The sequence below is a fragment of the Stegodyphus dumicola genome, chromosome 11, assembly GCF_044657685.1.
Source record: "Stegodyphus dumicola isolate Sdum_Otavi_A_Nest chromosome 11, ASM4465768v1".
Taxonomy (NCBI): Eukaryota; Metazoa; Arthropoda; class Arachnida; order Araneae; family Eresidae; genus Stegodyphus; species Stegodyphus dumicola.
This window is the reverse complement of record NC_140778.1, coordinates 92,617,399-92,689,487: the sequence shown is the minus strand read 5'-3', so window position 1 is coordinate 92,689,487 and position 72,089 is coordinate 92,617,399. Positions and strand designations below refer to the sequence as shown.

Below are 72,089 nucleotides of genomic sequence, written 5' to 3'. Positions count from 1 at the left end.
CAGAATATATACTTTAATATACCGAATAAGAATTTTTACTTACTTAAGTGTTTGTTGTCAAAGGATTATATATGCACAGGAACTTCATCAAAAGCTCAACATTCATTAGGCTGTACATTTTAAACCTGTTACCTGAAAACTCCTTTTTTATTCTGAGGATCTCTTTATTATTGCAGATTATTGAAATTGTAATACAATGCTTCAGAAAAGACAAGTCTAGCAAGTAAATTTCTTCCCTGTAGGTCAAAAACTAAGTCTTACTTGAAGGATCTGCAAGAGTGGAAACAGGACTGAAAATGATGCTATATAAAAAAGTTCATCTATGTACTCTTAAAGAACATACACGTCGCACAGTTTAGCGTGTCAAATGTCATGCATCAAATCATTGAACATCCGTATCAATCTAATAAATGAATTTAACAGTATTGTTTCCTGATCAGAAGCGTATTTGAGGGAACATCAAACAATACTTACCTCGAGGTCGAAGTCCCATTAGATGAAATCTGACGTTGCACAGATATAACAGTTGCATCAGATAGAAAGTTTCAAAGCGTAGGGTGGAACGCAATTCAAGTGTCAGTATAACATAACAGGATATGAAATGAGGTAATTCAAGTGTCATGGCACACTTGCTCTCCAGCTGTTAAGGAAAGAAATCAAAAACTTTTAAAATTATTTCCCAATAGTCGTACACATTGACAGTTACGCATTCTTCTGAAAAGGCCAAATTTTCAGCATTTTATAATTAATTAAATTTTAAGCATTTTATAATTTTGTAATAAGAAATAGAAACATTTCTTTCTCAACATTTTGTGCAATATATGCAGTTAAAAACAATAGCATGAGAGTATTTTATGGTTACTTATTTTCTGAATCTAATGCATTGCAAATAAAGCTGAATAATTTTCATGTAAGAGAAAGTAAATTCACATTTTTTTCCTATTTCGAAGTATATTAAAATTTATTATTCGATTTTTTAAGCATATTATGCTCAAGTAGACAAACTACCAGTAACATCAATTCACAAATTGTATTAAAATATTCATTTATAAGTAGCATTTTAAGAAATTAAATCTAGCAGATTATAATACAGGTTTACTGAGGCGTATATATATGATCAGCTGTTTTAACACATTCAAATTTTCATGATTATAAAATTTTTCAAGAAATATTTTTAATAATTTAATTTTCGACTATTATGATTATTTAATGGAAAACTTATTTCACATAATCGCATGTTTTAATCTTGTGAATGAAAGCTATGAATAATCACATTTTTTTTTTAATTAACATATGTATACAAAACTCAGAATGTGTATCAATATATGATTTTAAAATTTCTCTTATGGAACGTGTAGACATATTAGGTATTTTTTGGAAGCAGGCAAGATGAAAATTACGCAACCGCCTTTGCCGAGAATCGAACCGCGGACTCCTGGAATACGCGCCCAGCGTGCAGACCACCACACCACGAAGGCATGCCAAGAAGGCGGGAGAAATACCTTATAAAATAAGCATTTTTGATTTCTCAAATCAAATCTTGAAAATTTGTGAAATATTTATTTAAAGTTTTAAGTACCTGAGACCTTATTCTTTTTTATTCAAAAACCAAGTTTTCAGTCCGACTTTCTTGCTGTTCCAATTTTTATGTATAAGTTGCATTGATTTCCTTATTTTTATTACTTACTACACATAGATAAAAGCAAAAACCATGTTTCTGTAAAATAAAATATACTCTATGTATTAAAAGTAATTTCATATCAGAAGTACTGTGAGATAGTGATAGTGTTAAGCACTTCAGAACGTTAAATATTGTATCATGACACCGAATTTCCAATATTTTAATGTGGATGTAATTTTTTGAAATATATATTTCATTAGATTTGGAAAGAAAAACTATATGTCCAAACAATGAAGATATGATTGTCTTTAAACTGTGCTTTTTATTTCAGTGATGGTCTAATTTAATTCATAATCTTCTTCATCACCAATAAATTTTTTTGTAAGTGCATAGGTAGCAAATATAAACAGATGTATATGTCATTTATTTAAAATCACAATAGCATGTTAAAACGTAGCGTAAAACATTTTTTCAAGAGATAATATTAACCAGAAATCTAAAATTTTACCTCAGCCATAAACTTTACATACAGCAAATACCAATTTTCAGTTTGCAAATAAAATAAGTATATAAAAAACGCACCATCAAGGAGTGAGCAGAGTATTATATCTCCTTGTAATGTCTGTGGTTTCACCCGAATATCGGGCGATATCTCGCTATCGAAAAGAGCGAGCGAAGAAAGGGTAACTCTTTTTTGTGTGAGAAGGGACCGCTTTTTACTAGCGCGAAAAGTCGCTCTTTCGAGGTTGGTGCCATTTTGGCATTAGAGGGAGGTGGGATATCACTCCTTTGGAGTCGGATACTCCTCTTCCGAATTTAGAGTGATATATCATTCATTATTTCACATAAATATCCAAACAGCGTTTTTTCGTTTTGCAAAAAGGAATAATGAAAAATGTTGTCGAATTCAAACTTTCAGTTAAGATATGTATGCTTCCAGGAGAAAACTCAATCACTTTTGTAAAGAATATCCTATATTTCTCAAAAGGCCCAGATAATGCAAACTCCAGTCCAGAAAACAGAACTTGAATGACAGTTTTACTTAAAAATAATTAAGGCTGAAAAGTTTCCATTCCTTAAAAGGTAATTTAACTATACAAACTAAGCACATAGTATTCGCTACTTCTTTTCTGAGAAGCGAAAATTTAAAAACTTCCATCCTAGTACCAGCCTCGAACATCTTAGTACCAACCTATTTAAGTTCTTTAGTTTAATAGTCACAAATATAGAAAAAAGATTATATATAAAACTAGTCTATACATAGACAATATAAAAAAAAGATTTTTAGTGTCATAAAATCCGCTTATTGTGTCTTACAGTTCTCCTAGAATGGGCTGCATACCTGTTTCGTGCAGTCTTAATTGAGAATAGAAATGAAAGTGGCATACAACATTAAAAAAAAAGCAATTTAAATGCGTTTTCCTATATGGATGGAATGTTGACTCTGGATCCTAGCATCCTAAGTGGGGATAATTTTAAGGGTTGGTAATTTGTTTCGTTAACATTTGCAGAAATTCTGGAAAAAATATAAAAATGTGTCAGTTCAAGATATTCATATATAGTTCGTTATATTTGATTTTCATACCTTTGGAAGTTCTCTGATAAAGTATAAACTAAGCTTATCGAAAAGTGAATTAGATTGAGAGGTCGTTGCGGGGGGGGGTGTATTTGCCTTATTATTTCAAGCCTGCTATTAAAGCTCTTGTTTCTACAAAGCATTGAAAATGACTCATTGAGCATTGAAAATTATTTTAGACTAGCATTGTATATAAGCGCTCTGAAAGAAATGGATTCTCACAGATCCACAGAACGTCTTCAAAAATTGAATTTAATTTTATATTATATATTGCCTGACTCAAACTAATCTGCAAAAATTCTATAATTCACCATGAGATTATTCAATTGCTTTACTTTTCACCGTTGTCTCTCCACTTAGAATACATTTCACATCCTATCTTCCAGATATGAACAAAGAAGTGTTAGATTATCTACTGTTTTACTGACAGGAGAGTTTATATGTCTAAATGTTAAAAATGTTCACATGAAAACAGAATATCGAGTACGAGCTTACGTTTAGCTTCAACTAACTACATTATGACATACGCACCATTTGCAAAAATTAATTATGAGTCGAAACTTTTGTGCCGAAAATTAAACTTCCTTAATTATGCCATAGTTTCCACATAACTTTACCATATTCTTAAATGTCATCAATACGTATACTTCAGAATCAGTTATTCTATACATTGGTCAGTACTGCCGTTTATTAATAACCTAAACAGTATTTTAAAGTAACTGCATGCACATTTTTATATCAAAATTAACTGCTTTTATTTATTAAAATGCATATTTTCGCGTATAACATAATAAGTTAAGTACAGAATATATACTTTAATATACCGAATAAGAATTTTTACTTACTTAAGTGTTTGTTGTCAAAGGATTATATATGCACAGGAACTTCATCAAAAGCTCAACATTCATTAGGCTGTACATTTTAAACCTGTTACCTGAAAACTCCTTTTTTATTCTGAGGATCTCTTTATTATTGCAGATTATTGAAATTGTAATACAATGCTTCAGAAAAGACAAGTCTAGCAAGTAAATTTCTTCCCTGTAGGTCAAAAACTAAGTCTTACTTGAAGGATCTGCAAGAGTGGAAACAGGACTGAAAATGATGCTATATAAAAAAGTTCATCTATGTACTCTTAAAGAACATACACGTCGCACAGTTTAGCGTGTCAAATGTCATGCATCAAATCATTGAACATCCGTATCAATCTAATAAATGAATTTAACAGTATTGTTTCCTGATCAGAAGCGTATTTGAGGGAACATCAAACAATACTTACCTCGAGGTCGAAGTCCCATTAGATGAAATCTGACGTTGCACAGATATAACAGTTGCATCAGATAGAAAGTTTCAAAGCGTAGGGTGGAACGCAATTCAAGTGTCAGTATAACATAACAGGATATGAAATGAGGTAATTCAAGTGTCATGGCACACTTGCTCTCCAGCTGTTAAGGAAAGAAATCAAAAACTTTTAAAATTATTTCCCAATAGTCGTACACATTGACAGTTACGCATTCTTCTGAAAAGGCCAAATTTTCAGCATTTTATAATTAATTAAATTTTAAGCATTTTATAATTTTGTAATAAGAAATAGAAACATTTCTTTCTCAACATTTTGTGCAATATATGCAGTTAAAAACAATAGCATGAGAGTATTTTATGGTTACTTATTTTCTGAATCTAATGCATTGCAAATAAAGCTGAATAATTTTCATGTAAGAGAAAGTAAATTCACATTTTTTTCCTATTTCGAAGTATATTAAAATTTATTATTCGATTTTTTAAGCATATTATGCTCAAGTAGACAAACTACCAGTAACATCAATTCACAAATTGTATTAAAATATTCATTTATAAGTAGCATTTTAAGAAATTAAATCTAGCAGATTATAATACAGGTTTACTGAGGCGTATATATATGATCAGCTGTTTTAACACATTCAAATTTTCATGATTATAAAATTTTTCAAGAAATATTTTTAATAATTTAATTTTCGACTATTATGATTATTTAATGGAAAACTTATTTCACATAATCGCATGTTTTAATCTTGTGAATGAAAGCTATGAATAATCACATTTTTTTTTAATTAACATATGTATACAAAACTCAGAATGTGTATCAATATATGATTTTAAAATTTCTCTTATGGAACGTGTAGACATATTAGGTATTTTTTGGAAGCAGGCAAGATGAAAATTACGCAACCGCCTTTGCCGAGAATCGAACCGCGGACTCCTGGAATACGCGCCCAGCGTGCAGACCACCACACCACGAAGGCATGCCAAGAAGGCGGGAGAAATACCTTATAAAATAAGCATTTTTGATTTCTCAAATCAAATCTTGAAAATTTGTGAAATATTTATTTAAAGTTTTAAGTACCTGAGACCTTATTCTTTTTTATTCAAAAACCAAGTTTTCAGTCCGACTTTCTTGCTGTTCCAATTTTTATGTATAAGTTGCATTGATTTCCTTATTTTTATTACTTACTACACATAGATAAAAGCAAAAACCATGTTTCTGTAAAATAAAATATACTCTATGTATTAAAAGTAATTTCATATCAGAAGTACTGTGAGATAGTGATAGTGTTAAGCACTTCAGAACGTTAAATATTGTATCATGACACCGAATTTCCAATATTTTAATGTGGATGTAATTTTTTGAAATATATATTTCATTAGATTTGGAAAGAAAAACTATATGTCCAAACAATGAAGATATGATTGTCTTTAAACTGTGCTTTTTATTTCAGTGATGGTCTAATTTAATTCATAATCTTCTTCATCACCAATAAATGTTTTTGTAAGTGCATAGGTAGCAAATATAAACAGATGTATATGTCATTTATTTAAAATCACAATAGCATGTTAAAACGTAGCGTAAAACATTTTTTCAAGAGATAATATTAACCAGATATCTAAAATTTTACCTCAGCCATAAACTTTACATACAGCAAATACCAATTTTCAGTTTGCAAATAAAATAAGTATATAAAAAACGCACCATCAAGGAGTGAGCAGAGTATTATATCTCCTTGTAATGTCTGTGGTTTCACCCGAATATCGGGCGATATCTCGCTATCGAAAAGAGCGAGCGAAGAAAGGGTAACTCTTTTTTGTGTGAGAAGGGACCGCTTTTTACTAGCGCGAAAAGTCGCTCTTTCGAGGTTGGTGCCATTTTGGCATTAGAGGGAGGTGGGATATCACTCCTTTGGAGTCGGATACTCCTCTTCCGAATTTAGAGTGATATATCATTCATTATTTCACATAAATATCCAAACAGCGTTTTTTCGTTTTGCAAAAAGGAATAATGAAAAATGTTGTCGAATTCAAACTTTCAGTTAAGATATGTATGCTTCCAGGAGAAAACTCAATCACTTTTGTAAAGAATATCCTATATTTCTCAAAAGGCCCAGATAATGCAAACTCCAGTCCAGAAAACAGAACTTGAATGACAGTTTTACTTAAAAATAATTAAGGCTGAAAAGTTTCCATTCCTTAAAAGGTAATTTAACTATACAAACTAAGCACATAGTATTCGCTACTTCTTTTCTGAGAAGCGAAAATTTAAAAACTTCCATCCTAGTACCAGCCTCGAACATCTTAGTACCAACCTATTTAAGTTCTTTAGTTTAATAGTCACAAATATAGAAAAAAGATTATATATAAAACTAGTCTATACATAGACAATATAAAAAAAAGATTTTTAGTGTCAAAAAATCCGCTTATTGTGTCTTACAGTTCTCCTAGAATGGGCTGCATACCTGTTTCGTGCAGTCTTAATTGAGAATAGAAATGAAAGTGGCATACAACATTAAAAAAAAAGCAATTTAAATGCGTTTTCCTATATGGATGGAATGTTGACTCTGGATCCTAGCATCCTAAGTGGGGATAATTTTAAGGGTTGGTAATTTGTTTCGTTAACATTTGCAGAAATTCTGGAAAAAATATAAAAATGTGTCAGTTCAAGATATTCATATATAGTTCGTTATATTTGATTTTCATACCTTTGGAAGTTCTCTGATAAAGTATAAACTAAGCTTATCGAAAAGTGAATTAGATTGAAAGGTCGTTGCGGGGGGGGGTGTATTTGCTTTATTATTTCAAGCCTGCTATTAAAGCTCTTGTTTCTACAAAGCATTGAAAATGACTCATTGAGCATTGAAAATTATTTTAGACTAGCATTGTATATAAGCGCTCTGAAAGAAAGGGATTCTCACAGATCCACAGAACGTCTTCAAAAATTGAATTTAATTTTATATTATATATTGCCTGACTCAAACTAATCTGCAAAAATTCTATAATTCACCATGAGATTATTCAATTGCTTTACTTTTCACCGTTGTCTCTCCACTTAGAATACATTTCACATCCTATCTTCCAGATATGAACAAAGAAGTGTTAGATTATCTACTGTTTTACTGACAGGAGAGTTTATATGTCTAAATGTTAAAAATGTTCACATGAAAACAGAATATCGAGTACGAGCTTACGTTTAGCTTCAACTAACTACATTATGACATACGCACCATTTGCAAAAATTAATTATGAGTCGAAACTTTTGTGCCGAAAATTAAACTTCCTTAATTATGCCATAGTTTCCACATAACTTTACCATATTCTTAAATGTCATCAATACGTATACTTCAGAATCAGTTATTCTATACATTGGTCAGTACTGCCGTTTATTAATAACCTAAACAGTATTTTAAAGTAACTGCATGCACATTTTTATATCAAAATTAACTGCTTTTATTTATTAAAATGCATATTTTCGCGTATAACATAATAAGTTAAGTACAAAATATATACTTTAATATACCGAATAAGAATTTTTACTTACTTAAGTGTTTGTTGTCAAAGGATTATATATGCACAGGAACTTCATCAAAAGCTCAACATTCATTAGGCTGTACATTTTAAACCTGTTACCTGAAAACTCCTTTTTTATTCTGAGGATCTCTTTATTATTGCAGATTATTGAAACTGTAATACAATGCTTCAGAAAAGACAAGTCTAGCAAGTAAATTTCTTCCCTGTAGGTCAAAAACTAAGTCTTACTTGAAGGATCTGCAAGAGTGGAAACAGGACTGAAAATGATGCTATATAAAAAAGTTCATCTATGTACTCTTAAAGAACATACACGTCGCACGGTTTAGCGTGTCAAATGTCATGCATCAAATCATTGAACATCCGTATCAAACTAATAAATGAATTTAACAGTATTGTTTCCTGATCAGAAGCGTATTTGAGGGAACATCAAACAAAACTTACCTCGAGGTCGAAGTCCCATTAGATGAAATCTGACGTTGCACAGATATAACAGTTGCATCAGATAGAAAGTTTCAAAGCGTAGGGTGGAACGCAATTCAAGTGTCAGTATAACATAACAGGATATGAAATGAGGTAATTCAAGTGTCATGGCACACTTGCTCTCCAGCTGTTAAGGGAAGAAATCAAAAACTTTTAAAATTATTTTCCAATAGTCGTACACATTGACAGTTACGCATTCTTCTGAAAAGGCCAAATTTTAAGCATTTTATAATTAATTAAATTTTAAGCATTTTATAATTTTGTAATAAGAAATAGAAACATTTCTTTCTCAACATTTTGTGCAATATATGAAGTTAAAAACAATAGCATGAGAGTATTTTATGGTTACCTATTTTCTGAATCTAATGCATTGCAAATAAAGCTGAATAATTTTCATGTAAGAGAAAGTAAATTCACATTTTTTTCCTATTTCGAAGTATATTAAAATTTATTATTCGATTTTTTAAGCATATTATGCTCAAGTAGACAAACTACCAGTAACATCAATTCACAAATTGTATTAAAATATTCATTTATAAGTAGCATTTTAAGAAATTAAATCTAGCAGATTATAATACAGGTTTACTGAGGCGTATATATATGATCAGCTGTTTTAACACATTCAAATTTTCATGATTATAAAATTTTTCAAGAAATATTTTTAATAATTTAATTTTCGACTATTATGTTTATTTAATGGAAACCTTAGCTCACATAATCGCATGTTTTAATCTTGTGAATGAAAGCTATGAATAATCACATTTTTTTTTAATTAACATATGTATACAAAACTCAGAATGTGTATAAATATATGATTTTTAAATTTCTCTTATGGAACGTGTAGACATATTAGGTATTTTTTGGAAGCAGGCAAGATGAAAATTACGCAACCGCCTTTGCCGAGAATCGAACCGCAGACCCCTGGAATACGCGCCCAGAGTGCAGAGCACCACACCACGAAGGCATGCCAAGAAGGCGGGAGAAATACCTTATAAAATAAGCATTTTTGATTTCTCAAATCAAATCTTGAAAATTTGTGAAATATTTATTTAAAGTTTTAAGTACCTGAGACCTTATTATTTTTTATTCAAAAACCAAGTTTTCAGTCCGACTTTCTTGCTGTTCCAATTTTTATGTATAAGTTGCATTGATTTCCTTATTTTTATTACTTACTACACATAGATAAAAGCAAAAACCATGTTTCTGTAAAATAAAATATACTCTATGTATTAAAAGTAATTTCATATCAGAAGTACTGTGAGATAGTGATAGTGTTAAGCACTTCAGAATGTTAAATATTGTATCATGACACCGAATTTCCAATATTTTAATGTGGATGTAATGTTTTGAAATATATATTTCATTAGATTTGGAAAGAAAAACTATATGTCCAAACAATGAAGATATGATTGTCTTTAAACTGTGCTTTTTATTTCAGTGATGGTCTAATTTAATTCATAATCTTCTTCATCACCAATAAATGTTTTTGTAAGTACATAGGTAGCAAATATAAACAGATGTATATGTCATTTATTTAAAATCACAATAGCATGTTAAAACGTAGCGTAAAACATTTTTTCAAGAGATAATATTAACCAGAAATCTAAAATTTTACCTCAGCCATAAACTTTACATACAGCAAATACCAATTTTCAGTTTGCAAATAAAATAAGTATATAAAAAACGCACCATCAAGGAGTGAGCAGAGTATTATAACTCCTTGTAATGTCTGTGGTTTCACCCGAATATCGGGCGATATCTCGCTATAGAAAAGAGCGAGCGAAGAAAGGGTCAGTCTTTTTTTGTGTGAGAAGGGACCGCTTTTTACTAGAGCGAAAAGTCGCTCTTTCGAGGTTGGTGCCATTTTGGCATTAGAGGGAGGTGGGATATCACTCCTTTGGAGTCGGATACTCCTCTTCCGAATTTAGAGTGATATATCATTCATTATTTCACATAAATATCCAAACAGCGTTTTTTCGTTTTGCAAAAAGGAATAATAAAAAATGTTGTCGAATTCAAACTTTCAGTTAAGATATGTATGCTTCCAGGAGAAAACTCAATCACTTTTGTAAAGAATATCCTATATTTCTCAAAAGGCCCAGATAATGCAAACTCCAGTCCAGGAAACAGAACTTGAATGACAGTTTTACTTAAAAATAATTAAGGCTGAAAAGTTTCCATTCCTTAAAAGGTAATTTAACTATACAAACTAAGCACATAGTATTCGCTACTTCTTTTCTGAGAAGCGAAAATTTAAAAACTTCCATCCTAGTACCAGCCTCGAACGTCTTAGTACCAACCTATTTAAGTTCTTTAGTTTAATAGTCACAAATATAGAAAAAAGATTATATATAAAACTAGTCTATACATAGACAATATAAAAAAAAGATTTTTAGTGTCATAAAATCCGCTTATTGTGTCTTACAGTTCTCCTAGAATGGGCTGCATACCTGTTTCGTGCAGTCTTAATTGAGAATAGAAATGAAAGTGGCATACAACATTAAAAAAAAGCAATTTAAATGCGTTTTCCTATATGGATGGAATGTTGACTCTGCATCCTAGCATCCTAAGTGGGGATGATTTTAAGGGTTGGTAATTTGTTTCGTTAACATTTGCAGAAATTCTGGAAAAAATATAAAAATGTGTCAGTTCAAGATATTCATATATAGTTCGTTATATTTGATTTTCATACCTTTGGAAGTTCTCTGATAAAGTATAAACTAAGCTTATCGAAAAGTGAATTAGATTGAAAGGTCGTTGCGGGGGGGGGTGTATTTGCTTTATTATTTCAAGCCTGCTATTAAAGCTCTTGTTTCTACAAAGCATTGAAAATGACACATTGAGCATTGAAAATTATTTTAGACTAGCATTGTATATAAGCGCTCTGAAAGAAAGGGATTCTCACAGATCCACAGAACGTCTTCAAAAATTGAATTTAATTTTATATTATATATTGCCTGACTCAAACTAATCTGCAAAAATTCAATAATTCACCATGAGATTATTCAATTACTTTACTTTTCACCGTTGTCTCTCCACTTAGAATACATTTCACATCCTATCTTCCAGATATGAACAAAGAAGTGTTAGATTATCTACTGTTTTACTGACAGGAGAGTTTATATGTCTAAATGTTAAAAATGTTCACATAAAAACAGAATATCGAGTACGAGCTTACGTTTAGCTTCAACTAACTACATTATGACATACGCACCATTTGCAAAAATTAATTATGAGTCGAAACTTTTGTGCCGAAAATTAAACTTCCTTAATTATGCCATAGTTTCCACATAACTTTACCATATTCTTAAATGTCATCAATACGTATACTTCAGAATCAGTTATTCTATACATTGGTCAGTACTGCCGTTTATTAATAACCTAAACAGTATTTTAAAGTAACTGCATGCACATTTTTATATCAAAATTAACTGCTTTTATTTATTAAAATGCATATTTTCGCGTATAACATAATAAGTTAAGTACAGAATATATACTTTAATATACCGAATAAGAATTTTTACTTACTTAAGTGTTTGTTGTCAAAGGATGATATGCACAGGAACTTCATCAAAAGCTCAACATTCATTAGGCTGTACATTTTAAACCTGTTACCTGAAAACTCCTTTTTTATTCTGAGGATCTCTTTATTATTGCAGATTATTGAAATTGTAATACAATGCTTCAGAAAAGACAAGTCTAGCAAGTAAATTTCTTCCCTGTAGGTCAAAAACTAAGTCTTACTTGAAGGATCTGCAAGAGTGGAAACAGGACTGAAAATGATGCTATATAAAAAAGTTCATCTATGTACTCTTAAAGAACATACACGTCGCACAGTTTAGCGTGTCAAATGTCATGCATCAAATCATTGAACATCCGTATCAAACTAATAAATGAATTTAACAGTATTGTTTCCTGATCAGAAGCGTATTTGAGGGAACATCAAACAATACTTACCTCGAGGTCGAAGTCCCATTAGATGAAATCTGACGTTGCACAGATATAACAGTTGCATCAGATAGAAAGTTTCAAAGCGTAGGGTGGAACGCAATTCAAGTGTCAGTATAACATAACAGGATATGAAATGAGGTAATTCAAGTGTCATGGCACACTTGCTTTCCAGCTGTTAAAGAAAGAAATCAAAAACTTTTAAAATTATTTCCCAATAGTCGTACACATTGACAGTTACGCATTCTTCTGAAAAGGCCAAATTTTAAGCATTTTATAATTAATTAAATTTTAAGCATTTTATAATTTTGTAATAAGAAATAGAAACATTTCTTTCTCAACATTTTGTGCAATATATGAAGTTAAAAACAATAGCATGAGAGTATTTTATGGTTACTTATTTTCTGAATCTAATGCATTGCAAATAAAGCTGAATAATTTTCATGTAAGAGAAAGTAAATTCACATTTTTTTCCTATTTCGAAGTATATTAAAATTTATTATTCGATTTTTTAAGCATATTATGCTCAAGTAGACAAACTACCAGTAACATCAATTCACAAATTGTATTAAAATATTCATTTATAAGTAGCATTTTAAGAAATTAAATCTAGCAGATTATAATACAGGTTTACTGAGGCGTATATATATGATCAGCTGTTTTAACACATTCAAATTTTCATGATTATAAAATTTTTCAAGAAATATTTTTAATAATTTAATTTTCGACTATTATGATTATTTAATGGAAAACTTAGCTCACATAATCGCATGTTTTAATCTTGTGAATGAAAGCTATGAATAATCACATTTTTTTTTTAATTAACATATGTATACAAAACTCAGAATGTGTATCAATATATGATTTTAAAATTTCTCTTATGGAACGTGTAGACATATTAGTTATGTTTTGGAAGCAGGCAAGATGAAAATTACGCAACCGCCTTTGCCGAGAATCGAACCGCGGACCCCTGGAATACGCGCCCAGCGTGCAGACCACCACACCACGAAGGCATGCCAAGAAGGCGGGAGAAATACCTTATAAAATAAGCATTTTTGATTTCTCAAATCAAATCTTAAAAATTTGTGAAATATTTATTTAAAGTTTTAAGTACCTGAGACCTTATTATTTTTTATTCAAAAACCAAGTTTTCAGTCCGACTTTCTTGCTGTTCCAATTTTTATGTATAAATTGCATTGATTTCCTTATTTTTATTACTTACTACACATAGATAAAGGCAAAAACCATGTTTCTGTAAAATAAAATATACTCTATGTATTAAAAGTAATTTCATATCAGAAGTACTGTGAGATAGTGATAGTGTTAAGCACTTCAGAATGTTAAATATTGTATCATGACACCGAATTTCCAATATTTTAATGTGGATGTAATTTTTTGAAATATATATTTCATTAGATTTGGAAAGAAAAACTATATGTCCAAACAATGAAGATATGATTGTCTTTAAACTGTGCTTTTTATTTCAGTGATGGTCTAATTTAATTCATAATCTTCTTCATCACCAATAAATGTTTTTGTAAGTACATAGGTAGCAAATATAAACAGATGTATATGTCATTTATTTAAAATCACAATAGCATGTTAAAACGTAGCGTAAAACATTTTTTCAAGAGATAATATTAACCAGAAATCTAAAATTTTACCTCAGCCATAAACTTTACATACAGCAAATACCAATTTTCAGTTTGCAAATAAAATAAGTATACAAAAAACGCACCATCAAGGAGTGAGCAGAGTATTATAACTCCTTGTAATGTCTGTGGTTTCACCCGAATATCGGGCGATATCTCGCTATCGAAAAGAGCGAGCGAAGAAAGGGTCACTCTTTTTTTGTGTGAGAAGGGACCGCTTTTTACTAGAGCGAAAAGTCGCTCTTTCGAGGTTGGTGCCATTTTGGCATTAGAGGGAGGTGGGATATCACTCCTTTGGAGTCGGATACTCCTCTTCCGAATTTAGAGTGATATATCATTCATTATTTCACATAAATATCCAAACAGCGTTTTTTCGTTTTGCAAAAAGGAATAATAAAAAATGTTGTCGAATTCAAACTTTCAGTTAAGATATGTATGCTTCCAGGAGAAAACTCAATCACTTTTGTAAAGAATATCCTATATTTCTCAAAAGGCCCAGATAATGCAAACTCCAGTCCAGAAAACAGAACTTGAATGACAGTTTTACTTAAAAATAATTAAGGCTGAAAAGTTTCCATTCCTTAAAAGGTAATTTAACTATACAAACTAAGCACATAGTATTCGCTACTTCTTTTCTGAGAAGCGAAAATTTAAAAACTTCCATCCTAGTACCAGCCTCGAACATCTTAGTACCAACCTATTTAAGTTCTTTGGTTTAATAGTCACAAATATAGAAAAAAGATTATATATAAAAGTAGTCTATATATAGACAATATAAAAAAAAGATTTTTAGTGTCATAAAATCCGCTTATTGTGTCTTATAGTTCTGCTAGAATGGGCTGCATACCTGTTTCGTGCAGTCTTAATTGAGAATAGAAAAAGCAATTTAAATGCGTTTTCCTATATGGATGGAATGTTGACTCTGGATCCTGGCATCCTAAGTGTGGATGATTTTAAGGGTTGGTAATTTGTTTCGTTAACATTTGCAGAAATTCTGGAAAAAATATAAAAATGTGTCAGTTCAAGATATTCATATATAGTTCGTTATATTTGATTTTCATTCCTTTGGAAGTTCTCTGATAAAGTATAAACTATGCTTATCGAAAAGTGAACCAGATTGAAAGCTCGTTCCGGGGGGGGTGTATTTGCGTTATTATTTCAGGCCTGCTATTAAAGCTCTTGTTTCTACAAAGCATTGAAAATGACTCATTGAGCATTGAAAATTTTTTTAGACTAGCATTGTATATAAGCGCTCTGAAAGAAAGGGATTCTCACAGATCCACAGAACGTCTTCAAAAATTGAATTTAATTTTATATTATATATTGCCTGACTCAAACTAATCTGCAAAAATTCAATAATTCACCATGAGATTATTCAATTGCTTTACTTTTCACCGTTGTCTCTCCACTTAGAATACATTTCACATCCTATCTTCCAGATATGAACAAAGAAGTGTTAGATTATCTACTGTTTTACTGACAGGAGAGTTTATATGTCTAAATGTTAAAAATGTTCACATAAAAACAGAATATCGAGTACGAGCTTACGTTTAGCTTCAACTAACTACATTATGACATACGCACCATTTGCAAAAATTAATTATGAGTCGAAACTTTTGTGCCGAAAATTAAACTTCCTTAATTATGCCATAGTTTCCACATAACTTTACCATATTCTTAAATGTCATCAATACGTATACTTCAGAATCAGTTATTCTATACATTGGTCAGTACTGCCGTTTATTAATAACCTAAACAGTATTTTAAAGTAACTGCATGCACATTTTTATATCAAAATTAACTGCTTTTATTTATTAAAATGCATATTTTCGCGTATAACATAATAAGTTAAGTACAGAATATATACTTTAATATACCGAATAAGAAGTTTTACTTACTTAAGTGTTTGTTGTCAAAGAATGATATGCACAGGAACTTCATCAAAAGCTCAACATTCATTAGGCTGTACATTTTAAACCTGTTACCTGAAAACTCCTTTTTTATTCTGAGGATCTCTTTATTATTGCAGATTATTGAAATTGTAATACAATGCTTCAGAAAAGACAAGTCTAGCAAGTAAATTTCTTCCCTGTAGGTCAAAAACTAAGTCTTACTTGAAGTATCTGCAAGAGTGGAAACAGGACTGAAAATGATGCTATATAAAAAAGTTCATCTATGTACTCTTAAAGAACATACACGTCGCACAGTTTAGCGTGTCAAATGTCATGCATCAAATCATTGAACATCCGTATCAAACTAATAAATGAATTTAACAGTATTGTTTCCTGATCAGAAGCGTATTTGAGGGAACATCAAACAATACTTACCTCGAGGTCGAAGTCCCATTAGATGAAATCTGACGTTGCACAGATATAACAGTTGCATCAGATAGAAAGTTTCAAAGCGTAGGGTGGAACGCAATTCAAGTGTCAGTATAACATAACAGGATATGAAATGAGGTAATTCAAGTGTCATGGCACACTTGCTTTCCAGCTGTTAAGGAAAGAAATCAAAAACTTTTAAAATTATTTCCCAACAGTCGCACACATTGACAGTTACGCATTCTTCTGAAAAGGCCAAATTTAAAAGACATTCAACTATCTCATCACCAGGAATATCACCATATGGGCAGATATATACCACCTCATCATCATATGGGCGGATGCAAAATTGGGTGCTTTCTCATCGGTGTATTTTGCATCCACGAAGAAAGAGAAAGATCTTAACTAACAGAGATCAATATTGGAACGAATCCTGATGTTTCTCACCGCTCTTCTCGTACCAACAATGACTCCAGATCTCAAATAAATATCCCAAGGAAGCTGTTAATGTATTGCAGTGCATATCATTTTGTTGCACGAATTTAAGTGACCTAAAACCTCAATACATTGATAATTCATGTAGCGTTTTTGACTAAACAAGACAAAACACCACTTAGATGAATTAAATCATTCTTTTCGATTAGCATTTATTATTAATGTAAAGCATGGAACTTTCTGCTCAATCCTACAGTATTTCTTGTTAATTTTTTTTTTTTTTTTTTTTTTTTTTTTTTTTTTTTTATGTATGACTAAAATCTTCAAATTAGTAACATCAACTAACCATTAATAAGTAAACTGTCGTTTTTTGCAAGAACTTATTTTTACACATGTGTATTTAAAGAGTGTGGTCACAAGTTTTGATAAATTTTCAATAAGTAAATAAATAAATAAAAGAGGAATGCTTCTTCAGCGTATTAAATGCTTTCAAAATAAGATGTTACTATTTTCTACAGTACGGAACAATGCCTCCACTGGATCAACGTTTGAAGAAGACACTGAATAGAAATACGTTTTGATTCTTTACATGCGTTTCTGTCTCTATTTGCAATACTAATCTAGCAAATTTGAATAACGCTTTCTTCGAATTACCTAAAACCTTTGAAAAATGGTTTGGCAGGGGCTGCAAATTAAAGTATCTAAATTATCAAAGAATAGAAATTTCGTAAATTCCATTTAAAATAGGATTTTTATGTTTGAGGAAAATAAATAAAAACGCCTATACTGTTATTTAACAGTTTCATAGTTGGCAAAAGATTCCTGAGTCTTCAAGAACATTCCTGAATGAAATGTAATTGGTTTTATTTCAGACTTAAACTTATTTTTCGTCAAACCAAATGACTTCCAGGTTCTTTGTAAAAATTGCTAATTTATTTTCATTTGAAGAAATCCTACTGGTTAATGCATACGTTCATGAAAAAAAATCCCTACATAAATATCATAGAGTTTTCTGAGAAATTCCCAGAATCAGACATTATGCGGTGAATTGACAACATACAGATTTTATATCAAATTTGTGGTTATACTGCGTTTAAGATCATGTAAAACATTTTGTGGTGAAAACGAAGCGGAAGAACACGAAGCTGCGAAACCAAGCAATACAAATTAACTCCTTAACTGCCGCGGTAAACGTACAATATTCACTCCATAGTGCCACCGTCTTTTACACAGGCGGCGTGTAGCTATGCCATGTATTAAGGGTAAAATAAATGCAAGTTTTGTTGTCTAAAAGCTGCTTACTTTCATAAAAATCTCTATATTATAATAAAAGAAAAAGTTTGTCTGTATGTGTGTGTGTATGTGTCTGTCGCCCGTGTTGCGAGTAAGCTAATAGACCCAGGACTACGAAATGTGGTACATCTAGACAAGAGTACATAGGTGCATCTAGACAAGAGCCAGTGCACCTCAAAGCGAATTTTTTTCAAAATTCGATTCAGATTTTTTTACTTTTATCTTTTTTGATGAAATCCCCTCATTTTGAATAGTTTCAGTCTTTTAGAAATGTGGTTTCGACAACAGTTTTTCATTCAATGCTCTGTATAAAATGGACTGCTGGCTGTTGAAAATGTGAGATAAAATACTTATTACATATTTCACTCTTTTTAAGATACTGAAAAATTTAGCATGATTTTTTTTCAACGGGAAGTTGGTTAATTTATTTATTGGGATAATTAATATTTGTATTAAAGGATATTGCTCATTTCATGCTGCTTATTTTCTTTCGATTTTTGGACGCGCAACACACACGTCGCAATCTTCTTATTCTGACGCGCATGTGTCTCTCGAGGCATAACAGAAAGAATTTCTTTTTTGTTCTGTCTATCTCTCTTTACTAGCGAATGGGAAAGAGGTTTGTATATTTTGAGTTATGTCATCCACAAAGCACACTTTCGATTGGTTAATGCTTTCTGATGATAGTTTCATTCTTTTAGAAATGTGGTTTTGGCAACAGTTTTTCATTCATTGCTTCGGATACTGGACTTTTGACTGTTTTCTCTTGAAAACCTGAGATTTATTGCTTATTTAGTTGCAATTCTTTTACATCATGTTTTAATTATATATATAATTTTAATTATATAAAAAGTTTTGAAAGATAGTTTTTAGGAAACAAAGTTCTTAACTTCCTTTATACCATTGAACTCTTAAGATTTTGCAACGGGAAATTGGTTAATTTATTTATTAAAATAATTAATGTTTGTATTAAAGAATATTGCTTATTTCATTACAATTTTTTTAATATATGATACATTTTCATTGAATTAATGTTTTTGGATAAAGTTGTTTTGCAGAGTAAAATTCTGTGAGGTTTTAAATTTAATGTTTGGTGTCCTCTTTAGGCATTTTTACGGTACGTTTAAAAGCCAGACGAAGGATGATTGCGTAGCGGCTAGTAAAGAATAAAAGAAAAAATGAAAAGGCAAAATTTAATGTTTAGAGTAAAATTATAATAAAAAAAAGCTGTAATGTATAATAAAAATGATGTTTGTATAATAATAAAAAATCCCCAAAATGGAATTTCAATCAATTTATTTTTAGACCAGTAAAGTGTAATATCAGGTTTATAATTTGTAAAATCAGTATACCTAAAAAAACATATATTTCTTCTGAATTGCTTGGATGTCATAGGTAAGTTTTTCATAGCAAGTCGTACCCAACGTCGTTCATCTTTCCAACGTCGAGCAGTCGCAATCCTCCTCATCTGGCATATCATATTCTCAGGTGTGCGAGCCTGAAAATACGATACGGAAAGTAATCATCTATTTCATTATCATCACGATCGTAAATATCATCACATTCGTAAAAAAGCACCTACTACAAACAATAAATGAAAAAGGAAGACACAGAATTAAAAAAAAAAAAAAAATACGTTTTACATAAACAGAAACACAAGCAATAAATGCGCAGTAACTAGTCATAAATGTCAGATATATTCGTAAAAACCAACAACTACAAACAGTAAACGGAACCGGAAGATACAAATTTTAAAAAAAATGACGTTTTACTCAAACAGAAACACTAGCCAATAACTGCGCAGTCACTACTTTCGCCGTTTCAGAATTATCCCACTCTCTAGTTCCCCTCCTCTTCTCTACATCTGGAGGTAAGAGGGTCCTACCTCCATGCTTCTCGGAATCCTCCTTCGCATACTCTATCATTGTGGTTTTGCGAATAATTTTACTGGAAGCGGCACGAAGCAAATGATAGTACATCCGAAGAACGTATATATACGCCCGTGGCAGTTAGCACATCGGTTCTGCAAGGCGTATACATACGACCGCGGCACTTAAGGGGTAAAAAAAACACGTACAACATACTCGAATCTCACCGCTTTGCCATAAAAATGCAATGCAGTTTTATACGTTTATAACATAAAAATCCATGTTTAAGTTAATAATGTTCTGAATGCCAATGATTTGAAAATTTCGGAGTGCCTATGGTTCAAAACCATTTACCTCCACATCAGGATTACTAAAAGCGAGCAGAAATAGGAAAAATTTGGCATAAGTGATTTACTTGATGCACACTAGAGGGAGCCACTGGCTCGAGAAAGTTTAAGGATAGAGATGAGAAATAAAAAACTTAAGTATCATAATATTTTTATAAGTTTTTAGGTTTTATAATTTTTTTGTATTTTATATTTATTATTATTAGTTATATCAGATTATCATAAAGAAAAACTGGTAGGCAAAAATTTCTAAATCTCTCTTTAGGAATCAAATCCTGGTCCCGAAAAATCGACGTAAAAACAATGACCTCAAACTGAAGGGCTTAACGTGACTGGAAAGAATAAATTTTTCAAGTGTTCCATTGTGAAACCCGTGACGGCTTCATTCAGTTTCCTTCCTTAAAGTCTAGTCGGAAATTATCAGTTTTCAAAAGTTGTCACAAATGAATGCTTATTTTCATAGATGGTAATCATCCAAATATTATATATTTTCTTGAGAGATCTTTTCTTTGTATCATTTCATGATCGAGAAATATTCAGTTTTAATATTTTTATAATATTCTTTACCTGACTTCATTTACAATCTCAAAAAATGTATGTATAATTAATTTTGATGTGAAAAATACATATGTAATTTGTTGATTCATTTCTGAGGAGCACTCATTGATGATTAATAATTTCCCTTTTGCATTATGAGTAAAATTATTATTGCATTTAATGTAATTTACCACTTCACTTCGTAAAGATGTATAATGTGTTGCATTCACATGTACGATTATGATCAAGCAATACAAAGAATGTAGGCATCAATAGTGGGAAAATGGTTGAAAGGTAGTAGGTCATAATTTGTTGGCACGCCTGAGGATTCGAACGAAACTAAACAGAAATTTTATAAGTATTTTTCAGTGAGATATCCAGGAAATTACATTACTTGCAGTTTGGAAATTCTCCAAAGATTGTTGGAAACGGACACTCCTTTTTGAGATGATTTTATTGAACACACCTCCTGAGTAAGGTATTACTTAAAAGGTAAAAAGTAAGAAGCCTAAATTTTTATATAATGCTAATTTAGAAGGAAAAAAAAGGGATTTTTAGATTTTTAATCAAAAATGCAGATTAAATTTCTGTGGTATTAAAATTTGCATTTTCAAGAAGCACAGGCCATTAATTTCTAGCTACACCTTTTCAGCTCTAAGCTCCACCTTCCAACTGTAATGGACGGATTTGCCCACAAGTTTAAGCTGCCTAAACTTTCAGGCTTGATGTTATGACAATTTCATTAATCACTTTGATAAATTTGTAAAAAAGGGTAGGAACGAATCCAAACTACTGAACGTAAAATCGCTTCGATTTTATTTTATAAATGTTATCTCTTCTATCTGTTTCAAAAGATATTATCATTCTTTCTTACCATGTTAAAAATTCACAAAATCAATGATTTAGTTATAAAAGCCAAGTCATAAAGTATAAAACAAGGAAATCGAACGACATTGCAGAATAGGAGGTCCGAAAAATATTTAGCAATATTTAGCACTACGATACTTCTTTGGCTATAAAAAATTTAAAAATTAACGAACAAGGAGGAAGCTAAGCTTGGCAACTGAAGAACAGAAACAGAAGTATTCACAAATTTTTGTTTCATGGAAGAGTCATGTATTATGAATACATAATTATAAATTTGAAATAACTATTTATGAAACTATTACATTTCTTTGGGTTTTATGATTGCCAGGAGGGCAAAAACAACTTTCCTTTGACAAATAGTCTGAGACGGAATGTAGATACAAGAAGCCAAATCCGAGAACAGGAAGAATGACTCAGGAAAGACGTCTGCTTTTCTTCAAACTGCTCTACTAACCTACCAATATATTTGTGCAATAACAGGATGTAAAAGAAACATACAAATCTCATTGGATAGTAATTATGGCATAGCATAACACATGACATAAACACATGTTTGTGCAATTGTAAACACATTGCAGATTCGTGCAGAAAACATAAACTAAATACCTTTTGAATACTAAAAATCTTGGATACATTTTGGAGTTCAACAGCTAAAATATTACTAACTTACTAACATTTAGAGCTTTCAAATGTTGAAAAGATGTACTCTTTTTTACACATAAAATATAACTTTTTCTCCAACTAGCTTATAGAGCTATGCATATACATATACTTACACCAAAAGAAATATTCATAATTTATATTTTAAAAAAATGTACAAAAGAGATTTGCTGTATTCCTGATTTATTTACAAATCATTCCCGAACGCACGGAATTGGTTTCTTTAAAACTTTGTATTTTGCATATTCTCTTGGCCTCGCTCTCAAGTATTGACAAATATTATTAGCTACTCATTTAATTAATACTTATCGAATTTAAATGTTTTGATTAGCGAGATCTCTCAAAGATTTTGCTTAGTTGCCCGTAACATTACGGCTTAACTGCCAGTAACTGCATTACTGCATAACTGCCCGTACTTACTTAAGAACTTACCTAATACTAATACTAATAATACTAACAATAATCGTTAGTAAAAATATTTTCGTTTTAAAATGCAATATTTTAGAAATTTATGTTCAGTTTACACTTTCACTACAGTAATTTCTTGTTTTCATATTTGTTATTTTACAAAATAATATTATTAATTTTACAAAAAGAAAATCCACTACAACACTGCTGCTCTCCATAGTATAGTGGCTGTAAGCTTCATTGCTTTTTATAGATATTCATATTAGATGCATGCACTACAAAGTTCTTTAAAATAAGGGGGAATAATTTAATGAAATAATTGGAATAATGTGGAAGAACAGCTTTCATAAAAGTTAAATTTAATATTTTACGCGTTCTGCGGAACTCAAAACTTTCAGTTAAAAAGCATTCGGTATGGACTTCCAAACAAAATGTTCTATGATCTAGAGATTTCATATAAAAACATCGGGCAAAAAATGATCTAGGGCAAATAATTGGGAAATAAAGCTGGGTAAGGAAGGACTTTTGACCCGGACGCCGAGTTCAATAAAACGGGAGGTGCACAACTAAATGTTATATTAGCCCTATAAATAAAATTTCAACTTTCTTACGGCTAATAATCTTTCATTTATGCGAGATATGTACATATATGTGTACGGACGACACGAAGAAGTTCGATTTGAATTTATTTAAAAAAATATTTTAATAGTGTCTATTACTATAAAGAAATTTACTGTATTCATTCTTAGAATAAGAAATTTGAATTGTCAGAGATATTCATTTCTTTATGTACTGCAATATATTTACAAATAACTAACAAATCTGGACCTGTATTTAAATGTGATTTGATAAGTATATAGCTATTAATTGCAATCGAGAAGAAATAATTTTTTCATTGAATACCAAGAATTTCATTGAATAGTTCCTGAGTTACGGCAGGCTATGTTTTTGTCTCTTGGAACTTTCATGCACTTAAGAAGCCGTTACCTTTAGCAATGCCATTAGAGGTATCAGCTACCGTATTTCGAGAACAGGCTCGAATCCTGGAAAATGCAGGGATTTTCTATCTCCAAATGCGATCCGTCCTCCAGAGTATTCTCCATTAAATTTAGGACCTGCATAGTAATGAGGCAGGACTATACCTACACTGACTACCAATAAGTATTTGGACACCTATGCAAATAACGATATCTGCGGTTCTAAGGTATTTCACGGACTCCGCCGGTATATATCGTGTAGGAAAGAGCATCGGCTTTAGTCGCATGCAGGATGCCTCGCAGTTCAGAGCTCTCTGATTTCGAGAAAGGTATAATTATATGGTATTACAAATGTGGCCGATCCAAGGGACATATCTAGTGATCTGAAGTACCCAAACTCGACAGTGGCCTATGTGTTTAAGAAGTGGAAGTTGAGCGGTAATTGTCGGAATGTGATCCGAATCGGCAGACCAGCGAAACTGGGAGATAGAGACCGACGAGTGCTGTCCAGAAAAATTCGGAAGAACCGCACCTAACCGATGCTCCTCGTCCGCGAGGAGTTTCAACAGGCATCCGGGAGTATTGTTTCAATGAATACCATCCGTAAGGAAACACATCTGCTTGGTTTTCGTGGTCGTGCTGCTGCCCTTAAGCCTTGGATCCCAAAGTCCAACAGCGCTGCTCCGTTAATGTTGTGCAAAGCACATCGAAATTGGACCATAGATCAGTGGAAACGGGTTCTCTGGAGTGACGAACCTTGATTCAAGGCCTTTACCGTTCGGATGGCAGGGTCTGGGTCTGGCGTCTACCTGGAGGACATCTCCTGCCAGAATGCATTGTGCCAACAGTCAAGTTCGGCGGAGGTGGAATTATGGTCTGGGGGTGTTCCTCCTGGTATGGGCTGGAACCCTTGGTCCCCATTCATGGTAAGCTCAACTCCGATGCCTACTGCACTATTTTGGATGACAATGTGCTTCCTACGTTGTGGCAGTTTTACGGGTTGGACCCCTGTTACTTTCAGGACGACAATGCCAGTTGTCATGTTTCGACGTTAACCAATGTTTGGTATGGTGCCAATGGAGTTCATCGAATGGACTGGCCTGCCCAGATTCCAGACCTGAACCCTATCGAGGACCTCTGGGACGAGTTGCATCGCCGAATTCAGGGGTGCACTACCCGTGCAAAATTGGTGAAGGAACTTCTATGTCTTCTCCAAGCCGCGTGGAAGGAAATACCACTAGCTGTCATACAAAGACTTGTGGAAAGTGTGCCCCGGAGGGTCCACACTGTAATTACCTCTCGTGGAGGCTCTACCAACTATTGATTTTGAACAAAGTTACTTTTTCTTTTCTATCGCATGTGTCCAAATACTTATTGGTAGACAGTGTATACAATCGATCATTATATTCTGGTGTCCTTCAGTTCTATCTGTGCCTGTAATTAATGTAGGCTTTATCGGCATAACGGTTAGCGTTTAATGGCATATGGTTAAAATGATCGTGGGTCTGAGTTCGAAATCCTCGAAAAGGTTTGGTCTTTGCAAAGGAATTGTGTTTGCCCGACATGAGGATCTTAAAATACATGGCGAAACGAAGTCCTCTGGAAAATTTTGATAGTAGGGAAAGAGAGTTGCGAGCTCGATCAGAAAAGGGGCAGACCTGCACAGTTAGTGTAGAGAGATTATACGTGTAAGAAAATGACGAAATTTTGTACTCCAAGCCATTTCGATGTACACATGCTTCCAAATGCATTAGTCCAGTGCCTAACTGATTCGATTCAAATGTAATTGTAACTATGTCATGCCTTGCCGGTATTTAGAGAAATGGAAGGTACTGGAAAATTATAAGGAACAAAGAGCTTCAAAGTTCCTCAAACTGCTAATTTGTGTTTCATCGGAAGAACCTTTTTTGGTCAACGCAGAAGTGTATGAAAAAATCCCTTGATATATAACCTGGGCACATTCTCCCAAATTACTAGAATCTGACGTTATGCTTTTTTCCGTTAAAAAAATGCGAAATATTTTGAGTTACGACACAAGGCAATAGAAATTACACATATACAATACACTCCAAACTAACCTCTCTGTCATAGAAAGACAACGCAGTTTTGTTTAACATATAACTTTTGCTACAATAATTTTCTGGTTGTCCAAGTTCCGCTGCGAGAAGCGAATAGAGTAATTTATAAACATTGACATAGGCAACCATTTGACATAGATTTTTAGGTTGCCTATGTCAATGTTTATAAATTACGGAGTGCCTATGGTTCAAAACCATGCACCTCCACATCAGAAAAATGAGGTTCGAATCCCGCGAACGGGCTGGCTGCATGGGCGTTTTCGGGGTTTTTCCCATGTGTAACGTGTATACGAGTCAGTTACCCTAGAACATCCTCCCCGAAGGCATCCCTCTCCTTAGGCAGATAGTCCTAGTGGGCTTTGCCATAATTAAATAAACCAAACGAAACCGAACCACATCAGAAAAATACCTGAATAGCGAGCAGACATAGGAAAATTCTATAATTGGCTACCATGATGCTTAGGTCTTAGGTCTTAGGTCCTCGCTCATTCAAATAGGTATACGACCCTGAAGTCTTTACCTATCTATAACTGCCTTTAATAGGAATCCTAAAAGTGAAAAAAAATTCCAAGTATTGGAATAAACCTGTACACTTGAAGTGTTGAATGACATCCAGTGTGGCAGTATGTAACAGTGGCATAGCTTTGGTAAAATAGCGATTCAACATCTGAAGCATAACTTTCACATCGTAAAAGAAATTTAACACATCTGTAGCATAAAAACTTTGGCATAACTTTCTCCTCGTAGGTACTACGGCTGAGTGTCCTCTTTCCTCCGTGTCTTGGAGCAACAGAATAGCGTTGGCATAGTAGTTGAGACATATAACAATAGTGGGCGGAGCATAGTTGCACTGACCAAACGTTGAAGTTTCATACACATAAGACAAATCATAGTCCTGCCTCCGGGGGCGCAAAGTCCATATCGCTTTGCAATAATTAAGTAAACATAAATACGAGTAAACAATGAAAAGTAGATAAAACATTAAATTCACTATCGATCACCATAATCTGAATCTGAATCTTCATTTTCAATTTTAGTTTCAACTACTAAGAGTTTTTACTAATATTTCAGGTGTGCCTAAGGCCTTTCGTAAATTTTATAAAAACTCAAAGGTGCATGAGCACAGCGCCCGAGGCGAAAAATGGTGAGAGTGGCAAGTCATTCGGGAAGGCAAGAGTTGGATCCAATCCAAAATCTACTTGTATATTTTCAATCAAGATTTTTCGTACATATCCCTAACGTTGGTAGATACGAGAGAAGTCACATGATCTAACGTTGCTTCCTCATTGGTGGGAATTTGTATGAACATAAATTTACTTTTTTGATGATTAATCGAAATTTTCAAGTGATAGAGTCCTAAATTAATACTATATAAGTACCAAGGCAGTGCATATTAGGTAGAAAATTAGTTTGCAGGCGAGTAATTAATTTAGAATTTTCTATATCTTCCTGCAGTGTAAAAGGGGCGGGAAGTCACATGGTCCAATTGAAAGCTTGGAATTGAATTTTCCATGAAGTCGAAACGATTCACTACACACAAATAAAACAATTTGCACAAGTCCATTTGTTATTATAGTTCAATAACGTGCAAAATTTTTTTACAATTTTAAAATGAAGAAGAGAACAAACTTGAAAAATATATACACTATTTACACTATTTACACATTCACCATTTTGAATTATGGTGAATGGAGCGTGGTCGTTTGACTTTACTTTCAATTGTAGGGTCGTAGTTTATAAGATTTTTGATGGCTTCATTTTGAGAATTGTTTATTTTATTAAAGAAGTTATGCGCTGTGATGAGAATTTGTTCTTGAATTTCTGGAATTTTTAAATCTTCGTAGAGAATCGTGTTCCTCACAAACCAAGGAGCATTTGTTATTGAACGCAAAACTTTATTTTGCAGAACACTGATTTTCTTTCGGCTTGTTTTATTTGCAGTAGCCCAGGTCGGGACGGCATACAGAAGAATCGGACGTATTAGGGTCAGATAGAGTGTTCGCTTCGTACTTAAATTCAGTTTGGAATGTCGTTCTATTAATGCGTAAATTGCCATAAATGCGGCATTTGCTTTGTTTGTAATATAGTCGATATGTTCTTTAAACGTGAGTTGATTATCAATATGAACGCCCAGATATTTGTACGAGTTTGCAGTAGGAATGGGAATGTTGTCGATTTGAATATCAATTTCCACAGGGAGGAATTTTTTGTATCTTCTATACAGAACTATGCAACATTTTTCTGGATTTAATTTAATCTTCCAGGTTTTACACCAATTTTCTATAATTTTAACTTGCTTCTTCAATTTATCATTTGCATGCTGTGGGTTCAGAGAGTTAGTTAGGATGACAGTATCATCTGCATATTTAAGAATTTTTGAATTATCTGAGTTGGGCATGTCATAAACATAAATGTTGAAATTTCTCGGAGAAAGAACAGAACCTTGAGGCAGTCCTCTTTGAATAAATTTCTTAGATGACAAGGTATCCCCGCATCTAACTTGGAACGATCTTTCTTCTAGGTAAGAATTGATGAGTTTAAGGAAGCTATTAGGAAGTGAGAATTTGGCCAATTTATAAATCAGTCCTGCATGCCACACTCGATCGAAAGCTTTCTCGAAATCGAGGTAGCACGCAGCAACTCCATTTTTCTTATGAAATTCTCCTGCAATAAATTCAACTAGATTTAAGATTTGATGGGTGGTGGAGTGACCTTCTTTAAATCCGAATGGTTGATTATCAATTTTGTTTATTTCTGCAATGTATGGATTAAGCCTTTCGCTTATAATTCTTTCGAAAACTTTGCTAATTGCCGGTAATAAGCTTATCGGACGATAAGAAGAAATTTCTTTAGGGTTTTTTCCAGGTTTGATGAGCATTATGACTATTGAGTGTTTCCATTGTTTGGGAAAATATGTTAATCTAATGCAAGCGTTAAAGAGATTTCTAAGGATGATGATACAGTTATTAGGGAGGACTTGAAGAGCTTCATTGTTGATCTTGTCGTAACCTTTCGCTTTTTTCTTTTTCAGGTGCTTGATAATATTTTTAATTTCTGTAGTAGAGGTGAAGTTAATAAAATTTGAGTTTCTTTTTAAGCGAATTTCTTCGACCGTGTTGTTAATTGTATATTCTAAATCTTCATTTTCTTCAGTGTGCCTTTCGTAGATTTTTTCTAAATTCGAAGACATAGCCTCGGCAATTTCTTCTTCCGAATTTTTTAGTTGGCCTTCATAGTTAACGGGATAACTTTGATTAGTTCTTGAGGTGCGGAGTGACCGAGCAATTTTCCAAACAAGGTGTGGTTGTAAATCCATGTTTTCCATAAGGGAGTCCCATTTATTTGAACGGAAATTAATAATTTCTTGAGAGATTTTTCTGTTTAAATAATTAACTTGAGCTTTTATTCTAGGACAGCGAGTGAGCTGCCAGCGTTTTCTTTGTCTGTTCCTTTCTTTAATAATATTGAGAATATTTTGAGGGAGCTTCTGCTTGCTATTCTCTTTAATGGTGTAGGTAGCAGTGGAAATTGCATTTTGGATATTCTTATTAAGTTTACTGATTTCCTTTTCAATTTCTTCAGGGTTATTTATGCTATTGTTGCATGGAACTTTAATTAGTTCATTTTTATAAATTACCCAATTTACTTGAACTCTTGGTTTGATTAGCGGTGGGTAAAACCCATAAAAGTCAAATTTGATCGGATAATGATCGGAAGTGAGTTGTTCGATAACTTGCAGATGTGGGGTGATGTTGATATTTTTTAGGATAACAATATCTATAATAGATGTTCTTCCATCATAGTGATATCTTGTAGGGATGTCAGGGGCAATAATACGGATATCCGAGTTATTTGCGTAATTGTACAATCTTCTACCATTTCTGTTGTTTGAGCGGCAATTCCAATTTGTATTTCTTGCATTTAGATCACCCGCAATAACAGTGGGGTATGTAAAATTTGTTAAGGCGTTTAGATCAGTATTATTGAGAATATTGCTTGGAGGATTATATACATCACTATAATCGGACTAGAGAGAGCTATTAATACCCGATTACTGTACACAATAACGGGTGGCCAACTATTCTTAACACTTTTGCATATGCTGTATGTTGTTTCATTTTAAAATCGAAAGTTTATACAAATCGAAAATGTCCCCTCCCCCCAAGAAAAAAACCTATTCAAAAATATTCATCCCAACTACGTGTTCAACGTGATTAAATAAATTTGGAATTTAATATAAATATAATTTGGAATTTAAATAGGAATAAATTTGTCAAGTCTTCCATCGTCGAGCCCGACAAAATTTCGTAGAGTTCAATGCTTATTTAATCTATGGCAATCATACGAATATTATGTATTTCTTTGTTTGGTTTCATGACTGATAATTATCGAGTTATAAAATTTTTAAAATAATCTACAACTCATTTTACTTTACTCCCAAAGGATATGTACTTTATGTACTTGAACATCTAATATTACGTCTACACAGTACAAAGAATGCAGAAGTGCATAATAAGGAAATCCGTGAAAAAGAGTTGGTGATAGATTTTTGGCACGCCTAACCAAGCTAATGAAACTAAAAGGGAACATTATAAGTATTTTATATGTCAAAGCCATTAGATTGTTTCTGCTTAAGAAATTCTCCAAAGAAATCTCGGAAACGGACACTCCTTTTTGGGATGCTTTTATTGACCACAACTCTCGCGTAAAGGTACATAGGTCACTCTGAAATTTTTGAAATACGCACAGACGTTAAGTGGAAGAAAATAATTAACGGTTAGATGTGAAAATATGAATTATTTTAGCATAGCAGATGATTTGCTATTCGACAGCTGCAGAGAGTTTAACGTACAACAAATTTTAGGGTGAAGGGAAAATGGAAGTGATGCGAGACTATTATCGCACTATGATTTTTAAAGTGGGACTAAACGATGAAGAATGCGTTCAACGTCCACAATCAGCATTTGGAAATGAAGGTACATCTCGTGCTATTATATTCAGATAGGTTGCAAATTTTCACATATGACACATACTAAAACATCTAAATTATCAGAGAATAGGAATTTAGAAAATTTTGGTAAAAATATAATTTTTGTCTGGGGAAAATAAATTTTAAAAAAAAGTATGCCATTCTTAAACAGTTTTATAGTGGCAAAATTTTCCCGTGAATCTTCAAGAACATTCCTGAATTAAATATAATTGGATTTTATTTGACACTTAAATTTATTTCCGTATAATCTGCTGTCCTGTTCAAACTAAAGAACATTGAAATTATTTGTTCAACCTGCTAATTTTTTTTTCATTGGAAGAAACCCTACTGGTTAACGAAGACATTCATGAAAAAACTCATGACATCTTGGAGCAATAGGTGAAATTCCTAGAATCCGACTTTATGCGTTCAGTTGACGCCACTTAACGTGATAGATTCTATATCAAATTTTTGGTTATATTGTGTTTAATATCACGCTAAACATTTTGCGGTTGAAAACAGTCGAAGACCAATGCAGCGAGGGAACCGAGCAATACAAATTAACACACATAGGACTCACCGCTTTGCCGGAAACGGCAAGGCAGATTTATTAAATAGGAACACTTAAGCCACTAATTTTGAGTGTGCTAACAAGTTTCTTTTTTAGTATTTATATAAGATTAGCATTGAGAAGAACTGGTGGGCAAAGCGTTCTAACACTGTCTCTATTTCCAATGTTAATTAGACACTTTCATTGAAACTAAAAATTCATGGTATTACCCACAACCTTTTGAAAATATTATATATTAATCGCGTCAGGTTTTAAAATCCATTGTGTCTACGAATAGAAGCCTAGACCCGAAAAATCTATACAAAAATTGTTATCCCAGGTTAGGACTTAATATGATGTCAAAGTGAAAGAATAAATTTTCCAAGTATTCTACTGTGGAACCCTTGTCAGCTTCATTCAGTTTCCTTAAAGGCTACTTATTATCAGTTTTAAAAAGTTATCAGAGATGAATGCTTATTTCAATCGATGACAATCCTCCGAATATTATATATTTCCATGACAGATTGTTTCTTTGTATGATTTCATGATCAAAATGTATTCAGTTTTAATATTTTCAGAATAATCTTTATCTGACTTGATTTATAATGTCCAATAATGTACGGATAATTAATTCTGATGTGAAAAATCGATCTGCAATTTGTTCATTCACGTCTCAGAAGCACTCATTGATGTTTAACGTTATCCCTTTTGTATTATGAGCAATGATTTTATTGAACACACCTCCTGCGTAAGGTATTACTTGAAAAGTGAAGAGTAAGAAGCCTAAATTGTTATATAATGTTAATTTAGAGAAAAAAAAGATTTTAGATTTTTAATTAAGAATGTAGATTAAATTTCTGGGGAATTAAATTTTGCATTTTCAAAGACAGGACATGGAGTTCTAGATATAACTTTTCTTTTCTAAGCTCCGCGTTCTCACTGGCAACTGACATTGACGGATTTGCCCATAGCACTTGCAACCGACAAGTCTAAAATTGCCTAATCTTTCAAACTTGATGTTAAGACAATTTCATTAATCACTCTGATAAATTTGTAACAAAGGGCAGAGAGGAAACCAAACTACAAAAAGTAAAATCGCTACGATATTTTTTTATAATTATTATCTGTTTTAGTTGTTTCAAAAGATATTATCACTCTTTCGTACTATATTACAAATTCGTAACATGAATTATTTTGATAAGAAACAAAGTCTCGAAGTATAAAATGAAATCAAACTACATTTGCAGAATAGCGGGTCCAAAAATATGGCCACCAATAACTGGCAGTGAGATTCTTCTTTGGCTATAAAATATTAAACATTTACGAACTAGGAGGAAGATAAGTTTTTCAACGGAAGAGGAGGAATACAAGTTTTTGTTGTATGGGACAGTCATATGTTATGAATAGATAATTAAAAACTTGAAATAACTATTTATGACCGGAGGACAGGAAGGATGATTCAGGAGAGACAAATTCATTTCTTCAAACTGCTTTACTAGCCTACCAATATGAGGGTGCAATATCAGGATGTCACAGAAACATACAAATATCATGGCATAGTAATTACGGCACAGAATGTCACATGACATAAACACCTGTTTATGTAATTGTAAAAATGTTACAGATTCTTACAGAAAACATAAACTAAATACCTTTTAAATGATAAACTCGTGGGTGCATTTTGTAGTTTAACACCTAAAATATTACTAATATGTAGGGCTTTGTAATTTTGAAAAGATTTACTCTTTTTTTTAACCAGAAAATACCACTTTTCTCTCAAAATAAGTTCTAACAATTTACATATAAATACGCCTACACCAAACATTCATTCGAGCTTTGGAGTTACTGCGAGCTGGTCGCTTGGTGAAGTGTTTGATCGTGCGCGTAAGCAGTTTTCGATGTTTGGTTTTTGATTTTTGCAAGTGTTTTCATGATGGACTTGCCTTTCCTTTAGGATCGGTAGGTTTTTTTGGACTGTTGCAATGAATCCAAGTTTAGAGTACATTCAGACTTTAAACTTAATTAATGATAAAAATGTTATTGAAAATCTTATTGAAAGTGGTTCAGGAGAGGAATTAGATGCTATATCTACCTATTTGCAAATCCAAAAAAATATTATTGATAGTGGTAAAAAAATAGTTGATCCAGAAGTTGAAAAATTGCTTCAGGTTATGGTAGCCAAACTCTTCAGTAAACGGCAATTAAAAAATGTTAAATCTTCAAAGGAAATTGATGAGATTGTAGGAATTGGTCAGATTCTGACCCAACAAAACATGAATAATGTCAATGTGCAAGACAATAACTCTCTTAAGCAGGGTGAAACTTGGATTAAACCCAAAAAAACGCACAAGCGTAATTTAAGTGATAGCAGTAACTCATCTGTTACAACAATAAAAAATAGATATTCTACCCTTAGAATAGATGACGGCATGGAAGTCAATCAAACGCCCAACACAAACCCTCAGGATATGGACCAATCAGAAGAAGGCGAATTCATAGCCCCTAGAAAAACTGCAAACCGTGTACCGCCGATTATAATATCTGATGTTACGTCTTGGAAGCCCCTTAGAGCCCTTAGAGATGAAATTAAAAAAATTACCACCGCTATGGAGTGTGTACAAAAAGGTGAAGACATCCACATAAAAGTCAAATCTGACGATGACTATCGCTCAGTCACAAACTTTTTGGATAATAAGGAAATACCTTATCACACTTTTCCCCTACCAAGGGATAAGCCCATTAGAGTAGTAATAAAGAAGCTTTCAGTGCATACTAAAACTGAAGAAATATTAGAAGAACTCCAACAATTAAAAATTCCAGTTAAAACGGTTAGACAGATAACCAAAAAGATTGACAATGAAATTGTCAAATAGCCAACTTTCCTTGTAGAAGTCCCACGGACTGTTGAAGGAAAAAAGATATTTCAGGTAACACATATCTTGGACCTTGCAGTCAAAATTACCTCTTTCCAACCAACCCCAGGACACAAACAGTGCCATAACTGTCAGAGATATGGACATAGTCGCTCCCACTGGAAACATAAACCAAGATGCTTAAAGTGCGGATTGAACCATATCACCACTAGCTGTACAAAAGATAGAAATCTTCCAGGAAAGTGTTGTCTTTGTGGGGGACCCCACGTCAGTTCCTACAGGGGTTGCGAAATGCACCCTGACAATATTAAACGTAAGATTGCTGAAAAAGAAAATCAAAGAGATGCCTGGAGAAAGACAAGAAGAAATCCTCCAGAAAACAACTTCGAGAACTTCCCCCCATTACCGAGTAGCAGAAACACTAACGAAAATGTTAATGAAGCCAGTCCCTCATCAGCCAACCAGAATGAAGCTCACGAAAGAGAACAATTAGGCTCCGCCCCGGATTTCCTGAAATGGATCAAAAATCTATTTACTCAAGGCAAAGCGCTATTTGAACGCTTTTTTAAAGCCAAGTCAATAATGGAAAAGCTCCAAATAGGGTGGGAAGCCTCTGAACTTTTAGCAAATTTAAATTATGAATGTTAATATTGTAAATAACTATGCAAGCCTTCAACTTACTGCCTCCAGCAGTTTCAATTTCGCCTTCTTTAATGCCAAAGGAGTTCGCGGCAAGAACACTGAGATCATAAACTTTCTTAATTGCCATGACATTGATATTTTCTTAATTAATGAGACACATCTTCGAGCTAGTGATAAATTTAACATCCAAGGTTATAGAACCTTTAGAAAAGACAGAGAAAATAACAGGGGTGGTGGCACCCTGATTGCAGGCCACCTATTTTAATCTCCCAAGTTCTAGTAATATTGAAACTACTGCCATCATAGCTCACTCTCGCACTAATGAACCTATTGTGATTATGTCTGCTTATAATCCCCCGGGACATAATATCAGCAACAGTGACATGAGCATCTTTAGCGGCATTATGCTTCCCACAATACTAGCCGGAGACTTAAACGCGAAGCATCACTCCTGGAACTCTCGACGTGTAAATGCAAACGGGAACTTCCTTCATAATTATGCCCTTACAAATGATTTAAGTATCTTTGGACCAACGGATCCCACCAGATACAGCCATACTGGCAGTGCTGAAGTTCTTGATATTGTTATCACAAAAATATTGCACAAATTCCCTTCCTACAAGTTTCACACCAGCTAACTTCCGATCATCTGCCTGTCAGATTTACTTATTACGGCTTTGAAAAAAATATTCCACTTAGAAAAATCACAAACTGGGATAAATTCATTCATTCTCTGGAAAAACTACCAGCGCATCCTGCTTTAGCCGATATTACTGACATTGAGTATCAAATCACTAAGGTCAATAATTGTATAAAAAGTGCTCTTGACAAATGTACTAAATATGAAGAACATAAAAAAGAAAAACTTCCGGATAACATTATTGACAAAATTAAGGACAAAAATAGCACCGCTAAAATTTGGCGCCGTACTGCTGATCCTAATATCAAAAGAATTCTTAACAGAAAAAATAGGAATATTAAAAATCTTCTAAGTGAATACAGATCTGATAGTTGGAATAATTTATTAGACTCAATGGACTTCAACCCTGATACAGTGCGGCGTATTGGGAAAGCGCTCAGAAAAACTCATAGCGACAACATTGGACCGTTGCACACCGATACTGGAATCGCATATTCTGAAAAAGATATGGCAGAAGTTCTTGCAACACATCTTGAAAAAACCTTCACGACAAATAACTGACAAGATGAAGATACAGAAGAGGAAGTTTTTAATTTCATTATTCACCTTCCTGATAGAACAGATTAACAGCATATTGGTTACACCTCGCCCATTGAAATTCAAAACATAATAAAAAATCTGAAAAATAGAAAGGCCCCCGGCTACGACGGGATAACAAATAAAGTGCTCAAAATTCTCCCCAAGGGATATATTGTCCTAATTACCAACATAATTAATGCTTGCATAAGGCTTAACTATTTTCCGCAGCAGTGGAAAATGGCACATATCATTACTTTTGTTAAACCTGGCAAAGATCCAAAAAATGTTAACTCTTATCGCCCAATCAGCCTGCTTCCAAGTCTTAGCAAAGTTTTTGAGCGAGTTCTACAGAAACGGCTGACCAGACACTTGGAAGATAGAGGGATAATTCAAAATGAACAGTTTGGTTTTCGCTCCCAGCATAGCACAGTACATCAACTTCTCAATGTTACTGAATTTATTGCCGATTCCTTTTCCAAAAAGAATACTATTGCAAGCTCTTTCCTAGATTTAGAAAAGGCATTTGACAAGGTGTGACATGAGGGACTCCTCTTTAAGCTACACCTTGCTCATCTGCCTATAAATTTTATCAAACTAATGTTATCTAAAAAATCGCAATTTTCATGTCAAAATCAATAATACTTTATCCTCAAGAAAAAGAATCAAAAGCGGCGTCGCCCAGGGAAGTGTTTTGGGGTCAATTCTCTTTAATATCTTTACTAATGATATGCCAATCCCACTAGAAGAAGCAGTTAACATCATCGCACATTACCTCAAATCTTGGAAACTTAAAGTCAATCCGGCTAAATGTCAAATTCTGCTCTTTAGAAGGTATAGAAAATTTACTCCAATAAACGTAAATATAAAGATAGAAGATCAGCCATTCCCCGTCGTCAATAGTACTAAATACCTGGGTGTCATTTTTGATTCACAACTCCTCTTCAAGGAACAGACAGCATATGCCTTACGGAAAGCTACAGCCGCAAAAATGGCTCTGTACCCTCTCATCAAAAGAGACTCAAAATTAAACATTCAATTAAAGAAAAGAGTTTACATGATGCTGATTAGACCGACACTACTTTACGCAATTCCCATATGGGCTACAGTGTTCAAAACGTACAGACACAAGTTACAAGTCTTTCAAAACAAGATTCTAAGAGAAATAGTTAATTCTCCTTGGTATGAATGAATGAATTGGTATGAATTGAGGTATCTATTAGTATTTAGTCCTGAGGACTTTTACTCAGAAATTGTTTACCCTGCGGGGTACGTCTTAGTGAGAAGTAAATCCACTTTATTTAAAGTGGAAAGTTTCTGGTGAAAACATCGTCGCATGGGTGTCGCCATCTATTGGAACATCAGGAAGTAATAAGAAGTAAATTTTGAACTTAGTTTTCCTCTTCTGCTAAATCAAGAGCAATCTTCACCGCTAAGAAAGCGATAGAAAGTTTTTCTGTATTGGATTTAGCGGATTTAATATTAACTGCAACATTGTTCATATCTTGAATGAATTTGAAAACTTTAGGATTTGAAAAAACTTGGGATATTGGATTATCATTATCTGCTGGGATCTTCTGCTGTTTAAAGACGGCGCTGAATGGGATGTTTCTTTGAATTTCTTTAATTTCAGTTACAGATTTAGTTGCGAGTGCTGGGAAATCTTTAAGATTTGGAATCTCTTGGGTTTTCTCTGCTGGTTTAGGAGTTTGAAATCGCTTTTTATAAATCGGGCAACCACGGTAGGACGATACATGCTCCCCACGGCAAAAATAGCAGATGGGTTTTTCTTCACGTTTTAAAGAGCAGGTATTAGATCTGTGATTCTGGGAACATTTACAACATATTTCTTTTTTATAGCAATTCGCCTGTGAATGTCCGTAGCTCTGACACTTGAAGCATTGAATTGGTCTTTTAGTTTTAGGTGCATATTTCTCAATAGTGATATTGAAGTTAAACATATTATTTAAGTTGTAAATCGCTTCTCCTAATTTATTCCTTTCAAGTTCAATAAAGTAAATGGGTAATTTTATGAAATCACTTTCTATTCTCTTTGTGAACTGTTTAACTTTTAGTACTGGGAATTTTCTAAGTTTTAGGTCTTCAAATATTGCAGTTTCTGAGATGCTTCTGTGCATATTTTTTAGAATAACTTTAATGTTAGTTTTGGAATAAAGTTGATACGTATGGAATTCTATTGCATGATTTCTTTAGAAATTCGATGGCGCTGTTGTAATCCTCTTCGGTGGAAGTATTTAAATAAACTTTTTTGGCTTTCATCTGGGTTTCATATTCGTTTTTTAGGATTTTAGTACTTAAGATTTTCTGTAGATCAATCCAATCTAATTCAACTTGCGTGATGACTATTGGTGGGATTTTTATTTCAGATTTATGATAAGTTTTAACTTGAGTAGTTTCATTATTTTCTTTATCATTTAAAATTCTCCTTGGTTCGTTAGAAATTTGCAAATACACAAAGAATTAAAAATCAGACCAATTGCTAACCAAATTATTTCAACCTGCCACAACTTTTATAGTAAAATTGAACAGTCTCAATATGATCATATTAAGGAACTAATCAATTATGATCCAACACTTGAAAATGCTGCTAAGCGGCCTAGGAGCATTTTTCATAATCCAAGGTGATGAAACTTGTAAATAGCTGTACATACTGTAAATATTTCCCCACTAGAGACTTTTGAGTTTTTTTCAACTTATTTAGGACTTAAAAAAGCTCAGTGGACTACTACTTTATATCATTATTTTCAAGAATTTTATATTTTATTAGTGTTCCTATAAAAAGACTTTGTTAGGGACACACAAACTGAATTAATTATGTGTGTTTCACCATCCCGCCTTCTAAACTGTGACTTATGCTGAAATATTGTGTCTTTTAAAATTACAAGTGTTTCTTAAAAAGTGTGTTTATTCCAGAACTTTGTACAGTGTGAACTGTTTGTGAATACTGTTAATTTATATGACTTTAACATTTCTCGTACGAGAACTCTTGAAAGTCACCAGAATAATGTTACTGTTGACTTATTCCTCATTTGAGCCACTCCCACCAGTATAATTACGATCCATTTCATTCTGAACCTGATTCAAAAGCATACTTAATTTAAATTATTTAATGTTTATTTTTTCAAATGCTTTACTAAGCAAACTTTTCAGCTAGTTATATCTTTTGTCACAGCTCGAACAGCTCCCAGATGCTTTTTCACTCTACATACGTTTGTATTTGCTTCAGCTTCTCCTAGTAGGCGCGGCGTGACACGCCTATTTTTTCCAATTATATATACCAACGCCTAACGGCATTTTTTTTTTTTTTTTTTTTTTCAGAAGAGGCAGTATCAGTCGCACGTGAAGGTTGTCTTAGCACGGCTCTCGGTTTTACCAAATCGATTTGATTTTTCTTCTGCGATCAGTTGTTAGCACATAAAAGGTCTTAAGTGACCAAAGAGTAGTAAAAAGGCCTTAGTGCGATTTTACTGATTCTTTGCATCGATTTTTCCCTGATGACTGAACTTGTTTAAGGACTTGATCAACATGTCACTGGTCAAACTAATTTTCGCTCGATATGCGGAATTAACTTCCAAAGAGAAAGATTTACCTTTGACTGAGGATGAAAGAATTGATCTGGATTTTCTATTAAAGCTTCTCCCTAACCTATCGGATAAAGTACGTGCAAGTCTGAACTCTGCACGTGGCTCTGAACTAGGCTTAGCGCAAGTCGGTTCTAACCGGTTAGCGTCTAATGATATTGATTCCCATCATGCTGATGTCTCACAACACGATATGCATTGGACTGCTGTTACCAAAAGTACGAAACGTACTCTGAGCGATACTGAATCGGACCCTCCTGAGGTGCAAAACAAATTTGATGTTCTTGCGAACATAGCTGATGATGACTCCGCACTTACTGTCGAACAGTACACGCACAGTACCAGACATGAAGGTGATGTTAGCTTGAAACGAAATCCCAAACCGAAGGCTCCCAAAAGCTTAAAAATCTCGCCTAGTCAGGACATAGGTAGTAAAATTACACAAACACAGAGTTCTGAGTTTGCGGTCAGCAGCCACAATAATGTGGCGCCATCTCGTGAAGGAACTGAGAAACAGGCTGCAGCGAGTAGGTCTGGAACCGAAAACGCAGCGCGACCACTCAGTTATCCAGATGAGGTCACGTGCCCGACTGGGCGAACTGACGCTCATATTCCCCAGGCTGGCGCAACTCAAATGAACACCATGGAGGAGAGACTTAGTGAAAATGCCACTAAGGGTGAGGATAACAATAGTATGGACACGGACGCTAGTACGTCTAAACAAAATACAAGCTCAGATGAAAACATAGAAACGGAATTTGTGAAAAAGTCACGGATACCACCCATAACTATTAAAGTAGATTACCCTACTTGGAAAAACATAGCTAGGGCACTTAAACAGAGAAACATTGAGTTTAACTCTAATAAGAATAATAAAGGGATTAAAATTTTCATCAGAAACCCTGAACATTACAGGCAGACTGTTACTTATTTAAAAGACACGAAAGTGGAACATCACTCTTTCACGCTTCCTGAGGATAAAGACATAAAAGTTGTGATAAGAGGTCTTTTAAGAGATACAGATACGGTAGAAATACAAGAGGAGTTAGAGGATTTAGGATACAAAGTTGAATCAGTTAAACAACTTACGCGCAGAAGAAAAGGGGAGGTTATTAAACTTCCGCTATTTTTAGTTACTCTGCCTAAGAAACCCAAATCCAAAGATATACACAACGAAACTCACTTATGTGACCTAGGAATTAAAGTCGAAAATTATAAAGGTAGATCGGGCACGCTACAATGCTATAGGTGCCAAGGATTTCATCATACGCAAACTGGCTGTAACTATGCACCCAAGTGCGTGAGATGCGGAGAGGGACATTTGTCCTTTGAATGCCCTAATAAAAACTCTGACTTGCCACCATGTTGTGCGAACTGTAAACAATCTCACACCTCGAACTTTGGGGGTTGTGAGATGTTCCCTAAAAAGAAACAAGATAAGCCAAAAGTCTATACTAGTAGGGTTATAGAAAATAAATCATTTGCAGAAGCCCTGTCTACTGGTTTGTATGCAGACACGATCAAGGAAGCAGAAACTGTTTTTGCACACCTGGCCGAGCTTGTATCGGTCATTAAGAGCTCCGGCTTTCTTTTAACACAGCAAATAGGACAAAATGCACCTACTCATAAGGACAAAACTACCATAAATCAAGATCTTAATGGATAGGTACACCACACAAGGAGATCCCATAAAATTAGCATTCTGGAATGCTCATGCCATTCAGAACAAGTTGACGGAATTTTTAAACTTCTTTAACAATCACAATATTGATATTGCCCTTGTAACAGAGACTTTTGCCACGCCATGCGTGCGTATAAATTTGCCTAATTACCGCACATATAGGTGCGATCGTTTGAGTCACCGTGGTGGGGGGGCCGCAACTTATGTGCGAAACTCGCTACAGTCCTGTTTGATTAGCCAAGATAGAAACGACGGACATGAGATGGTCGCAGTCTCAGTGTACTTACCGCAATATGGTAATTTGAATTTCATTTCATTTTATAATCCGCCCAGGAAACTACTGACGGAAAGTGTTCTTTCCAAACTTCTTTCTGACACTAATAAGTATATCCTAACGGGTGATCTCAACGCAAAGCACTCCGAGTGGGGGTGCCGTAAAACTAACCAAAATGGTAAGGTCCTCTATGAATTTATAAATAATCACCCAGTTGCCTTGCATGTTACTGAGGAGTATACGTATAGACCACAGAACCCAAGAAATGCAGACCTTCTTGATATTCTTCTGACAAATACTTCAATCCCTATTTATACTGAAGTAAAGCACGAATTGAGCTCTGACCATATACCGGTCATTGCTTACCTAGGCACTACTAAAGAGGCAGAAAATGAAATGATCCGCACGACTGACTGGAATAAGTTCCAGAAGTTTCTCAGTCAGAATCCGCCCATCTTTGATTCTCTGAACTCGCGGAAAGATATAGATGATGCAGTTGATACCCTCACTGATTCAATCAATAATGCTATTGAAAATGCCTCTAGACACGTGAGAAGAAATAATAACGCTGGCATTCTGCCACAGGAAATTAGAGAGATGATTAAGGACCGGAATAGGATGAGGAAAGCGTGGCACCTTACATGGAGCCCTCACGTTAAAAGAGATATGAACAAATTAAATAAATTAATTAAAAAGAAAATAGATGAGCATAAGAGAGATGTATGGGAAGAAAAAATTCAGAATCTTAGTCCGAATGATGGCAGTCTCTGGACGTTCATGCGTAACTTGAAAAGGCAGCGTACATGCAATAAGCCGATTTATACTGAAAACTCTGTTGCTCTCAACAATAAAGACAAATCGACGGTCCTTGCGGACCATTTAGAAAAGCAGTTCAGACCTAACATCACGCCCATGGACATTAATTTTGTCAATGAGGCATACTACTTTGTTAGGGATTGGCTTAATGCCCACACTGCTAAGAGGTACATGGCCACTGCTACCCCCAGTGAGATCAAAGAAATCACAAAGAAGCTTAAAGTCAAAAAGGCCCCTGGCATAGACGGTATTAATAATCACGCACTTAGAAATCTGCCCTGCAATGTTGTGACAAAATTCACGAGTATTATCAATGCGTGTCTTAGTCAATGCTATTTTCCCACAAAATGGAAAATCGCAAAAGTTATTTTATTGCCTAAACCCGGCAAAGATAATACTAAGCCAGATGGGTACAGGCCCATTAGCTTGCTTCCGGGACTAGGAAAGGTCTTTGAGAGATTAATCTACAGCAGATTGAAAAACTATATTGAATTACTGCCTCCGGAACAATTTGGTTTCCGGAGAAAGCTTTCAACAACGAAGCAGCTGGTTCGGCTTGTCGAGTTTTGTGGGGATGCGCTTCACAAGAAACAAAATGTCGCCTTACTCATGCTAGACGTGGCGAAGGCATTCGACCGCGTCTGGCATGAGGGGCTTATTTATAAACTTATAAATCTCCCTATGGATAGAGAGCTGATTCAGCTAATTATGTCTTTCATCACTAATAGGAAATTCACTGTGGCTATTGGAAAGGACATCTCCAGTTTACGCACCATGAATGCAGGCGTCCCACAGGGGTCCATTTTAGGGCCCGTCCTGTATTTATTTTATGTTCATGACTTTCCTAGGGCTCACATTGGCAGAAATTACTTTCTTGGGTGCTATGCGGACGATACGGCATTAGCCGTAAAGTCCGCAAACGCACACCATGCAATCAAGAAATTACAGGAGCTTCTACCAGTGGTAGAAAAGTGGTGTAAGACTTGGAGAATTGCTATTAATGCCAGCAAATCGCAATTATTATTGATAAGAAGGAAAAATACACAGTTGACTATTAACAGTAAGCTCTTCTTATTCTCTGAAGAGATTCCTAGAGTTAGTAAGGCGAAATATTTAGGAGTAATGCTAAATGAAAGATTAAAATGGGGAGATCATATAACAGAGGTCAGAAGAAAAATTTTCACTGTTGTAAATAGTCTCATCCCTATATTGGGTAATTATTCTAGCTTAGACCTCAGGAAAAAGAGGCTAGTTTATATCACGGCAATTAGGCCATTGATGACTTATGCGTCGCCGGCCTGGTGCACGGCTACCAAGGAGGATATAAAGAGACTTCAAATCATGCAAAACAAAGTCTTAAGGCTTATCACCCATGCTCACTTTTTTGTGAGCAATGCTACACTACACTGTGACTTAAAACTGGACACTCTAGAAGAGCACCTGAATAAGATCAACAGGAAATTCTTCACGAAAGCTCTGAACTGTGACCATATGAGAAATTTTGATATCTTTACCTACGAAATATTGAATGAGGACGCCAAACTGCGCCCACTTGCGGCCCACCTTATCAGGGACCCGAACTTTCCCACCTAGTGCCCACCTGTAAATGATGTACCCAATGTGTTTATTAGCATTCTTAATTTTGTATTTTACTCATTTATTGTACTGTGTATTTCTTAAATTCTCTAGTTTTATTCACATTCTACACTCATTTTATGACTCCCACTTAGTCACGACTTTACCGGGCCGGTTACTTGCTTGTGAGCTCTTGCGTTGCTGGTCTTCCTATTCTTTATCCGTCTTTCTCCTCCTTACTGCGGACATTATGTGAAGATAGTTCTATGTTATTGTGCCCATCCGGCATGAATTTGATTGAGCCAGATAGACTACTGATCTCAGTGGTATTCTGGCTATAAGTTATCAGTCAGTCAGTCATTTTTTGCAAAAGCGGTGGTTAAAGCAGCAGAGGCTGCTAATTGCCTCCTTACCATTCAAAAGACAAGACAAGACAAGACCTACACAAAAGCTAATAATCACAATTTATATTTAGGAAAATTACACAATATCATTTTCCCCTCAAAGTAGGTTCTAACACTGTGCATATAAATTAGCTTACCCCGAAAGAGTATTCATAATTTATATATAAGAACTATACGAAAGTTTTGTTGTATTCCTGATTCATTTCCAAACCATTCCGGTAAGCACGGAATTGGTTTCTTTAAACAATTTATTGTCTACTATATTTTCTCTTGGCCTCAATCTCAAATATTTACAAAAATTTTTAGTTAGTCATTGCTCGAAAGGTTAATTAATATCTCTATTGTTCGAAGGTCTCTCAAAGTTTTTTTTTGCCCGTATCATTATTACTTCTTTCTTACATACGTACTTACTTACTGCTAATATTAATAATACTAGCAATAATAATTGTTATTAGAATTATTTTCGTATTAAAATGCAATATTTTAGAAACTTATGTTCAGTTTCATGTTTTACTGACAGTAATTTCTTGTTTTCATATAACATGAGTTATTATTTTTACAAAAATAAACGCTGCTGCCCTCCATATTTTAATGGATGTAAGCTTCACTGTTTTTTATAAATATACATATTAGATGCATACACTGCAAAGTTCTTTCAAATATGGTGAATAATTTTATGAAATAATTGAAATAATGTGAAAGACAGGCTTTCGTAAAAATTAAATTTAATATTTTACACGTTCTGCAGAACCCAAAATTTCAGTTAAAAACTAATGGATACACCTCATGCACTTCTAAACGAAATGTTCTCGTGGAAAAAATGCTCATAGAGATAATAAATTCAAGGTGGAGAACAGTAGGCAAATCTTTTGGCATATCTTAGTATAACTTGGCATATCATAACATATCTTATGTCTTTGCTCCCACGATGTTCAGTTTAGTTCAGTTCAGTTATCTGATTTAGACAGCATTTAGCAGCCCACTGCTTTAACTGTCTGTCATGGTATTGCCCTAAGGTTTGGAAAAATGAGAATAAGGCGGTAACCGCCGCGCCTCTATAGGCGGAGCTAGAATAGTACATGAGTACACAATGAAATTTAGAATTTAGAAGTGCATCTGGGAAACTGTTAGAGCTGGCAACAAAATATGAAACTATATTAAGTTATGTAGTAAACTAGTGATGAACAATCATAATTAAATCACTAATACTTTGAATTTTATAATTTAAATCAAATGGCACTTGCCAGGCTGAATTGCAATGAGTTCTACCCAGTGGGTGTGGCTTGAAACGTCGTAGGTCGGCGGCAGTTACGACAGGAGTCACCCTCCCGTAAACTGACCTCGGCCAATGTTTCTTGAAAGTTCACACTACGGTGGAAAAAGAAATCAGTACTTGCAGGTAAGCACAGTCAAATAATAAAGTGAAAATGAAGAATTCACACTTGAAGACACACAATACTTGTAAAGCATAGTAAATTAAATGTATACACAATGAAACAGCAAGAGAACACTTGATCAACCAACAAGACAGTGGTTTTAGTCTTGTACTCTGTAGCTGTTATTCTCAAAACGCGAAGTGGTGAATTTCTCTATACACACAATATGTACACAAAAGCAGATACCTATGAGCTAAGCCATTACCCATTTGGGTTCGCAAAGTCAATCATAAGAAGTAGGAAACAAATTGAACATAAAAAATATAAAAAGCTACCAAAGAGCAATGCCATTATCCATTAGGATGTCGCAATGTTCATCTGAGGTAGTTGAAAATACGAAGAATAAGTGAGCTTTAATCCAAAGTCCGATGCTGTGGGATATTGTACAGTCTCATATAATAAAATTTTTTATATACACTATTTACAATTCACCACTTCACATTATGGAAGATCCTTCTGGGCCTTTTTGCAGCACATTCCAGGGTAGGATCATAATTAATTAGCTCCCTTATATGGTCATATCTTGAGTTAGCTATTTTTTGAAAGAAATTGTGGCTTGTAGTGAGTATCTCATCAGGAACGGGCCGGATCTTCAATTCTTTATGAATCTGTAAGTTTCTGACAAACCACGGCGCATTGATGATATCGCGTAGAATTTTATTTTGAAAAATTTGTAGTCTTCTTCTGTAGGTTTTATAAACGGTGGCCCAAACAGGGATAGCGTACAGAAGTATCGGTCGAATAAGTGTAATATATATTATCTTTTTAATTCTCACATTTAACTTGGATTTTCTGCCAATCAAGGGTTGAAGAGCAATTTTTGCGACAGTCGCTTTTCTGAGTGCATATTCGGAATGTTCTTTAAAGAGCAATTGTGAATCAAAATAGATACCTAAATATTTAGTGCTGTTAACCACAGGAACTTCTTGATTATTAATTTTAATGTTCACTTCAACTGGGGTGAATTTTCGATGTCGGCGAAAAAGTAGAATGTTGCTTTTAGAGGGATTAATGCTGAGTCTCCATGATTTAAGGTAATACACAACGTGATTCACTGCAATTTCAAGCTTATCAACAGCAAGTTGTGGTTTCATTGATTTGGTCAATATCGCTGTATCATCAGCAAACTTAACTATTTTTGAATTAAGTGGGACGGGCATGTCATTTGTATAAATGCAAAAAAGACTGGGTCCAAGAACACTTCCTTGTGGAATCCGCTTTTGATATATTTCTTCGTAGAATAAGTGTTGTTAATTTTTACTTGAAAGGTACGGTTTCTCAGATAACGTTTTAGAAGTTTAATGAAGTTAATTGGCAGATGAGCAAGGTGTAGCTTGTAAATTAAACCATCATGCCACACCTTGTCAAATGCTTTTTCTAAGTCCAAAAAACAACTTGCAATTGTATTCTTTTTAACGAATGAATCAGCGATATACTCTGTTACATTAAGCAGTTGATGAACAGTACTGTGTCCAGTTCTGAAGCCGAATTGTTCACTATTTATGATATTTTTATCTTGAAGGTGCTTTGTAAGTCTTCTTTGTATGACCTTTTCGAAAACTTTGCCCAGCCCAGGAAGCAGACTAATTGGACGGTATGAGTTAAGCTCTCTTGGATTTCCACGATGTTTTACGGTGTTTTCACCTTGCAATATTTTCTTTGCAATGTTTTCGGTGGACACAAGTTTCCAAATTTGTCAAAATTCCCTTTTAAATCTTGACATTGCCAAAACATGAAAATTTTAATGTTTTAAAATACATTCGTAATTGAAATATTACGATTAGGACAAAAAATTGGGAAAATAAAGCTAGGTAAGGACTTTCGACCCAGGTGTCGATTTCAAAAAAAAAGGAAGATGCACAAATAAATGTTATAGTAGACCCATATATAAAATTACAAAGTTCTATGGCTAATCAGCTTTCATTTATGCTAGATTATTAGATGTATACAAACGTCACGAAAAATTCTGATTTTAATTTGTTTTAACAGCCGTTTTCCAAGAAGGAGTATTTTATTCTGTTTGTGTAAAGACGTCAGATAAAAAAATTCTCAAAATGGATTCGAGAACTGTCAAAATGGATATTTCGTTGAAATCCAATGACCGAAATACTTTCTTTACTTCGTACAATGAGGTAAATTTTTTTAAGAGTTCACTCTTACTATAAAGAAATTGCATGATGCATTCTTAGAATAAGAAATTTTAATATTCAGAGGTATTCATTTCTTTATTACTGCAATATATTTGCAAATAACTAACAAAAATGGACCTGTATTTGGATGGGATCTGATAAGTATATGAGGACTTAAGAGGAATATAGCTAGGACAGCAGGCAATACAAGTTGGAGATATACAACAAATTCCAAACTCACAGCTCTGTCATCGAAAGACAAAGCAGTTTTATTTAACATAAAAGAAAAAAGCCTAAATTTATACTGTCAGCTATGTGTTATCACTTAGTAAGAGGCAATCGACCATTAACGGCCTTTACCAATATATGATACTTGACTTTTATGCTTGAAGAATGCTTGAAGAATCGAATAAATTGTATCCAATAATATGGATGTACTTGTACACATGCTGTGCTAGAACTCAGAGATTACCAGCGACGGAGGCTCCTGTTCCGCCGTCCGTAGAATAAGTAAACTTTGAACAAATGAGGTGCTCGTGTGGCGCCATGTATTAGTAGTGATCAAAAGCATTTTAGTTGACTGGAGCTCTGGTTGAGCCATCTCTTGCAGGATGTATTGTAAGGCATTTTTAAAATATCATAATAATTATTCTTTTGATAAGCAATAATTGGCAAGTAAAATGATGAAAAACACAATTTGCAGTACATTGAAACGTTTCACAAGAGTAATAACTATTTACACACAAAGTCTTCCTGCTTTGGCAGGAACAAAGTCCATAGCGCTTTGTAATTTGATAAGTAAATCTATAAGTAAAGAAAATGAAGTAAAATCTTGGCTAATTAAGAAGAAAACGAAAATATATATATTACCACCGAGTATTATGATGAATAATGCAGGGCCTCTTGTGGCGTTGTTCAATTGTGAAATCATAATTTCCTAGTTTTTTGATGATATTCTTGGGATGACTGTCATATTTCATATAAAAGTTATGAGAAGCTTTTAGAATTTCAGAATCCGTGGGTTTAATTTTTAAATCATTGTGAAGAGTGCTGTTTCGTACGAACCAAGGCGCATTTGTAATTATTCGGATGGCCTTGTATTGAATTCTTTGTATTTTTTCACGATGAGCGATGAATTCTTGCAGTTGCAGCCCACGCTGGGAAAGCATACAATAAAATCGGGCGGATAACTTGTAGATAGATAACTCTTTTTGTAGCGAGACTAAGTTTAGAATTTCTGAGTGCATAGATGCTGCCTATTGCATGGTTGGCTTTTTTACAGATATTTTCGATATGGTTTTAGAAGCTTAGTTTTTGATCGAGATAAACGCCTAAATATTTAACACATTTTTCATTTGGGATGAAGATATTGTTAATTGTGATATATATAAATTATAGTGGATTTGCTTTCACTGATTTTAATTTTCTAAACGTTAAACCATGGGAAGATATAGTCTATAGCATTTTGGAGGTTTTGGATGGATCTTTGCGGATTGATGGATTTGCTGAGAATTGCAGTGTCGTCTGCATAGCAGGCGATAATGGCACCTTTGTGGCTGGGAAGATCATTTATGTAGATGTTAAAAAGAAAAGGTGAAAAATTCGAGCCCTGATGGACACCTGCTTTCATTACACTGATTTAGCTCGTTCTTAATACTAACTTGAAAAGTTTTGCTCTCCAGAAAACTTGAAATTAGGAGGATTAATCAAGGTGGAAATTTGTTTCCGATACGTTTCATAAGGAGGCCTGGGTGCCAAACCTTAACAAACGCTTTTTCAATATCAATGATAATGCCAACAACACTTTCTTTTTTATTAAAGGCTTATCCGATAATTGCAGTAATTCTTGTAACTTAATGAGTGGTGCTAAACATACTGTTAGCTGCCTCATTTTATGAATTTATATCAGGTTAGTGTACATATTAACTGGTAGCCAAGAATTCCTAACACTTTAGTATATTCAGTATATCATTTCGTTTTAAAATCATTGCGTCTGCGAATCGAAGAATGTTTTCAAAAAATCTATGCAAAAATAGTCATCCCAACTTAACGTGATTTCACAGTAAAAGAATGAATTTGCCAAGTCTTCCATGGTCGAACCCGCGTAAGCTTCATTCATTTTCCTTAAACGGTAGTTAAATGTTGTCAGTAACTTTGAAAAGTTCGCAGAGTTCAATGCTTATTTAATCGATAACAATCATACGAATTTTATGTATTTCTTTGTTTGGTGACGACTGAATATTACTGAATTTTAATATTTTTACAATAGTCTTGATCTGATTTAATTTCTGATGTCTAAAAAGGTACGGATATTAAATTCCGATGTGAAAAATCAATTTCTGCTTTGTTCATTCATTACTTGGAAGCCATCAAACTGGAAGGACGAAAAAAAATATTATCTAAGTGGTACACCTCTTTACCAAGTGTCTTTCTCTAAGTCCAGAAGAAGTGAATGTTAGAAGACTCATGATCCACCAGCAGAATAAATCTTGTCATTCAGCAAGATTGACAGCTGAGTTTCTTGAACGAAAACACATAAGAATGTCAAAATATTTTCCCTATTCATCTGATCTACCTATACGGGACTTTCGGCTATTTTTTGTCTAAAAAAAACATATGTGAACGCCATTTCATTCCGAATATGAGCTTGATGAGTCTATGAATGCATTTTTTTAATAGAATCCGGGAAATGAATAGCTTGAGATTTTTAATCTTTGGAAAATTTGCCTACTATTAGTGCACTGATGTTTGAGGACACTACGCATTTAATTCTGGCCGGAATGGAAAATAAGAAGTGATAGTACAGTTTTAAAATAAAATTTTAAACGTTAGTAAACTTTAAGATCCTTACAATACTAAATAAGGAAAAAGGAAAATGTTAGTTCGTTAACTGTTTTTATTTTTGGTGCTATTTCTCTAGTATAACTGTTGCAAAACCTGACTCCTACAGACCAATAAGCCTCCTTTCTACACTTAGCAAAGTTTTCAAAGCCATTTTACTTAAACGAATAAACACTCATTTGGAAGACAGATACATTATTATCCCTTATCAGTTTGGATTTAGAAGAACTTATCTACTACGAACCAACTGTACAGAGTAATAGAAACCATCTCGGAGGTAATGGCTGCCAAGAAGATTACAATAGGCTTCTTTATTGATATTGCCAAGGCTTTTGATACAGTCTGGTTAAATGCACTCATATACAAATTACATGTTCTGAGATTCCCAGAATACATCATAAACATTACCAATCCCTACCTCACAGGTAGACACTTTGTCGTTCATATCTCTGGTGCAAACTCTACTTCACACCCTATCCTTACAGGGTCCCAGGGGTCCTTGCTAGGACCTACATATTTTAATATTTATGTGAACGACATTCCCACCACACATGACACAACACTTACTATGTATGCAGATGATACAGCGATCCTAGCACAAAGTGCATTTGTTGGTCCAGTTATCCAACGACTATAAAGCTACGTACATTCGCTAGAGATTTGGCTTGCCAAGTGGAAAATTACTGTGAATGTAGCAAAACCAAAGCTGTTCTTTTCACAAGAAAAACGAAAATAAGAAGCAACCTGCAATTTTATAATCAATGCATTCCATGAGCCAAGAAAGTACTTTATCTTGGGGTGATCCTCAATAATACTCTTACATGGTTCCCACACATCACTTCTATTATTCAGAAGTTCCGAGTTCGTAAAGCACAACTCTCCTTATTTGCTCGGATCAGTGTTTTATCTATAGATAAAAAGTTACTTATTTACAAGTCCATTCTTACACCTTTGCTTTGTTATGCAAGCCCAGTATGGGCGCACACAAGAAAATCTAATAGACAAAGGCTCCAAGCATGCCAAAATATGGTATCAAATTACCAGCGCCGCATGGTACATCAGAAATAATCGTATATACCAGGAGTTAGGTGTAGATCTCATTATTATAAATTAGCTAAGAATTTTCATGCAAAACAAGTCACAATAGATAATCGTAGTATAAAAATTTGTAACTATGACTATAATAACATGGCTAATATGGATAGGCCATTGGCCCAACTGAACACCATGATTATATAACCGTAGTATCACCTGATTATATGTACCATCATTTTGTATGTTCTCGCTATACCCTCTGCACAGTGTCTGTATATATGTTAATTAATTTTGTAGTTATAGTATGTATTCCTTATCTTTTTATTATTTTGTATACATAAAAGAATTCAGATTGTGAAATTACTCATATGTATACTTACCATGTGTATGCCATGCGTCACCAGTTCACCTGCTCCTGTGCCAATCCTTCATACAGCTTATTTTCCCAATACTACCTACTGAAAATTAAGTACTTTAGTTACTTAAGTTAGTACAGTCATATTATTAAGCTTATTAGATCATAATAGTAAAAGCTAAAATACATTACTTAAAAAAAGGTATGATGACTTAACCTAAAATTAACAATACTAGGAGTTAATTAAATGCTTAGTTGTAAGTTATTTTCATTAAACTTTGAAGCTACAAAAATATTCTACAGAGGGTAGATAGAGTCTAGGCTCAGGCACCCTGGTGTAGCAAGCACCATTCCACAGAGAAGTAGGACTTTTAAAATCCAAAACGGAACATAGACGTCTGTTTTTTAATCAATGGAATACTTACTATGCTGATTAATTGCCACTGAATATTCAGCTATCGACCCCCAGATCATCATTGATTTCCTAAAAAATATCAACAACTCCCAGGAAATGAAGCAACAAATTGGGAACCGTTCCAACTTATTTGAACCTTAAATATGTTATTTGTAACAGTAAAATCTTCGAGTGCATTATTCTAGATACAAACCTGGTAAAAAGTAATGGTATGTTATGCATTATGCATAAGTTGCTGCAATTCATATTTGCCAAGATATTTGAAAATTAACCCGCTCTCACATAAACGTGGATTGCTAAAAAGCAGTAAAAATAAAACATGAGGTATTATTTATTTACGTCCTTTCGGAAAGCATTGAAATGTAGACGAAAGTTTTTTTTCCCAGTTGATATATCATATATTAAATGACAAAATTTTAATGCTGTTTAGTTGCTAATGTGATAACTTTTGTGCGCGGGTTTGAAATGAAAGATGAATACACTTAGCAGTTTTAAAGAATGATTTCGTTATCCATTGAATTTAAATCTGAACGTACTAAACACTATATTGTGAGCTTGAACTTCATGTTTATTTATTGAAAAAAGTCATTTATTGAAGGAATGTAACCCAAAAGTGTTTCAGATAGTAGAACAGTTTTTCTGTTTTCCAGAATTAACCATGAGAAAAATCAAATGTTCAGATCAATCATGAAGACCGGAACTAATAAGAGTCGTCACCAAATGTGTCAAGTGATCATGGTTAAAAGATGATGTAACTTAGATAGCGAAAATATTGTGCGAAATGGGAACAGCAAATATGAGTTAACAAAGGCGTTTAACAAAGGCATACATAATTAAATCACAAGCCTGCGGTAGGCAAATACGCAGGTAGTTCTACCATTCATTAGACAATTTCATTGTAATTACAGAAATATATTACCTAAAATTTTAATGTGGTATATGTTCTGCTTGATAACCGTTACTCTTCGTTATCTTCATACAGTGTAATTTCTAACATCATAAACCCTTTTGTAGTGTCGAAAGAGGTACTTTATCCGATTGCTCTCGAACAGTTTTCCAAACTCTAAGGCGGTTGTAAAGTAGACCTTTGGACAACCCGCATTTTAAAAGTCCCCAAAAGACCAAAAATACATTGGTGATGGATCAGGAGATTTGTAGGAATATGTGTGAAGGGTATGGTTTTGATACCCGTTTCTCATTCCATTTTTTCAAGGAAATTTACAGTAGAATTTTGACGTGTTGCTTGCTTGCCTTTTTTCGGTGCACTTCTACTGATTGATAACATCGTGTGTAAAGAGAAGGTATTTCATGTTTTAAAATTGAGTACAAAATATGTTCTTGGTAAAATGCGGAGATGATCTCAAAATTTTTCTCCATTCTCTTTATTTTTAATTTTCTGTTGTATTAAAAACCAGCAACAATCGTAAATCCCTTATAAAACCTTCTCCAAGGCGTTCTGCGTTCGACGATATTACGTGGAGATAGACGATACGCATTATATTTTTTCGGCTTTTTAAGATTTAAATCAGCATTAATCACTTTGTTTTCAGTTGAAACTGTGCATGTTAATTATATTACAACTGTCCTTTGATTTGGTAGATTCTCTTTTCACTTTAAAGATCTTACTCGTGCAGCATTCGAAATTTTTCCTTTATTCCGTGGATACGTATTTCGAATAATTTTTACACTATAAAGTGTCAAGTACTAGACTGTAATTTATACTTTCAAATATATAGATGCAGTTAAAAGAATTGGAAGCAAAGTTTCTTTTTTTTACCACAAAGGATATCATCTAAAAATTTGTGCGAACGGCTTCTGTATAGTTTGTTTTTCAGTAACAGTTATTAAACCTTAAAATTAGCAACAATAAGTAAATATTAAGAAAAAAAACAGTATGACAATAAGAAGTATAAAAGAATATGTTATTAAAGTGTTCCGTATGGCAGACACATTATCCGGGATTACTGCTGACAATGGCCTTCCTGTGTGTTCTTCATTCGGTTAATCTTTAGATTATGGTAACTTGGCGATTTTTTCGCGAAAATTTGAACTAGAACTTTAATGGAACAAAAGTGCTTAATCTTGACGAAGATTAGGTGTGAAATTGGGAGAGAGAGCAGAATCGCAAACTGCTTGACGGGTTTTTAAGAATTGCACGTACACGGTATCCATATACACGTCAACCTATTTTCACTTAAAAAAAACATTACAGAATTGCACAAAAATGGCGTTGCGCACACTCTTGACTTTATCCATGTACACTGCTAAAGTCCTAGCTAGTAACCTTTATCGCCTTACCAAAATGTCGCCAAACTACCTGTTACCATATGCCAAAGATTAGCTCTTCATTCAAAAGACAGTTGCAACTTCTGAGAAATTTTGTAAATCATCTGAATAAAATAGCATCAAATGGACCTTCATTTCAAATGCTGATTCTTTTGACGTTGAATACATTCTACTCGGTTTAATCCCACTTTAAAGTCATAGAAAATGATAGTGCGATAAGGTTCTCGTGTCAACTACAGTTTTCTTTCTGCCTAAAATTTATTCTACTATAAATAATGCGCAGTTGTCGAATAACAAATTATCTGCTAGGTGATAATTATTAATATTTTCATATCTAACCGTTAATGGTTTTCTGTTACTCACCGTCTGCGTGTATATCAAAAAGTTCAGAGTGACCTATGCATCTCACTCGGGACGTGTGGTCAATAAAAACGTCTCAAACACAAGTGTCCGTTCCCAAAGTTTCTTTGGAGAATTTCTTAATAGCAAAAAAGCTAATTAATTTGACATAGAAACTACTTGTAATAGAGAAATTCTTTCCTTGTACTGTGTGGACGTAATATTACACGTGCAGGGAACACACTACAGATCATTCGGGAGTAAAATAATAAATTTCATTAAATATTACAGTAACTTTGCTCATAACGCATATGATATCGTAAAACATCAATATGTGTTTCCAAGTACTCAACGAACAAAGCAGAGATGGATTTTTCAAATCAGAATTAATTATCTGCATCTTTTTGGATATAAATTAGATCAGGTGAGGACTATTGTAAAAATATTAAAATTCAATAAATTTCAGTCATGAAAACAAAGAAAGAAATACAGATTATTCTTAGGATTTTCATCAATAAGCATTTAACTATACGAACTTTTCGAAGTCACTGATATCTTTTAACTGCCGTTTAAGGAAAATGAATGAAGTTTACGTGGGTTTGACAATGGATCACTTGGCAAATTGTTGGGATGACTATTTTTGCATAGAATGTTTGGAAACAGGCTTCGATTCGTAGATGCAATGGATTTTAGAACCAAGTAATATACTGTATGTATAAAAGTGTTAGAAACTGTTGGCTGCCAGTTATTTTATACATTAATCTGTTATAAATACATAAAAAAATGTGTAGAAATTTAACTGGATGAAGTTGCGTTCCTATTCAGTGAAACTGTTCTGTTCTTCTGATGGCAGAGCGGTGAGCTTAAATTCTATTTTATAACTCTAATTTGAATTCACTGCTGTCATTAGTGCTGTAGAAGTAACGAGAAATTATGTACCCGTATGTATTCGTTACTAGGTGAACCAGTACTCGTTACTATCGTATCGTTACTCGTTACTTTCGGTAAAATCGATAGGTATCCGTATCCTGAGCCTATTTTATCGGTCTACGGCCCTAAAAAGGGCCTTGAAACGTCGCATCGCACTGAATCACGTGAGCTATTTTACCCCGCGGGAACTTAGTAGTGCTGCGATAAGGAGTTTTGCGTCGTATTTTTGGGTAGAAATAATTCACTTTATTTTTTTTTTATTTTTTTTTTTTTTTTGGTGCACTGGATATGATTCATTATTAAATTTTCTATTGCTGTCAGGGCTTAGTTTCTAAAATCAGAAGCGCCTACGGAAGGCCGTCAGGAAAATAGGAAAAAATAAAATAAAAAAGAAAGAAAGAAAGGAAATAAATATTACAATAATAACATTAATTAGTAATTAAAATAATAAAAAATTACTCATTAAAATACTTAATAATTAACATAATTAAAAATAGTGATTAAAATAATGAATAATTAAAGTAACACAATAATTAGCAACTGAAATATAGAATACTTATGAGTAAAATTTAATAAAAATGTAAAAACAAATAAAAATTAAAATAATTTTTAAATTTATGATGACTAATTAAGTAATAAAGTAAAATACCAGATCTTGTCTTATTGGCTTAGTATCGTTTCATCCTTCCTCATTTCATCCCCAGCTCGAAAAAGTGTTATTTCGTTTGCTGCCTTCCCCCATCAATTCCCTCTTTCCCGTTTTATCCGCTGTTTGAAAAATAGGTGTTTACGATAAGGCGAACGACTCTTTACTTCATTTAAAATGGTTTAGAAGAGATGACTGTTTCTACTTCGACTTTTGATTTTTTAATACTAGTTAATATTTTATGCAGACAAATTATATTGAGCAGAATAATGAATTTCAGACGTGTTCAAAAGGTGTGTATCTGAATATAATAACATTTTTGTTATACAGTATCCATTTTTTTTTTAATTTCACACATTTCTAAAGCAACAGAAGTACGGTATAACTATTTTGGCACACACAACAAAAACATATATAAATAAGATTAATGTTACATTCCTTATTAAAAGTAATGGGTCCTCTTTAAATGCAACCATTCATGCTTTTAGAGGATTTTACATGTGGTGGTCTTAAAAAAGTGATGTTCACTACCAATGTTTGTTTATGTTCCCAAAAATAGAGATCTCTTAAGAAGTGACCTCTTAGAGATGTCGTAAATAGATGATTAGATATGATCATTTTCCGATAGATAATGGAATTAATGTAATTTAATGTCAATAACTCGAGGAAGCAAGTTCAAATACGGTGCAACAAAAATACAGAAGTATTTTAAATGACGAAAATATCCATATTTTGTCAATGTCAGATTTTAAAAAGAATTAATTTTGGAAAAATTATGAAATCTAGCTTTTAATGTCGTCTTCTGGTTTCTATATTTATATCTGGCGAAGTTTTATACTCGTTATGAAAAAATAAAAATACAAGAAGTTTGAGTTCCGTAGGACAAAGATTGACCGGGAAATTTAGTTTCAAAATTTGCAATGTTTGATACCATTTGTAACTTGCCTTCGGGTATCGCTTAATTGAGTTAGAATAATTCGAGGAAATAAGTTTAAATGAAGTGCAGAAAAAATAAGCATAATTTAATTAGTCGTAGAAGGAAGTCATGCAGAATCCATATCAAATTTTCACTTTTTTATAATGACCATAAAACCTTTCCAAATACAAATACAGAAACTGGGATACCGCATTAAAGATTAACTTTCGTTATTTGTCCGTTATTCGCTATTTCGTTCGCTGCTTCCCCCATTCCCTTCATCAGAACCGCTAATGACGAAAGGGTGAATTTTCCTCGATTCATCCCCTTTCTAAAAACTCCTTGTTGAGACTGTTATTTGTTGAGACAAGGAATGCTATATTATAAACGTCAACTTGCTTTTTACACATAACAATAGGATCGATAAAAACATTCGCACATGTACAGGTTAAGTACGAATTAAGAAAGAACTTAAAAGAAATTTAGAAATCTTTAAAAGGTAAGGAAATTTTTATGTTACTTTATTAGAGATAATAGTGAAGCATTAAATAATTCAATCAGTGTTATTTCATAATGCTAAGAGTATACCTTTATTCATTTAAGAAATGGCCCACCAGCGGTCGAGCGGTAAAATCGCTGAACACTGGTAGTTCCGACTTGAGTTCGATCTCAGGCGAACGGGCTGGCTTCATGGGTGTTTTCGTGGTTTTTTTCCCGTACGAGCTTGCAAGCCAGCTTACCATGTACCATGCAAGCCAGCTTACCATGTACCATACGAGCCAGCTTTCCTAAGAAAGTGCTCTACGAAGGCGTTCTTCCTCTTAGGCACATACCCCCAATGTGTTTTGTCATAATCAACTAAACCAAATCATTTAGGAAATATATCAGTTGATCACTGCTCAGTGTACATCTGCTGTTTGCTTACAAAAACACCTTGTAAAGACATTTCCACTATTTTGCTAATAATTCTGGAAGGCTCATAAAATCCGAAATTATGTTACACTAACTAACAGAGAACTTAAGTCTGCTTAATACAACAAAAATCTGCTTAACTTGCTTTCGTATTTTTGGGAAACGTAAGTATATGCAGAAATAAATATTAAAATCTATCACGTATATTTGTAAGGATGTAAAACATACTGTTTTGGTTCACGATAATGATAAATATGCATCATGTTACGACAGTTTTAAAAGATCACAAATAAGTATGCATATGCTAGACTTCTAACAAAATTTCTTTTGCAGTATGAATATGCATTTTTTATTATATGAGTCGTAAAGTTCAGTATTCGTCATTTTTAGATTCTAGGTATATGACAATTTTTTTTTTTTTTAAATTTTCGTTTTGTTTTTAAAAATTAATTTACTTTATAGCTTTTCTTCAATTTATTATAAAGGAATAGGAGTTTAAATTTTGATTATATATAATATGATATAAATTCATCATTCCTTAATAATATTTTATGTATAGCAGAAAAATTATTATTAATGTTTCAAATTTTAATTTTTTTTAATGATTTGTCTTACATTTGTTGTATATTTGTCGAATGTATAGCTAAATATTTCAATTATACACAATAAAGATTATGCTGAAAACAATTCAGCTGGCATGACAGCTAATTGCGAAAGAAAAATTAGAGTCTTATTGCTGTTAACTCTTAGTAGAAGCAGCCATTTTTAAACTGACGTTAAAATAAATTTCTTCTATGGTCTATTAGAAAATAACTATACTGAATCATTTATTGACGACTTCTAATAGGTCGCTTTCTGAAAGAGACCTGCATTTTTGAGAACACAAACATACGTTGATATTGAACATCACTTTTTTAAGATGCCAGAGCAAATGCACAGAGCTCCAAAAATATTCTAAAAGCATAGACGGTCACGTTTAAAAAGGCTGGATATTAATGTTCATTATACATTTGTCACATTTTTACTTTCTTTCAAAACAGCGATACTGTGGTTCAATTGCTTTAGAACTATGTGAAACTAATAAAATGGGCCCTATGTTATAAAAAACTAATTATATTCAGCTACACACCTTTTGAACATGTTTTAAATCCATTATTATAATCAGAATACTTTGTGTACAGAAAATATTGAAGCAATATAAAAATCAAAAGCTGATTGAGATTAAAGTAGTAAGAGTCATATCGTCTAACCCATTTTAATTGAAGTAAACAGGTGCTTACTTCATCGTAAAGTGAACACCTGTTTTTCCAACAGCGAATGAAACAAAAAAGGAGCCCACCAGAGCTCGAGCGGTAAAGTCGCTGAACACTAATAGTTCGGTCCGGGGTTCAATTCCCGGCTAACGGCTAGCTGCACAGGCTTTTCGTGATTTTCCCCGTGTGTAACTTGCATATGAGTCAGTTCCCTTTAAAAAATACTCCACTAAGGCCTCCCTCCCCGTAGGCAATAGCCCTAGTGTGCTTTGCCGTAACCGAATAAACCGAAACCGAAAAAAAAAAAAGGGAATTGGTGGTGGAGGGCAGCGACGAAACGTCGTTTTAGAAGAATGGGCTACATAACAAAATTTCTATCTATATTCTGGTAAACACTACATTATTTTCTCAGCAAAAGCCTAAATTTAGTTAATGCTCGGCTTAGTTCTTAAATTGCAATTTCAAGCACAGCCCCAAACAAGACGATGTCTGGTATTTTATTTCATTACTTAGTTATTCATCATTAATTTAAAAATTAATTACATTTTCATTTGTCTTTAATTTTTTTTGAATTATAGTAATAATCATTTAATATTCTAGTTGCTAATTATTTTATTATTGTAATAGTTATTTTATTTATTTTTTACTTTTATTTATTTATTTAATCATCTTTCCTGATGGCCTTCCATAGAGCTCCAGCACCTCTAATTTTAAAAATTAAGTCCTGACTACAACCGATGATTGCAAAAATAAAAGTCAAGTAACTTATTTAGTGATAATTAAATAAAATAAAAGCCAAAGCTTTTTCGCCTTACTTGGTTTTTATTTTATATATATATATATGTGTGTGAGTGTGTGTACTTTACATTTAATTATAAGGACATATATATATGTACCTTACGTTTAATTATAATTTATTTGATATATATATACATATTTACGTTTGGTAGTATTACCGATTGCAATAAAAAGGGAGGTGCACATCTAGATGTTATAACGGACCCATATACAAAATTTCAACGTTCTACAACTAATCGTTTTTGAGTTATGCGAATTGCATACATACGTACTTACACATCACGAAAAAACTCCCTTTCAAGTATCAACTTAGAGTCATAATCATTAGTCATAAGTATCAGCTTAGAGTAAATGGGATTACATTTAACAATCAGTTTTTTTTTTTTTTTTTTTTTTTTTTTGAAGAAAAAAAAAAAAAAAAAAAAAAAAAAAAAAAGAGAGAGAGAGAGAGAGAGTCCTTCATTGTGTTCGTACGTACAGACTTCACCCAAAAAAATAATTCACATGGATTCCGTACTCGCCAAAAATGGATATTTCCGTTAAAATATGATACCCAAAAGTTTTCTCGATTACAATACTTACTACCATTTTATTTGGTACAAAGAAGTAAAGAACCTATATTAACCTACATATTCTTATATAAACAATACCTAAGTGCAGTATGTAAATATTTCAAATCAATAAAATCTCACTATGGCACGCTCAAGGGGGGGGGATCATCTAAATTTTCAAATTACAAACATAAATCTTAATGTAAAAAGCAAATACAAAATAACGCTTCACGCTATCAAAATTGCTCATCTTCTTAAATATCAACAACTAAATAGTATTTCAACTAAAACACATAATGTAAACAAGAGTTTGCCCGATTCCCCAAACAATTCAAAATTATCTATGAAAAATATGAGCGCATTGTGACTCAACCGTATCATTCGTATTCGAACAGCAACCGCATCTTTCGTATTCGCATAGAAACCGCATCATTCGTATTCGTATAGCAACCGCATCATTCGGACTCGAATAAACCGCATCGTACGACAGATGCCAGTAACCCGAACAGATGCGAGTAACGAAATGAATTTGTGAGTACCGAATCGGTATTTCGAGTCAACCGATGTACCCGTTACTCAGTAACGAATATATGCGGTTTGCTCCAGCTCTAGCTGTCATAGGTAGTTTGCTGTTCCGTCTGCTCCTTAACCACAAAATATTTCGTATTATACTTCATTATACTGTTATGCAGGGCTGTCTCTGTAAAGCACGCGACGTTGGCGGCTCGATGATACATATCCCAGAATGGGCACATGATGCTGTAAAGTCTGGACGGGAATGTGGGCGGAGTCAGAGATGTAAAGAGGGAGGTGCCAGCTGGAACCTATAAGAGATAGACTAACCCAGTGTGCGGGGCGCGCATCACCTACAAGTCGGCAGAAGAGTAAGGACTATCTGGTTTACTTTAACACTGAAAACCTATGGCGTTTATACCACATAACTCTTTTAATCATTAAATGTGATACTTTGTATATCGCATTAAAGCACTTTTTACTGCATTTCACGCATGTTTTTCACGCGTAGTTCTTGTACAAACATCTTTACTTTGGCAAAACGGTAAAAACTCTAAGCACAAAATTTATGAACTTAATTTCGCGTAAAAATAAAGTAAAATTAAATAAGATTGATAGTACCTGATGCTTCGAAATAAATAGGGTAAAATTAAACAAGATCTGATTTTTTTTTAATTTAATAAATATTTTCAGGCAGTGATTTTCAAAACTATAATAACATTACAAAACGATTATTTATTATATCATCATTAATTTATTAACATTAAAGTGGATTATTTATTTTAGTAATTTATAAAATTTGGAGCATAAAATTTTCTGAGTGTAATGAAGGGGAAAAAAAAGATAAAATCTAGAAGTACTCAGATTTTATATTACGCCCAAAAGGAACCTTTTTTTAAAGTTTTGTGTGTTACCTATATTTATTGAATATCGTGTTCTTCGCCCGTAAACCACATACGTTTGAAAACAGCATATCTTTAGAATTTCCGCACTGGAGATAAAAATGTTATTTTCGTACAGTCGTACATTGCTCGCTTTGAAGTCGTTGAGTTTGTTAATAAAAAATTGGTTAAAGTTTTACAAAATATGAAATAGATTATAACAAATTCGAAATTCGACCGTCCAGATGCCCATGTTCTGGTGGAGGATTACATTATTCAAAGTTTGATGGCTCTAGATACTGTCCTTTTGTCACAGTGCGAGAACCATGCATATATTCATGCTGATTCTTCATTATTTAATTTCTTTAAATATAATACAGGGCGCTAATATTTGGTAACAACAATTTGCAAGGAGACACGGACATTTATAGTGAAACAGGGTAAAATGCCGCTTCGAGCTAATAAATTAAATTAACAGTAAATAAAAATCTTATGCAGAACTAAAATTAAATTTTAAAAATAATCACTATAAAATACAAAAAAGCAAAATTAATTATTACGGTTAAATACAATTTTAATATTAGAATTAAATGTATAAAAACTAAGATGCCAAAAGTGTTTATCACTATGATGTATTATGAAATATAATTGAAATAATATTCCTTTATAGAAATTGTTCTATAATACTCATCTAGAATTTTACAAAAGCAACACAATTTAGAATTTTAAACAAAACTTTCAAAAATTCGTTTTGGAATATTTTAATATTTTTTACTTATTTACACCAATAAAAAGCATAAAAATTGCTTGTTTGAAATTTTCTATTAGTTCAGATTTAAAATATTATTTTCTAAAAGAAGTATTTACAAATTTCCTTACAGCATAGGAAAAGCTAAAAAAATATCCAGCCCTGAAATCATGCAATATTTCAGGGCTGGATATTTTTTTGGAACGTTAATTATGCTTGATAAATATGCTAAATTTTTAAAAATCAATCTCGATTTCAAAAATGATAATATGTAGAAATTCTAATTTGTGAAATGAGGCGCTACAACTAGCTTTTTCTTGACTATTATACACGCTGCAATAGGCAAGAAATGTTAAATTTCTGCAAGTCGTCCCTACTCCTACGGATGCGATCAAGGTGACAGCCGTGAACGCCTCAGACGAGGGAAAAAACCCATTTGGGTTAGTCTATTTCTTATAAGGTCCATGTCTTAAAAGCAATAAAATCACAAATTTATTATACAAACCTGTGTGACGTCAATTCAAAATACAATGTCAGATTGTCGTAATTTGTGCGAAATTTCGGAGGTTGTTTACACAGGGATTTTTTCAGACTTCTCCTTTGACCAGCACGTGTTCTTCAGATAGAAAGAAAATTAGTAGTCTGAAGAAAGAGAAGTTCTTTGTTCTATAGAATTGTCCAGAACCTTTGATTTCTCGGAATAGGAATCTTTCTATTTCCTAATGCTAATTTAGAGAATTTGAATAAAACTGAAAATTCTTTGAATTATCCACAACCGTTTAAAAATATATATATTAAATACATAGTAAACATACATATTAAGTATCTATTAAATATATTATATATTAGGTACATTATTTGGTTTTAAAATCCATTGCATTTACGAATCGAAACCTGCTCTCGAAAAATTTATGTAAAAATAGTGATTCCAAATTGAAGGAATTAAAATAATTTTAAAGTTAAATAAGAAAATTGTTAAGTGTTCCATTTTGGATCGCGTGCCAACTTCCCTCAGTTTTCTTAAAGGCTACTCGAAAATTATCTGTTTGGAAAAGTTATCAGATATGAATGCTTATTTTGATAGATGGTAATCATCCGACTATTATATATTTCCTTGAGAGATCGTTTGCTTGTATGATTTCATGATCGAGAGGTATTCAATTTTCATATTTTTATAATATTCTTTACTTGACTTGATTTATAGTGTCCAAAATGTACAGATAATTTAGTCTGATACGAAAATTCGATCTTCAATTTGTTCATTGACTTCTGAGAAGCATTCATTGATGTTTAACGATATCCCTTTAGTATTATGAGCAACATTATTATAGTCTTTAATGTAACTTTTTACTTTTCTCTAGAAAAATGTATAATTCTTTCCATTAACATGTAATATTATCTTCACGCATTACAAAGAAGTTAGGGATCAATATTGAAAAACTAGCTTGTTGGCACGCCTGATGATTTGAGAGAAACGAAACAGAAATATTATAAGTATTTCCCACTGACATATCAAAAGAATTAGATTGTTTGCTGTTTGAAATTCTCCAAAGATTCTTGGAAACGGACACTCCATTTTGTGATGATTTTATTGAACACACCTCCAGCGTAAGATATTACTTTAAAAGCTAAGATTAAGAAACGTAAATTGTTATATAATGTTAGTTTAGAACAAAAAAGGGATTTCAGATTTTTAAGTATGAATGTAGATTAAATTTCTGTTGAATCAAATTTTCCATTTTCATGGACAGGACATGAATTTCTAGTTATACCTTTTGATTTCTAAGCTCCGTCATTATCATAGACGAACATAGACTGATTTGTCTATAACACTTGTAACTCACAAATCAAAACTAGACTTTCACACTTGATGTTGAGCCAATTTCATTAATCAATTTAATAAATTTGTAACAAAGGATAGAAAAGAAACCACGTTAGTAAAGCTAGCAAGATAAATTCATAAGATGAATGATTTCGATATAAAAGCAAAATCAAGAAATATAAAAAAGGATATCAAATTATGCAGCAGGACAGCAGGTCCAAAATCGCAGCGACGTTTTATTCCGTTTAAGATGATGCGAAATATTTTGTGGTGAAGATTAAGCGAAAGAGCAATCCAGCTACGACAGCAGGTAATAAAAATTGGAGATATGCAATGCTATCCAAACTCACCGCTCTGCCGTCAAATCACAACGCAGTTTCATTTAATTAAAAAAATATGCTTAAAATTTGAATTAAGTTATACTTCAATTTTTTTATCTATTTATACCAGATTAATGTGTAGAATAATTCCCAGGCAGCATGCATTGAAAAATGATTGGCAGGTGTTTCACATTAAAATATCTAAATTATCAGAGAAACGTAAATTAGAAAATTTTAGTAAAAGTAGAATTTTTATATTTTTGGAAGGTAAATAAATAAAAAAGTATAACTTTTTTTAGCAATTTTATAGTCCTGTGAATCTTCAAGAACATTCCTGAATGAACTGTAGTCTGGTTTTATTCGAGACCTAAATTAATTTTCCGTAAAATCTGATAAATTGACAAAATAAAGAACGTTTATGTTCTTTGTTCAAACTGTATTTTGTTTTCGTTGGAAGAACTCCTTCTGCCTAACGTAGACGTTCATGAAAAAAAATCTCTATATAAATAATCTTGGAGCCTTCTGAGAAATTCTCCCATTCCGACATTATGCTTTCCACCGCCGCCGGCCTTTAAAATCGAGCGAGACACATAGTAGAGAAAATCAGCAAGAACGACAAACAGTCCACCTACGGAACCATGCAATACAAATAAACACGTGTACAACGTACTACATACTCACCGCTTCGCCATAAAATGGAAATGCAGCGTAATGTAACAAAACTTCACAGAATCGTCTGCTTTGCGTGTATTATTTTTCCTATTATTTACATCAGATAGGCGTAGAGAAACACTGGTAGGTAGAAATTTCTAACTCAGTCTTTATTTGCAATGCTCACCTTCCGAATTTATTTAACACTGAAAATTCATAGAATTAACCAAAACTTTTAATATATATATATATATATATATTAAGTGCTACATATACATTAAGCATATAATAGAAATATTATATATTAAGCACATTGTTTGTATTTAAAATCCAATGCGTCTTTGGATTCTTGGTCTTGAAAAATCTATGTAAAAATAGCGATTAGAGTATTTAATGGTATTATTACTTTACTCCCAAAGGATGTATAATGCGTTTCATTCGCGTGTAATATTTTGTCCACCCATCAATATTGAAAAATTTAATGAAAAGTAGTAGGTCACAACTTGTTGGCACGCCTGATGATTTGAACGAAACTGTACTGAAATTTTCCAAGTATTTACATAAGTATTCGATTGTTTGCTGTTTGGAAATTCTCCAAAGTGTCTTGGAAACGGACACTCCTTTTTGAGATCAGTTTGTTGAACACACCTCCCGAGAAAGGTATTACCTAAAAAGTTAAGAGTAAGAAGCCTAAATAGTTATATAATGTTAATTTAGAACCTTGAAAAGGGATTCTAGATGCTTAAATAAGATTGTAGTTAAAATTTCTGTGGAATTAAATTTAGCATTTTCGAGGACAAAACATGAATTTGAAGTTACACCTTTTCATTTCTAAGCTCCGCCTTCTCACTGACATTGACGGATTTGCTCATAGCACTTGCTACCGACAAGTCTAAAATTGCCTAAATATTCAAACTTAATGTTAAGACGATTTGATTAATCACTTCCATAAGTTTGTAACAAAGGGTAGAAAAGAAAACAAACTACTAAAAGTAAACGCAGAATAGGCTGCATCAACAAAGTTCAGTAGGAGGAGCTGTGTGACGTCCATAAATGGGTGGGACTAAGGTTATGACGTCACAATGTAGTCATGGTAGTCTGGCATTTCCACTACGTGTACTTTCTATTTTCTCTTTAAAATAACAATAATAAATTGTTTATTATTGTAAATTAATATCAAATTTTTACTTTTGATTTACGTTTATAACATTTAAGCTTAGGCGTTACTCATAATAAGTATAATAAATTGTTGATATTTAAAATTACCATGATACAGTGAGCGAGTTCTACCAATTATTAAAACGATAAACAACGTCGCAGTTTCTAATACTTGTAGAGCTTCAATGTTTTCAAAGATTTTTATTAAAACATTTATACAAATAAAAAAAAAATTAAATTCATATTGTGGAACATTTCAATTTTCTCATTTTTACAAATTACCTTCTTGCTACGTAACGACATAATTCCTTACATACCAATAATTAGACAATTTTCATTATTTTCTAAAAATTTTAAACTTTACATTTAATAAAAAATAGAATATTTTTTATTGCATATGAACATCATTACACAGCTTTCATATCAGTTTCTAAAATTCCTAAATCACGCCATATTCTGTGTAGGCATACTAGAATTCTACGCATTAATAAATAAAAAAATATAATTTCTCAGAATGAAAGAAAATAATATAATAAAATAAATACTACAATCTTGGAACACAAAGCAATGCTTCACATACGCACACACCACATATTATCAATGAAGTCATATTATCAAGTGCAATTACCATACCAAACACTACGTATTAAAATATGAGGTAAACGTTACTTCAAGGGTTAAGTTTACAGTTTTGCTACTGTTGAGTAGATCGTCGGGCTATCGATATATATCGTAAGTCGGAAAGTGTTATAAACATATCAAAACCAAAAAATTAAAAATACAATTTAAATGAAAAATGACGTCTTAAATATAATTCACAATTAAAACAACAATACAAATTTTAAATACACAAACGATATGTTAAACATTGCACATAAATAAAGTTACATTACTGCTCGGCATCACACACAACCTCGTTTTCCCTTTTGCACAACGATCCGTATTCACTTGAAAAACATCAAAGAATTCCACAAACTCGGTGTCCATGTGCTCATCCATCTAATATTAATCTCCATAATTTTAACGAAAAATCAGAGTATGGGAGTATAATGCATTATGAATACACAATCATAAACTTGAAATAACTATTTATGAAACTATTCCATTTATTTGGGTTTTATGAATGCCAGCAGAAAACAACATTTTCCTGCCAAACAGTCTAGTTCTGAGACTGAATGTAGACACAAGAAGTCAAATCCGGAGAACAGGAAGAATGATTTTCACTTAACGAAAAATCAGAGAATTGCTCAAACTCGGCATTTCGCACCACATTGACTTTGCCTATGTGCACATCGATCTATTTTCACTTTAAAAAAATCCCAGAGTTGCATAAAATCGGCATCGCGCACAACCTCGGCATTGCGCACAACATTGGCTTTGCCCATGTGCACATCGATCTATTTTCACTTAAAAAAAAATCCCAGAATTGCACAAACTCGGCATCGCGCACAGCATTGGCTTTGCCCATGTGCAATTCGATCAATTTTCACTTTAAAAAAAATCTCAGAGTTGCACAAGCTCGGCATTGCGCACCACTCAAAATCGTCTATACGTCTCAAAACCGTCTCTCTAGTAGTTTCATATTTGTTCCACAAACTGGACATTTATACGATATTGCAATCAAACTTTTCTCCATACACCACTCAATAACGCTCTTTTTGCCTCTTCGTTCCAACTGATTATAAAAATCCAGATTCAAATACTCATCCATTCTGCAGTAAGAACCGATTTTGACACACTCATCAATAATCAAAACATACTTTAAGCAAAAGAATTCTTTTCTGTATTTTCAGAAGTTACGGCTATAATTTTTAACTCATGCATTCAATATTTTCAATCGTTTGGTAATGATCGTTTTCAATCCTTTGGTATCTTAATAACATATTTGTCAGAGATAATTCGTTGCGTTAAATGCTAACACTACCACACACCACACAAAAGTAGATTTATAATTAAAAAAAATATCTCGCGCAGAAACCTACCATTTCAACTCAGTTAAAACTTCATTTAAGTTTTCTTTAAATACGAAGCTATAGCATACTTATAACTTGTTTTTAAGGAGAGGCGTAACCAATATTACGTCATAAAAAGGCGTGTCCGAGCATAAGAGAAGTAAACACAGCATCGACTGATGCAGCCTATTCTGCGATTTAGCCAAAGTAAAATTGCTACGATTTTGTTATATAAATATTATCTCTTATATTTATTTCAAAAGGTATTTATCATCCTTTCTTATTATATTACAAATTCATAACATGAATGATTTGGATATAAAAGTAGAAATAAACGTTTAATAAACATGAATCGTTTCATGCAGTGCCAGCTGGTTTTAAGCGTTACATACAGCTTTCTATAGAATGCTGGATTTCAAACTTTATCGGCAGCATATAAAAAGTCACGAAGTACAAAAAAAGGAAATCAAACTACATTAGCAGAGCAGCGCGTCCAAAAACGTGGCGACCATGGCAATGAGATTCTCATTCTGTAAAGACGAAATTCTTACGAACCAGGAGGAAGCTAAACTTGGCAAAGGAAGAGGGGAAGCTGAAATATCCACATGTTTTTTTTTTTTTTTTTTTTTTTTTTTTTTTTTTTTTGTTGTATGGGAGTATGATGCATTATGAATACACAATCATAAACTTGAAATAACTATTTATGAAACTATTCCATTTATTTGGGTTTTATGAATGCCAGCAGAAAACAACATTTTCCTGCCAAACAGTCTAGTTCTGAGACTGAATGTAGACACAAGAAGTCAAATCCGGAGAACAGGAAGAATGATTAAAGAAAGAGAAATTCTTCTCTTTAAATCGCTTTAGTAACCTACCAATATGAAGGATAAATATCAGGAAAGAGAAACAGGCAAATTTCATGGCATAGTAATTGTGGCACAGACATTAACAAGTGTTTCTGTAATAGTGAAAGCTTTGTCAGATTCTTGCAGAAAACATAAACTAAATACCTTTAAAATGATAAAACCTTGGATGCATTTCGGAGTTCAAAAGCTAGAATATTAATAATATGTGAGGTTTTGTAATTTTACAAAGATGTGCTCTTTTTTACACAAAAAATTTCATTTTTCTCTCAAACTTGGTTCTAACGCTAATACATATAAATAAGCCTACACCAAAATTAGTATTCGTAATTTATATTTAAGAGAATGTACACGATAGCTTTGCAGTACTCCTGATACAATTATAAATAATTTCCTTACTTTTTAAACAATTTATTGCCTTCTATATTTTCTCTTGGCCCTCAATGTCAAATATTTGCAAAACTTACTAGCTTGCTTCTTGCTTATTATATAAATATTTATATTATATGCATGCACTAACAATTTTTTCAAAATTAGGTGAATAGGTTTATGCAGTAATTGGAACAATGAGTAAGAAATGTTTTCAAGAAAGATAAATTTAATATTTTGCGCGGTCTGGGGGATCCCAAAGCTTTCAGGTAAAATAAAGTATTGGATACGCGTCAAGGACTTCCGAACAAAACGTTCTATGACTTCAGGGTCACATCGCGGAGAAAAAAATTCTAAATCGTCGTGTCTAAAATATTATTTTTTACAGCTTTATTTTCAGCTAGGATGTTTCATAGTGCGATACTTCAGAATTGCGAGGTATTTGTCCTTTGTTTCTTTGCTCCTACGATGTATTGTAGGACGGTGTCTTTATCTTGCATTGCTTTCTCCGAAACGTTTAGATGGACATTAATTTCCAAATTTGTCAAATCTTAATTTTTTTCAAATTTTGACATCGCCAAAAGATGAAAATTTTCATCATTCAAAACACTTCCGAAACTGGAAGTATTGTGATTAGAACAGATAATTGAGAAAATAAAAGCTGGGTAAAGACTTTTGATCAGGGTAAGGAGGTTGGGTGCGTATAATTTTCTTACTGTTGATTGCAATAAAAAGGGAGGTGCATAACTAGATGTTATAGTAGGCTCATATATAAAATTTCAAAGTTCTATGGATAGCTATCTTTCATTTATATGAGATATGTAAATACTTACGTACAGACATCAGGAAAAATTCCAATTTGAATTCCTTTTAAAATGCGATTTCGAAGAAAGAGTACATTATTCTGTCTGTATACAGACGTCAGGTAAAAAATTACCAAAATGGATTCGATAATGGTCAAAACAGATACTTATGTTGAAATCTCATAATCGACATTTTTCGCGATTGCAATACTTTCTTTACTTTTTTCGACGAAGTAAAAATATTTTAAAAGTGACTAACAGTATAACGAAATTTACTGCAGGCATTCTTAGAATAAGCAATTCTAATTTTCAGAGATTTTCACATATTATGTTCTGCAATGTATTTACGAATTACTAACAAAACTTGACCTGTAACTTAATGCCATTTGATAAGTGTATGATTATTATTTTTAATTGAAAAGAAGCAATCTTTTCATTGAATACCAAGTAAATACTGAATATTTTATGATTTTTTGCCGGCTATGTTTTCGATGAGAAATTTTATGCACTTAAAAAGGCGTCGTCGTTGGCACTGTCATTAGGGGCATCAGCTACCATATTTCGAGCTCAGGTTCGAATCCTGGAAAATGCATGGATTTTCTGTCTTCAAATGCTATCCATCCTCCAGAGTATTCTCTATTTAATTTAGGATTTGAATAGTAGC

At 33.2% G+C, this 72,089-nt stretch overlaps 1 long non-coding RNA gene across 2 annotated transcripts; it reads right to left on the bottom strand.

Moving 5' to 3' along the window:
* Positions 1 to 19,444: 19,444 nt before the first annotated feature.
* LOC118189797 (uncharacterized) lies at positions 19,445 to 66,372 on the bottom strand. Of its 2 annotated transcripts, none has more exons than XR_015043847.1 (3): positions 66,311 to 66,372; positions 52,325 to 52,399; positions 19,445 to 19,657 (listed from the first exon to the last, which is right to left on the bottom strand). It is a non-coding gene; the product is annotated as an uncharacterized LOC118189797 (long non-coding RNA). The 2 variants fall into 2 exon arrangements; XR_015043846.1 differs by having other exon boundaries at positions 52,325 to 52,402; positions 66,311 to 66,367.
* Between the last annotated feature and the right edge of the window lie 5,717 nt (positions 66,373 to 72,089).